Consider the following 72,089-nt stretch of genomic DNA (forward strand, 5'->3'; position numbering starts at 1 on the left):
GGTACATAAAGTCAACTCCTGAATTCCTTTTTCGTCATCTAATCCCTTAAGTCCGAAAAAGTATAAAACAATACAGAAGGGATGAATTTTCGATTGCTTTAACGAGCCGAACAAAACAAGCGCTCGATCTTTTTGTGCAATAATCCCTCAGGTCCAAAAAGATTAAAATCTAGAGGAGGGATAGCTCTCCCGGTCATTTAACGAGCTGGAAGGCCAAAAACTCGGCAAACTTTTCATATTTTACGAGTCAGGAGAAAAGAGCTCAAAGAAGACTCGTCTTTTGAGGAACGAGTGATAAACAGGGATAGCAACAGATTCCAGGTACAGGTTGGAATATTCCAATCACGGCAGTGTCACAAGGATGGCTAAGTGAAATCACTCTTCGCAGCTGTTCCTCAAAATGGGTAAACGAACATATGGAGATGAACGATTGGCCAAATGAACGGATGGAGGTGATGGCATATAAACACGACCAATGGCTTTTAATATGGCTGTCAAAGGTTACATTTACCAAGGTTATTTACCAGTTCATTTTTTCTGGGTGAGCTTGAACTCTAGGGGAAGATTGCTCACAACTTATGTTTATTGTTTAACGAGCATGAACTATGTGCTAAAACTGCTCGGATCTTGCGTTTATTTTTTAACGAGCATGAACTGCGTGCTAAAACTGCTCGATTATATGGTTTACTTTTGATTTTTTACCATAACTAGCTTCTCTTTTTCACTGATAGCACTGCATTTTCAAATTGCTGCAACAAACTAGTTAGAAATGAGTAATATTTACTTGAAAATGAGATTAACACATTAATATTTACCTTGAACTACGTAAAAAAGCAAATAAAAAGGGTTTTTACCTCTCATTTTACCATTTCATTTGCATTTTGCTTGTTGGAGCTTTGGAGGAGCCTCTTTCCCCTTGATTTTCATCAGCTGATTCCGGGAGATTCTGCGGACGATTTTCGGTGCCGTTTGGACCAGGTAGGAGCTAAACCTTAGCTCTTCATTTTCATGGTTTCATTTTCCTGTTTTATGCCGGTTTTGCTGTTCTATTGAGCCTCTGGGGTTTTGCCAGGGCGCCCTCTGATCAGCGCAGGTTCCCCATTCGAAAACTGCGTTGGGATTCAAGCTGTTTGAAGGCAGCTTGTCCCCCAACGCAGGTAGTACACTGGGCACCTGCGTTGGGGCATAAAAACAACAATTTTTCACAGATTTTGATGAAATTTTCGCCAGTTTTTCATCAATTTCAGGAGCTGACTCATTCTCTTGTTTGTTTTGCAGGGATTCTTGATCAAGATGGCCCTAACATGGCGAGAACGAGAACATGAAGAAGAAGATATGATTGCCCTTCATGATCCTGTTACGGTGGGCGCATTACGAGACTGTGGTTTACTGAAGTTTTTCCGTATCTCTAACATGAGAGCACAGATTTCTCTACTGCAGTATATGCTTGATGCTTGGGATCCTGTTAACCAAGTATTCCAGATCAGGAACAAACCTATTCCATTGACCGTGACCGATATTTATTTCTTGACTGGCTTGTCAAGGCGGGGTGCCCCCATTTCTTTATCAGGTATAGTTCGGGGGAATGATTCCGTGAGAGATTATGTCCGCCAGTACTGCAGGGAGGGGTCCCAGCCGAGCAGAGACGGCAAGGTGGTTATCCGTGATGTTACTAGCAGGCCTCTCAGGTCCATTCTGTATACTCTTGGTAGGATGGCCGGTAGCGCATCTTTACATGTTGCCAACAGGTCTCATATGCAGCACGCCTTGGAATGTCTCCAACCGAAGATCTTCAACTGGAGTGATGCGGTGCTTACTCAGATGAAAAATCAATTGAACAAGGTGAAGGACGGGAAGCTGAAGAACTTTGGTTTTGGTTCGATTCTGACTGCCTTCGCCTTGGAGAAGATCCCTCTGATGCAACCTCAGTACATTGATCTCGGAGTGCCTTCTCCTACCGAGCCACGTATGAAGCGATGGGTCGATCACATGTCTAGACATGCCGATCAATCCCAGATTTCTTTCAATGCCACTTTCTTCAGGTGGTTCGATCGCCAGGAGATGGCTTTTTCCGAGTACCCATATGTTGGTATGGATTTCCGGGGTGATCCGGATATGGTACTGCCAGACGGTGCTCAGTGGGATGCTACTGGTAAGAACTTCAACCATATTACTGTTCATTGTTTTCATTTATAATGTTCTTGTGCTTTATTCTATCAAGACTTTAATTGAACTCATGTGTGCTTGCAGATGTCGGTCCTGTTCGTCCGGCAGTTCGTCTGAGACCACCTGTTGCTGCTCCGGCAGAGGAACCTGCTCGGAGAGTTATTATCCATGATCTTAGCGATACCGAGACCCTTACAGCTGTGCAGGGGCAGGTTGAGAACCTTACCCGTGGTCTTCCGGATGTACAGATTGACGAGTTACCTTTACCGATGCAGCAACATACTATCGGTGTACCTAGACGATGGACCCGTCTTCTGCGTATGATAGCACAGACTGTGGCTTACTATCAGGAGCATCACTAGGCTAGGGTGCCCCCTAGCACTTTTGAGTTTTTAGGTCACATGACCAATTTTGTCTTGGTTACAGAACGTTATGTATGAACTTTATGAACAGCTTATATATATTTTGATTTTCGATTTTCATTCTGGTTGATTTGGATGATTCATATGTACACTTTTTATGATGTGTCCCTTTTATAAATGTTGCATATGTCTATCTAACACATAGTTTTCTAATGAGTCAGTTAATGTGTTTAAATTTCTTGAAATATGTTGATATTGAATTGAATCAAATCGTCTTTCCAAGATCTTTACTCTTAGGAACATGCGATAAATAGCTGGATTACGAACAGAATATATGCCATTGAGTTGTAGTACTACGAGCTGTGAGTCTAGCCTGACAATTAGTCGGCGTATGCCTCGTGTGACGGCATCAGAGTGTAGTTCTATCAACGCGCTATACTTAGCGATGTTATTCGTTGATTGCCCAATACATACACCTCTGAAACTTACTAACTCGCCACTTGGATCAAAAATGGCCCATGCTGCGGAGGATAGGTTCCGCGAACTACGACTCGCTCCGTCTGCATATCCAACACATGTCTCCATAAGGTTTGAAATCTACAACGAATGAAAAAGGGGAATCATTCAACCAGAACAAGAACTTTGGCGAAAACAAAATACAACAAAAGCATGCAGGTTACTATTTAAGCATAGAACGCTTGAGGTACAGCCCGTTCTGGGGCTGCGCCAGTGGGATTCCGTCGTAATCTATTAACTCGTAGGCTCCTTTTGCTAACACTCTTTTAACAATATAGGGGCCCATCCATAAGGAATTGAATTTACCTGCTCCTAATTTATCGGATTCTTGGTCATAAAGCAAGACCAAATCACCTTCTGAGAAGACACGGGGTTTGACATTTTTGTCGAACTGAGCCTTGACTCGTTTCTTATGGGCTTCGTTAGCCAAAGTGGCATCACGACGGGTTTCATCCAAGTGGATTAATTCCAAGAAACGAGCCTCTTCTTCCGAAGTTTCGGGGAGGAGATCAATTGCGAGTTTAAGCGACGAAATTTCACACTGGATCGGTAAGACTGCTTCTAGACCGTACACCAATTGGAAAGGTGTGAATCCGGTTGCGTTTCTTACCGAAGTTCGGTAGGCCCACAAGGCTGCATACAGGATTAGGTTCCATCTTCTTTTATGAACTCCGATCATCCTTTGCAACATACGCTTCAGGACCTTGTTGATTGCTTCAACTTGTCCGTTGGCTTGTGGATAATACGGAGTAGAGCTGTCGTGAGATAGCCCTAGTTTGGCAGCTAATTCGACCATCATGTGATTGCGGAAATGCGATCCATGATCTGTAACTATAGCCTGGGGTACGCCGAACCTGGCGACTACATGATTGAAAAAGAATAGGGCAGCTGTTTCGCCGGTATTGTCCAATGTAGGCATCACCTCGGCCCACTTGGTAAAATAGTCTACTGCGACTATAATATACCCATGCCCCCCGGTCGAGGTGGGGTTACATTGCATGAAATCGATGCCCCATTTGGCGAAAGGCCCAACTGCAACTATTGGTTGCAGGGGTGCGGGCGGTCTTCTGGTTTTGCTATCAAAGATTTGGCAGGAATGGCAACTTCGGACTGCGGTTATGCAATCTTTGAACATTGTTGGCCAAAAATATCCTGCTCTTAATATCTTTTGGGCTGTAGCGAAACCTGATTGATGCCCTCCACACGCGCCTGAATGACACTCATTCAGGGCTTTTTCAGCCTCTTCATGGGTGAGACACCTCCTCAGAACTGTATCGATACCACGACGGTAAAGGGTATCACCGACGATCACGTAGTCTTTTGCTTGGTATCGTATACGTTTCTGTTCGGAGTGTGAGGTGTCTGGCCGAAACTTTTGGGTTTGGAGATAGATAATTATATCTCCATACCATTCATCGCTTGCAGATATCAAAAATAAAGTCTCGTCCACGATTGATTCCTTGGAAGTTTCATCGTTGGACGACGATGGGAGATCGCATAATAATTCTGCGAATACCAGAGCTTTCTTTGACTTGGATTTCACAAATTCCAGATCAAACTCTTGAAGGATCGCTATCCATTTGGAATACTTGCCCCCCAGCAACTGTCGCGACAGTATATAAGTCATGGGGTTGCAATCTGATAGAATGGTAGTTTTCCTAAAGAGGATATAATGTCGAAATCTCTGTACCGCTTGAACAGCAAAAAGCGCTAGCTTTTCAACGTAAGAATATTTACTTTCTGTATCATTTAAGTTTTTACTTAAATAATATACAGGATGTTCAACTCCATCGACTTCTTGAACTAAAACCATCGCAATGGTTGTATCTGCTGCAGCTAGATACAGGTTAAAATCCCTAAGATAATCCGGGGCGTACATTAATGATGCTTTTACTAGAGACTCTTTCAAAGCGTCAAAGGAAGCTTGCGCAACCTGGTCCCAGTCGAAGGGTACATCTTTTTTCAAAAGACGTGTGTAACCTTTAGCAAGTTCTGCGTAATTTGGAATGAACCTCCTCAGAAAGTTTGCTTTCCCTTGGAGTTTCTGAATCTGAAGCAAATTTGAAGGTGGAGGCAAATTGATGATTGCCTGAACCTTACAGGGGTCGAGACGAATCCCATCTTTAGAGACTACAAAGCCAAGTAAACGACCAGAACCGACGCAAAACACACATTTGTGTGGATTGAGTCTTATCTTGTAGTGTCGGCAACGTAGAAATATTGCTCTTAGATGCTGCGGATGATCAGTCCGCTTTCGCGAATGAGCCGAAAGATCGTCGAGATATGGTTGAACAATGCTCTTGATGTCGTGGAAGGCATAATTCATAGCCCTATGAAAAGTCGCCCCTGCGTTCTTCAAACCAAAGGGTAATTTTCGATAAGAGAATGTGCCCCACGGACATATAAATGCAGTCTTAGACTGGTCCTGTGGGCGGCTATTAATTTGATTATATCCGGAGAATCCGTCCATAAAGGAAAAGATTTCACATCCGGCGCATTCATCAATTATCTGGTCGATGAAGGGTGTAGGGTAGTTGTCCTTTGGACAAGCTTGGTTTACATCCCTATAATCGACGCACACTCGTATTGTTCCTTGTTTTTTCATAACAGGAACAATATTCGATACCCAATCGGTTAGAGGAACCGGGTAGATGAATCCAGCATGGAGAAGTTTCTCAACTTCTGCTTTAATGGCAGCGGCTTTCTTGGGGTGCACCTGTCGAAGCCGTTGTCTTACCGGTTTGACATCAGGATACATTTTAATTTCATGTTCAACGATACTTGAGTCGATGCCTGGCATTTCATCATATGACCAAGCAAAGACATCTCTAAATTCGCGAAAGAGAGCGTTATATATTTCCAGTTCTGAAGGGGAACAACCTTTGCCAACATGAATATTCTCTACAATACCTGTTTTGGTCGAGATATTTATGGCTATAGTCTCTTCAATATTGGATAAGTTTCGCTCAGAATCCACCGTGTTTACAGTATTTGTTAGGAATTCAAAGACTGAAGGGTGGTAAAGATCTTTCTGAGTATCTTCTTCGTATTCCGGAAGAAGGGAACGATGGTGGTGATCATTCCATGGTGCCCCCTCAATCATCATTGATTGCAAGATTCCTTCGTCAGTCCCATGTACTTTCGACCAAGGATCTAATGGGGTACCATATTCTCTAGATCTATCTACCCAAACGCTCGAAGAGCGCTGATTGGGATTCGCCTCCCAGGCATGAAACATTGATTGCTACAATATTTCAATGGGGCTTGGTGGCAAAACCATTGCATGATCCATAGCGACTTTGCCTTCTGTGTCTTTCAAGGTGGCTACCATATTGCATGTTGCTACAAATGGTACATTTCCTATGCAACTAGGAGGTGGTAGCGCGAAAGTTCCCATCATAGTGGGATCTTTCAACAGACCTACTCCAATATCTTGAATCGACCGGTCGCTGCCATGGATCATGGGAACGCTTCCTGTAACTTGTGAACCATTAGGGAGGAAGTTTTGTTGATCGACGACCGTAATCCCTCCTTCAAAGGGGAATGCGATCTTCCTAAAATAAGTCGACACAACAGCTTGCATGGCATAAATCCATGGCCTTCCCAGTAGGATGTTATATTCAAGATTGCCATCAATGACTTCAACATCTATTTCTACTGTTTTGCCCCCTAGTTCAACTTTCAGGTTACTAAGGACACCGTAAGGGGTATATATCCTTCCGTCGAATGCTTTTAATGTTGTCGATGATCGCGACAAGGTTGGAGATCCTAAAGTTTTCCAGCAACTCATCGACATAATACATGTCGATGCCCCCTCATCAATAATCGTTCTATGAACTGTTTTGTTGAGGGTTTTCACTTGGACGAGGAAAGCTAGTTGAGCTGGTAACTGAGGATCATACCCTTTGTGATCAAAGGATACCATATTGGAATCTTTAGGATCCACCCCACCAATTGCTGATAACAATGCCTGCCTTTAGGATGGGCAATGTTGTAGTACCTCAAGAGTCGACATAGCAGATGGCGATTGTGCCAAATCTTCCACTATGTTATAATGCTGTGCCGCTCTGGCACGAGGATTAAATGTAGACTTGTGTACTACTCCCTTTGGCGGTTTTATCGTTAATTCATGCGTGATGGGGGGTACAACTTCTGCCGAAGTTGTTGTCGAACTGCTAGGTTGATCTTTACCTTTATCGTTCGACACTTGTGGATTCCCGTAATCTTTGTTCCTTGTCGAAATCAAAGCATCATTTTGCTGTTTTGAAACTGACAACATAAGCACTTGAGATGGGGAAGCGTTTCCACTATCAACCAGATTTTGACCTGGGTTAGGAAATGGATCACTTGACACAGCTGAGGTATGTGGACTCTTAAAGAACCTCTTTAGCTCAGCTTTGAATGGGCAATTCTTAGTGTTATGATCCTTGTCATCGCATATTTGACATGGATTCGGTTTCCTATTCCCAGGAGGGTTCGAAGAATTTTTCTTAGGGGATGACTCACCTTGTTTATTCTTCTTCCCTTTGTTTTGCTTCTTCTTGCTTCCTGGTTGATTGGTTTCCTTGCCTTTATCTGTCGATACGGCATTTACTTCCGAAGCAAGAATTTCTTCATGCGCATTTTGATTCGAATCCTTACGGGCCTTCTTTTGATTGGTCCTTTTCGGATTCGTGTTTGCCGTGCCAATCACGCCATCGCCGGCATGAGAGTCACTATTTGATTTAGGAGGAGGAGGGATTGAAAACTCTGGTCTAGGGGCGTCTGGTATTTTGTCATAGAGCGTGCCGGACTGAGTATATACTAAGTCCAAATATTGTGCACGAGCAATAACCTGCTCTTCTGTTACGACTCCCCCCTTTGCCACATCTTCCGTTATGGCCGGAAGTAACGACTTTATAAACCACTCAGCTAAAAGCTGATCAGGAACGTATGTTTTAACCATTCTTCGTCGACGTCGCCACTCATGTATATGATCTGATATATGAGTTGCGGTTGTCTGTTTGAAGTTAGTCAATATCTCTGTTCCCGTTTCATACCTTATCGGTAATTGAAAGTGGGTTAAAAATGTCGTGGCAAGGGAGCTAAAATTGTCGAACGAAGCTCTTGGCAATTCTATATACCATTTCGCCGCTGGACCTGTCAATGTCCTCTGAAAGAGGCGAAGCCTTATCGAATCATCATTTAAAGTGTTCGACGAACACCATAGATGAAATGTCATCACATGATTCGACGGGTCTTCACCTGGATTTCCATTGAATTTAGGAATGTCGGATGGGAGTTTGTGCGGGATCACTGGCCACCATGGGGCGTAAGCAATTGGATAATTGGTTAACCGATGTAAATCGGGCAACTCTAAAGTCGCCACGAATGGTAACTGTTGATTCAAGTTAGGGGAAGCGTATCCAGGGTACGATGGAATCGCCTGAACAGTTGGTCTTTGCATACCAGCATAATGGAGTTGATGTTGGTATGACTGATACGGTTGATGGACTTGACCACCATAAAGTGGTTGATTTTGACCATTTTGGATATATGGTTGTCCAGTATTCGCAAAGATTTGCTGTTCAGAACCTTGGTACACTTGTTGGAATCGTGGTTGTTGGTATTGCACTATCCACGGTTGCGATACCATGGGTTGTTGTGCTATACTAACCATTGGACCAAGTTGTGGGGTGATTGTACCCGATTGTACTTGTGTCGCCCCACCAGTAGGCGATTGTGGTTGGGTCGCAGGGTCAAGGGGCTGTTGCATGAGAACCTGAGAAATCTGAGGTTGACATACAACAGGCATCGTTTGAACTTGCGACACGGTTACAATAGCCGGTGTAGTTGGGATGTTCGTCACAGGTACACACTGTTGCATAGAATATACAACTCTTGGTGGCTGGGATAGCATAGGTACCCAACTAATCGTTGCAATTCCACCATAACTTGAATAAGGTTGAGAACTCCCGTATGGGTACCCTCCCGGAGGGGGTAATGAAAGGGCGTACTGCCCCCCATACGGTGGTAATCCAGAACTCAAGGCAATTGATTGTCCTGGAGGACTGGATGGCCTAAATTGATTCCCAAAAGGGTCAATTTGTTGAGTCTCACCATAAGAGTTACCAGACATTACTCCGGAACAAACAGGAACAGACCATACTGCCGAGATAGTCCCTTGGTGGACTCCTTCTAGCGACTGAGAGCTAATTGGGACAGATGGTATGCCGGCGAACATTGTTGGATTTGCAGCAGGTAATTCTGCCGTCGCCGTGTCATTTGACACAGTCCTAGATGTCGACGGTTGTTCAGACATTTTGAGTCTATCCAATTGATTGCCTAGCGATTCTACAGGAACTTCCACTGGTGATGGACAAACTTCTGTTGTAGCAGGAAATAGAGTGACCCCTACTCCAAAATGAGTTGGAGTGGATACTTGCGGTTCCTCTATAATTTCCTCTATCGCAATCAGACCAGGTGGAAGAGGAAGACCGTCAGGTCCGTAATAGATTTCCGGTGCCGAAGAAGGGGTTGTATCAACAGCGACAGATGTTTGAGGAACAAAACTCTCTGGACCAGTTACAGATGGAACTGGTTCAGTTATACAAGTATTTGCCCCCAGACTAGGATCAGTATTACTGTCCTTTTGCGGCGGTTGAACTTCTTCTATAGAGGCAGGGTTTCCGGAAATGTTTGGAGTAACCAGAATCTCAGATGTTGTTGGAACACTTGTTCTAACTTTTAAAGGAGATTTTGAACTGGTTCGACGAGCTCGCTTTGTCCGGACTGTTTTCGATTCCGGAGACAAAGACGGTTGACTCGCAAGCCTCCGAGAACGACGGATATTCAATTGACTTTCTTCCACGATTGCGGATTACTCGATCAACTAAAATATAAAGGGGAAAATTTGCGTTTCCGATTTGAATGAATTTTATTAGACGCTTTTAAACATAACTTTGCTTTTTCATGTTTTAAGAGTCGAGAAAAAGCTAAAGATGACTCTAGTCTCCTTCGATGTATTAACGAGCCCGAAGTGACAAATGCTCGGTTGGACTTTTTCAGTTATAGAGTTTGAAAAAGGCCAAAAGAAACTGCTCTGGAGATCTAGGCAGAGGGTGTGCCAAACCTTTCACAAAACCACGGAATACGTTTTACGGTACGTGTGGTCAATCTTCGTGAATGCTGTGTTCACTGCATTGCGATCAGTAGGGCGGCCGACACGGCTTCCTAAGGATAAAGGATATATACCTATAGGGGTCTCCCAATATATACTCGACGGTACGTGGGAGCACAAGTCCGTATTAGTGCCACCGACTCTCAGGAGGAATCACCCACCTTCGTAGAGATCGACAGTCACTACGTTTAACGACGCCGGAACACGTCTCTAGCTTAGACCTCTATGTGTTTGCGTTATGTTTCAATGCGTTGTTAGGTTCATTCAGTATATTTTAAGTTGATCTTTTTAAAGTTTGCCTTTCAAGGTTCACCACGAGATGTATATGACAAAAATCCTAAATGCAGCCTAAGATGAGAAGCAAGCTTTTTCAAATCTTTTTGACTGATGAAAATATTAACTACTGAGGGAGAAGAAAGGAAAATCTTTTCACACAGTTCATACAGCACAAACTAATGCACTTTCTCCTAAATCATCATGCAAACCTTTTTCAAATGCAAAATGCACAATGCATGTATTTTCTTTTCCCTTTCTTAATGTTGATGTATTACAAAAAGAAAGTTGTTATTTAACTTTGATTTCGATTTAAAGCGAAAACAAACAAGCTTGTCCAAAATCAAAAGACGCCTTAAGATTTACTTGTTTAATCACTGGAAATACATGAAATCAAACCATAATGATGAAAGTAAAAAGACTAATCAGCTATGGACAACAAACAAGCTAACTCTTTAGACCAGCAAAATGCCTAACACAGGTTCAGATCTAAGAGGTCAAAGCAAGACTAGTTCACTTTCTTTATGGGAAATTGTAAATGATGTAAGAAATACAAAAGAACAAGTACAATTTCGTTATATAACAGAGGCGGAATGGTGGCAAGTAAGGTTGGTTTCAGAACAGGTACAAGACTGGTAACTGGCTGCAAAATCTATAGTGAAAACGGCAAGAAAAAGGGAGGAAACCCCAAATGCACAAGGCAAAATTGGGCCAACGCAGGTGCTGCACAGCCAGTCTGGCTCTCAGCGCAAGTAGCCCCTTCGGGACCTGCGTTGCAAAGCAGGTAGCCTGTGTACTACCTGCTTTGGAAAACGAAAGTTGCGTTTTCTCAGTTTTCGGGTCACAATTTTCTCAAAAATTCACAGTTTTTGCTCAAATCAGAAGCTATCAGTCAAGCACACACTAAGGGATGACAAGGAAGATGAAAAGCTATCACTAAGAGCTTACAAGGATCCTTGTAGATCAGCTCTTCAAATCATGAACATGCTCAGAAATGAGCTAGAGTAGCTGCCCTCTACTTCGCTTTTGATATAGTCAAAAGCTTTTCGATTTGGTACTCTTTTGTTCAGGAAATGAATAGCAAAATACTACAAACAATCAAACAGATACGATCCCCAGTGGAGTCGCCAGTTTGTTGTAGGGAAAAGTATCCGATTCGGATGACCCTATCCCACTCTAAGGGTGATAGTACCTCAGCAACAACTGTAAAGAAAACTACTTAAGGTTTACTTCTTTATGAAAGCAAGAGAGAATGAAGAAATGCACTAACCGTTGCCTTGCGCTTAATGTCGAATCCAAACCCTTCTCTTTGCTTGCTTGCTCCCAGCTCCTTGCTCTTTTGCTGGCCCAGCTACAATGAGATCCTGCAAAATAACAAAGAAGGAAACTACAAGAAGCATGCAATCATAACTGATTCAAGGATTAGCATAAATCAAATATACAATTATCACAACACATCATTGAAACAAGTGCATATAGAAGAACCTCAATAGCTTTTATTAATGGAAGAAGTAAAGTTCTGAGAGTGTTACAACCATTGAAGGCCCCAATCCAGCAACACCTCCCAGCAGAAAGAATTTCTCCTCTTCACCTCCTTCAAGCAATCACCCAATAGTTCTATAGTGAAACCAACAACATATCATTACTTTGCACAAAATTCCAGCCTCCTGAGCTCATAGGAGAGAGCTCAATATATAGATGAATTGAGAAAGGATGAGTCAGCTTGCAACTGATGTGTAGCTGCCTTGTGTCCTCTCTCTCTTCAGTTGATCTTCAGTTCTTGAGTCCACTTGGAGAACCTTGCTTCCACTTGGAGAAACAGAGCCTCTGACTCATCACAAGGCGAAATCCCTGATCCAAATGTCATTTTTGGAAGATTCCAGAGCAATGAATCAGTGTGCCACTTGTCCCATCTCGCTCAGCGCAGGTGGCCTTTGTTCTACCTGCTTTGCAACGCAGGTACACCATGGAGGAGTTGAGTTTCAGCGCAGAAGCCTAGTGGAGCACCTGCTTTGATTTCAGGATTGCTTGTTTTTGAGTGTTTTCAGGTGGAGAACTGATCTGAGAGCTGTTGGTTTGCTGACCTTGTTCCTCTAGGGGTAGGAACATCATGTTTAGGGACTTTGGATCCCTTGGATTATTGACAATTCATGCCTGATGCTGCAAGGCACAAAATTGTCTATAACACTGATCTCCTCCTGCATAAGATCCAACCACAGTCGTTCCCAATCCGGTAGTTTCTCCTTTCCATTCACAGAGTTTCGGTAGCTATTCTAACTCTTTGGAAGGCCAAGGAGAGCAAGGCTAACCATATCATCATCGGCAATAGTTATTCCCACACTGCCAAGCTCATCTCTGCAGGTGGTGAACTTGTTCAGATATGTGGAAATAGTATTGCTCTTCTCCATCTTGATTCTTCGAAGCTTATCCTTGAGCGCCAATTTCCTCTGGTCGCTACTGTTCTGGTAGAGGTCCTTCAGTGTCTTCCACATTGAAAATGAAGTATCCTTCCCATGGAGACTCAAGACAATATGGTCTCAAACTCCCTCAAGGATGATCCATCTCGCCTTCGCCACACACTTCTTCCACTCAGCCAACTCTTGTGCATTAGTTGAAGCTGGCTTTGGGATTTCTTGATCAATGAATTCCTAGAAACCCTTGTCTTCTAATACAGCCTCCATTCTATATTTCCATGCTATGTAATTCGAGCTACCTTCCAAGGCATACTTGAATCTCAAGCCATTGAACGCCATTGGCCAACCTTGAAGTATGATATGAATTCGATTTGCACCTTGTTATAGACATATTTGGGAACTGCAACCCCAATCACATATGTCAAAAAACCAAGGGCTCTCAAACCCCTAAAAGTGTTGTTTCATACCCTAAAGGAGCAAGGTCAACTGATTACATAATTTTTCAGAAGTTCTCCCTGAAAAACTGCTCAAAACTGGTCAAAACTAGACCATACAGACTGCTCCATGCTGAGGGTGCGATGCATCTCACCTATTACACACAGAGGGTGCGATGCATACTGAAAATCCCTTCTGTAGGGTGTAATGAGCGAGAGCAGACAAATGGCAGAAGCAGTTTGCTGGGTGGAAACTCAAAGAATCTTCTAGAAATTGCTCATATGACACTTGCCTCTTTGAATTCGCCTAGGGATGAGTAAGAGATCATGAAATCTCCAAGTGAAACCAAGAACTATCAGTGAAATGACACTAATCAAAATCTCAGAAGCTAAATCACTCTCCTGCAAACATCTATATATGGATACCTCATCCTAGAGATCCAAAGGCTGGAATTTTGTAATTTGTAAGGAAGTGTTGTTGGTTTCTCTTTGAAGACATTGTATTGTTGGGTGATCTTGCTTTGTATGAGGTGAAGAGGGCTTTCATGCTGGGAGGATGATGCTGGATCAGACAGCTTGGTTGTAATCCTGTCTTCTACTACTTCTATCAATAAAGCTATTTGAGTCTTCCTCCGTATATTTGTATATCTCTGAATCTTGTATTTGTATATGCATTTGTATGGTTAATATACATCTGATCCTATATTGGTTATGGTTATAGATCTCTATGCTTGGATGGTATTTTTCTGCCTTGACTCTACAGGTGTTCTTTGAAGTGGGAAAAGTGAGAAAGGAGTGGTGAAAGCTCTATCAAGGGAGAGAGGAAACAAGTAAGGAGACTAGTGAAAGACTGAGGTTGGTACTTTCTGCTTCTCTCTCATCTATCTCTCATAAAGGAAAACACAAGTAACTTTGGTTTGTTTGTTTCTAAGATAGCTACCCATCTTAATGGGACTAGCAGCTCTGAATGGACACTAGTTTTCCCGATAACAAAATAGCGACTCCATTGGGGAGCGAATAGTTTGTTTGTTTTGTTACTATTGTTTTCTTTATAAACCACAGATAGAGCTTGAAGTTAAGCCGGCTAGCCTTCGAACTGCTTTTGCTATGCAACTGCAAAGTAGATCAACGCTGCTTCAGTCAATCTCCAAGTTGATTTATGAACTGAACATCTAACTTGAAAACATCCTAAGTGCCATGGTGGTAGCTCAAATAACCTCATTATATCAACCCCTATACTTTGTGTTTATTGTCTATCATTAGCTCAGCCTAAACCCCTGAACTTAGTTGCAAATTGTGAGTGAAAACCAAGCTCAGTCTCGTCCCTGGACCATTGCACTGTCTCTCATTGGCAATCTGGATGCATCGCACCTCCCGTGTGTTGCAGGTGAGATGCATCCCTATTTCCCTGTGTTACAGGTGCGATGATTGAGTAAGACTGTTTCTGCCTCCAAATTTTGGTTTTTTCTTCATTGTCTTCAGCTTTATTCAGTAGTTTTGTTGTCTATGATTAGTATATCACTGTTGAAACCTTCTTCCTTTGCATTATTCAACCTTCATTGATAAACAATTGTGAATGTTTTTTTATGTATTTTTCATCATTCACAGTTTTCCTTTGCAAATAGTAGCTTAATCGAACTGTCGTCTTTTGATTTGAAAGTGTAGCAACTGTCGTTTTCAGTCAAGGAAAAGAGTGTCATAAAGTCTTCCTCTTTTAGATAATTGATTACACTTTTGCTATTGTACTTGATTTTGAAATGATTAGTATTTCAAGTGTCGAAAGCAGTTTTAAGTTTGAAACCGCAAAGTGTCACCTTGGTCTTCCTTTCGTTTTTTGAAGAAAATATTGTTAGTATTGTCGCTTTGAAAGAAGATAGTTCAGATCTGTACTTAGTTTTGTTTTTATCATTCTCACATTAAGGAAACTAAAAAAAAAATACATGCATGTGCATTTGCGTTTAGACTGCATGCTGTAATTGATTTAGGAAAAGTGCATCTAGTGTGTGCTCTCTGCTCTATGTTGAAAGAATTTCATTTCTCTTTCCTTAGTAGCTAGGATTTTCATTGTTAAAAGAAAGTGAACGATTGTTTATCATCTTAAATTGCACATTTAGGAATTGTATATCTACATCACACGGTGAACCTTAAAGGAAAACTTCTTAAGAAAGATCAACTCTAAAATAAACCTCAATGAACATAAAAACGCTTTGGAACCTAACGCACAACATCTAGAAGTATAGGCTAGAGACGTATTCCGGCGTCATAAAGCATGGTAACTATCGTTTTCATCGTAGGTTGGGTGATTTCTCCTCTTTGATACGACAAGTGTCAGTACGAACTTGTGCTCCCATGTACCGTCGAGTATATATTGGGAGACTACAATAGGCTATATCCTTTATCCTTAAGAAGCCGCGTCTGCCACCCTATCGATCGCAATGCACTGAACACAGCATTCGGGAAGATTGACTGCCGTACCGTAAAAATTATTCTGCAGTTTTGCAATTGGTTTGGTAATCCCTTTGTCTAGATTTCCAGAGTAGTCACTTTCATTCCTTTTCAGACTCTTTAAAAGAAAAGGTCCATTTGAGAACTTGTCACTTCAGGCTCATTAAAAATTGAAGGCGACTAGAGTCATCTTTAGATTTTTCTCAACTCTTAAAAATTGAAAAAGCAGGTTGTGTCAAAGAGTCATAAAATTTATTTTAATCGGAATAACGTCACTGTTCCCTCGTTGGTCTTAGGTTGAGAAAATGGAGTCTACCAATCAAGGATTTTCCCTTGGGGGAAATCCTAGTCCTTTCTCCTCTTGGGGAGATGTTGGTGCTCCACACATGGCTACATTGTCCCTTCCAGGACTCACAATTGGACTGCCAATATGGCTTTTCTCGACCTCTATCGTTCAAAACACCACAATTCCTCAGTAATCAAATCAACAACCAGATGATGCTGAAGCCGCTCCCCCACCTTCTACTTCATTTATTTCTCCCTGTACTTCTTCCTCTTCGCTTGGTGAAGCTAGTAAAGCTAAAAACCAAGTAAATGAGAAGAAAAAGAAAGAGAAGGAGAAGAAGAAGAAGAAGCCAATGATGAAAGGGGGAAACCATGCCTCATCTGGTGAAAATCCACACACTACACCATCCAAACCTAAATCTCCATGTGTCATTTGCAAGGGAGACCACTACATCGAAATTGTCCCTGCATCCCACGGATCCTGAGGGACTGGTCTCCCCGCTTTCACAATCCAGTGTCTTCAACCTCTGACGATCATGTTGAGAGCACACCATCAACTAGTGAAAACGAAGCCAATGGAAAGAAAGGAAGATCTAAATTTCCTTGTATACTATGTGAAGGTGATCATGCCCTCCACCATTTTCCTTTCTCAAACAAAGTTAAAAGAGTATTGGATAACCGTCCTGCTTCACCATAGCGACTTCATCCTAGATACAAGAAACTCTTGCCGAGTCCATCGCTAGTTGCAAATCCGACTGACACACTGTTGTTGTCGGTAGAAGCACCTATCATTGAAGATAGACCCTCTGAGTCCACACCGGACCAAAGTCAATAGGTCGAGAGGGCAGTCGACCCAGTCTTGTCTTCGGAAGGTCTACCTTTAGATGATACAGTCACCAAAGAGGATGAGAACGACATCGTTCAAATTCTTTTCGTTAACACAAAATCCGATGAACATGGGGGAAATGTACCCGTTCCTTTACCGCAGGAAGGAAGTTTGTCAGAGTTTCATCCGGCCGTTTATTCGGTCCCTCCTCCAAGCAATCTAGTCGTTTCCTTCGATTGGAATCTACTAGGGAGACCTCACCTACCATCTAATGTACCATTATGAATCATAGTACAAGCTTACAAAATGATCATGGTTGGAACTATCATAGATGACGGGGCTTCTGTGAGTATCCTTTCCTCAACTACTTGGAAAGCGCTTGGTTCGCCATCGCTTTTGCCTGAGATTCAAAATCTGACAGGCTTCAAAAAAGGAACCAGTCGATCATTAGGGATCCTTCCAAATTTTCCTATAACTTTGAGAAGGAAAACTGTTCATCTAAACGTGATGGTAGTCCAAGGGCCTCTAGATTACAATCTACTCCTTGGGCGTGACTACATTTACAACATGGGAGCTATTGTTTCCTCACTCTTCTGAGTGATGTGTTTTCCACATGAAGGCAGAGTGGTCCACCTAGTTGACCAGCTTTGATTCCCTGGTTCAAACACAACTATTAGTCAAATTCCATCCCTAACTAGTCTTTTTGCACAAGGAATGTCTCATCAATCTCCAGTCCGTCTACCTAATGAGCGCAAGTGATTCAGTGATTGTGAGTAAACCCAGGGGGCATGCGCCCTGGTTTGCTTTGGTAAGAAAACCCCAGAGAGAAGGTAGGTTTCCACATAGGATATATGACTAGTCTGATGCCCCTGTCCATCTAGGAAAATGGGATAAGACTGGAAATGGGTCCCACCATGATTGCCTCTACTTCTGTTTATACCTAGGGGCTTGCAAACCTTTTTGTGTGCAAGTGAAAAATGACCTTTTATTTTCTTAGTTTGTAGGCTCTCAACCCTTTAAACTTGTACTTGGTCGTTCCTAGCTTGCATACAAAAGGCTTCGGAGCAAAGTTTCGCATAGGGCAAGCTCCCTAAAAAATGAACCTTTTAATGAGAGACATCCTTATTATACGACTGACACGAGCAGTTTTACGTGAAGTTCAAGCTCATTAAAAAATAAACCTAGCAATGAGCACATGTTCCCCCAGAGTTTAAGCTCATTAAAAAATGAATCCACCTTCAGTAAATAACCATTGTGATTGCATAATTATCAGCTTTTAAACTTTGGTCATGTTCTTACCATCACCTCCGCTCTTTTTTAGCCAATCATACACCTCCATTTGATTGTTTAACCCTTTTGAGGAACAATTGCGACGAGTGATTCTATTACCCACCTTCTTTACACTGCCGTGATTGAACAGTTCCAAACCTTACATGGAACCAGTTGCTATCCAAAAACATCACTCGTTCCTCAAAAAACGAGTCTCCTTTAAGCTCTTTTCATCTGACTCATAAAATATGAAAAGATTGCCGAGAAATTGGCCTCTCTAGCTCGTTAAATTCATTAGAAGTGCCATCCCTCCTCTATATTTTCATCTTTTTGGACCTGAGGGATCATTACATAAAAAGATCGAGCATTTGTCTTGTTCAGCTTGTTAAAACTATCGAAAAGTCATCCCTTTCGTATTATTTTATACTTTTTTGGACTTAAGGGATTATATTACGAAAAAGGACTACTGGAGTTTCCTTTCTGTCTCTTTTCAGACTCTCTAAAATTGAAAAGGACCGAGTTATCTTTGTCGTTAAACTCGTTAAAACAATAGCGACAAACTTGTCCATGCAGACAAGAGCGAGTTTCACTGTCGCTAGGCTCGTTAAAACATAGCGACAGGTTTTCCCAAAGGGAAAATTATAGAACAAGCATATGTTTTCCTCCTCAAGCTTGACAAAAAAAAAGAGGTACTGGTCAGAAATTACTGGGGAAAAAGGGAAGCAAACTTGAATAACTTCATTGGTAGCAGGTCGTTCTTGAACATGACACTTTCACTCCATCACCATGATTGAGTCGAGTTGGGTTATTCCTTTTACTGGTCATATCACCATTGGTCCTCCGTACCATCCAATTTGGGGTTAACGCTACCAATCCATTTCAGTGTCGCTGATATGTTCAAGAGAAGTCGTTCAGAGAATTCACCAACCCAGCTAACGCCTCATCCGTTGCAATACCTTCACTCTCCATTTTTCATGACTGCCACCCTGAACCTTGTATCATCATATCGTTTTCACCTCCACAAAATCATTTGATCCATTCTGTGTCGTAGATGTGGGATTCATTAAGGCACTCCTACGACAGGTCACTTCTTGTCGACATCAGCTCATTATCCAAGAAGTTGACTTAGGAACAACCCCTTCAGTACTTTGAAGCTTGCATGCCTCAATGACAAGTTTCTCACTTCTGGTGATAGGTTTACATCAATGGCCTTCGACCAAAAGATTTTGTGTGGTGTTCGACATCAACTCATGTATTCACACCACGTGAATTGTACTGCAGTACCTTGAGGGTCATCATCATTATCGGTGATTCCTCTCGTGCCTGTTAATAGCTTACATCATTGGCTGGTAATCAGGCGATGTCTTTCTATCTTCGACATCAGAACATCTTTTCACATGGATCGACTTGTACTTCTGGTGAAGATTGAACGAGTTTGAATACCCTGGATCTAATTTCATCCATCCGGGTTGCGATATATTCAGGAAAATAAAGACGTCAAATGTACATCATTGCTGCACAGATAATCATCCAAGCTAAGGGATGATGGCTTTACCAGAATCATCAGTCTGCCACACAGACGATTGTCTGTCCTATGTACATGAAAATGAATTTATAAAGCTGAGCATGGGAATGCCCACCTCAGCTAGATCATGAAAATATTATGAAGATAATGTATTGTATTGTATCTTATTACAGGTCACCTTCCAGTTTGAAAAACCTCAGATCCTCATGATAAAGCATTTCACCCGACATCAGAAGATTTACGACCTCATGCTTTAGGGGGAAACTGTTATAGACATATTTGGGCATTGCAACCCCAATCACATATGTCAATAAACCAAGGGCTCTCAAACCCCTAAAAGTGTTGTTTCATACCCTAAAGGAGCAAGGTCAACTGATTACATCATTTCCCAGAAGTTCTCCCTGAAAAACTGCTCAGAACTAGTCAAAACTGGACCATACAGACTGCTCCATGTTGAGGGTGCAATGCATCTCACCTATTACACACGAGGGGTGCGATGCATACTAAAAATCCCTTCTGTAGGGTGCGATGAGGGAGAGAAGACAAATGGCAGAAGCAGTTTTCTAGGTGGAAACTCAAAGAATCTTTTAGAAACTGCTCATATGACACTTGCCTCTCTGAATTCGCCCAGGGATGAGTAAGAGATCATGAAATCTCCAAGTGGAACCAAGAAGCTGACTCACTCTCCTGCAAACATCTATATATGGATCCCTCATCCTAGAGATCCAGAGGCTAGAATTTTGTAATTTGTAAGGAAGTGCTGTTGGTTTCTCTTTGAAGACATTGTATTGTTAGGTGATCTTGCTTTGTATAAGGTGAAGAGGGTTGTCATGCTGGGAGGATGATGATGGATCAGACAACTTGGTTGTAATCCTCTCTTCTACTACTTCTATCAATAAAGCTATTTGAGTTTTCCTCCATATATTTGTATATCTCTGAATCTTGTATTTGTATATGCATTTGTATGGTTAATATACATCTGATCTTATATTATTTATGGTTATAGATCTCTATGATTTGATGGTATTTTTCTGCCTTGACTCTACAGGTGTTCTTTGAAGCAGGACAAGTGAGAAAGGAGTGGTTAAAGCTCTATCAAGGGAGAGAGGAAACAAGCAAGGAGACTAGTGAAAGACTGAGGTTGGTACTCTCTGCTTCTCTCTCATCTATCTCTCATAAATGAAAACACAAGTAACTTTGGTTTGTTTGTTTCTAAGATAGCTACCCGTCTTAGTGGGACTAGCGGCTCTAAATGGACACTAGTTTTCCCGATAACACACCTGCAACCCTGAACTTCAAACTTCAAATTCTCTTCTCAGTATACCATTCACAACTTTGATACCATGCATCAAATCTATGATAGGTTAACCCAATAATGCAATATAAATCAAAGCAAAATACTATAACCTAATTCTACTATTAATTTGCAGAAGCTTAAAGATCGAGCTAAACAATATAACTAGAAGAAGAAGAATCAATGGCATAATACAAATGAAAATACTTTGGGGAAAGTCTCAGATAAAAACCCCACACTATTGTATTATCATACATGGTAGAAATACATAGGAATTATACAAAGCCTTAGCTCTCATAGCTAGCCAACTCTCAGTAAAATCCTCATAGATGCTCACAAGCAATCTTGGCTTCTCTCCAGCCTTCCTCTCTACCCTCGAAGCTCCAATTTCCTTGCATTTTTCCTTGTGGATGATTAACCCATTACCAAGTGGAAAACCAGCCTTCAAAACTACGCAATCCTCAAGTATGAATCCTTGACTGCATGGATGAGTTTTCTCCATGAGAAAACACATGAAACTGATAGTACACTGTCCTTGAACATTAATCTCAACTAGGTCTTTCTCAGAATAGACATGCATGAGTTTTTGATGAGGGAATCTTCAGTTAACTGGAGTAGCACTAGTTGAGTGCATTAATGCATCAACTGGCTATTAACTCACTATTAGTCCCTCAAACAATTTGGAACTAATTTAACTGGACTTAACTCAGTAAAATGAGTTAACTAATTACAACTCAAATATAAATGAATTTTGTCTCCTTAATCTAAGGGATAACTCTTGCATGACTTCAGAAAGACTTCTAACTTGAATTTCTCCAACTAATTAGTTTAAAATAAATTATTCAATTATTTCCAAGTAGTTGTTAAGACTAAATTGGATTTTAATTCACAATTTAATTCAAGGACAAATTAAATTGGAATATCCTTGTTGCCATATTTCAACATTATGAAGATTAGACAATATCCTCATGAAGATCCTAACAATTTTACTAGAAGGATCAATCAAATAATAGAACTACAACATGATAGGTTATAGGTGGATGAAAAATTGCAACACCAGGATAAAATAAAAAGTGTGTTTGACAAAAGAGCTAAAGGCATGAATTTTAATATAGGATATTTGGTATTAAGGTGGGGTGTTAGACGAGAAGATAAAGGAAAGCATGGAAATTTTAACAACATTTGGTTTAGACCATTTAAGGTTATAGTAGCAAAAAGGAAACAACAAATTTATTCTTTAGAATTTAGATGGTGATTTACTAGATCTACCTGTGAAAGGGAAATATCTGAAACATTTCATTTCAGTCTTGGCACCATTAGTAGTTTCAGTGAGGATTGGTTTGACATTGGGAAGCATGCAGTTTTTCAACTGTAATATATGACTCCATATCCCAAGGTGAAGGCACTAATATGAGATTATTAGTTTCTTCTAACAAGACACTATCCCGAGTTCGAGCTTGTGTTGTAGTGAGAAATATTTTTGTTGACTTTATGTGAGAGAAAAAAGTTATTTACAAAAAATTTGGTTTTATCCCTTCATTTTGTAAAAATTCTTTTTTTTTGCTGAAGCAAGAGTCGGTCCTTCTATTCAATTGAATCGGTAAAAAAAAATTACATAAATTACAATATACCCAAAAAATATGTGGGCCCTAGAGTTAACTAGCCGCACAAAGTTTTGGGTTCCGAGCCAAGGGCCCTCAAACAAAACAACTAGTCCTTCAGAATACTAACAATCGCCAAGACCGTTCAATCCGCCTTCAGTGATCTGACGGACATGGCTTCATCTCGGAACGGAAACAAGCAACCTCTATAATTCATGAATCGGACCCGAAGAGAAAATATAGACCACCATAAAAGGATTTCGGGTCCGCCAGGGGGGATAACCCTCGAGCAGGAAGTTCGCCCGAAATCTACCAAATCCAATCTTGAAGCGAGATCAACACGGAAGATAACACTGCCACCGTACTCGAAATGAAATAAAGCCATCGTATAACTTAAGATCGGGTCCCACAAAATAGCACGATCATTCCTGATCATTGATCCAAACCTCGAGATCCGACGGATGCTGGCGATATCGCACTGCTTCATGGTGTCGATCTTTAGTGTGCGATGAGGGTGGTTTACCATACCGACCCCCCGCCACATGTCAGAAGCTGTATGGGATCGCTCCCAAATCGCGAAAACCACTTCCCGCTTGAGAGGGGAGCGATCAAACAAATACCACTCAATGAATGGTTTTGTCTTCTGAAGAGGGGAAAAAGGAATACTACTGCTACTGGAGAAGCCCGGATACCCTTCCTTCGTCAACAAGCTCGGGTTCCTGAACCCGAAACCGAACCTGAACTTAACACCCAATAACCTGAGAAATCCATCCACGATACACCAGGGAATTTTGAAGATGGAATTACTCGTGCTGTTGAGACCGTTCAATGCCTGCCTCTTACCAAAGACCTGCCTGACCAAAATTAGGGAAACATACAGAGGCCAAATCATAGCTATCTTGCTTCTATAGTTTTGTTTCTATACACTTCTCTATCTTCTTCCACTTGAGTGTGACAGAGAATTTTCAGACTGCCCTGAGGCACTACTTGCCACCCCATTGAAACAGTGCGTTCCTTACAGTTTACCCCTTGGTTTGCCAGTATATCCGCTAGCTTGTTGGCCTTTCTGTGTACGTGGTTGAATCTTACCATACGTAGTCCCTGAAGGTGACCTTGGAAGACTTGGATTAATCTCCAGTGATTAGAGACTTTCTTTGGCTCTGTTCCACAACTGATTCTTTTGACCGAGTTAATGACTAACTCAGAGTCAGCTTCTATCACCACATTTAAGCAATTGTCTTGCTTTAGATAATCTAAACATTGCTCCAGAGCCATTAGTTCCGCCATATTATTGGTAGCTTTTCCTAAATGACCATGGAAGAGGAATAGAATACTCCCATCTTCATCTCGCAGAACCCCTCCAAAACCCGCAGATCCCAGATTACCTTTTGAAGCGCCATCTATATTGTATTTCAAAAAACCTCTCGGGGGAGGATGCCAGAACTCCTTTTCAGTTTCCTTTAGGAAAACTTTCCTATTCAGGCCTTGTGGAATGATCCTTTGCATACCCAACTGCCTGAGAATTTTCTTATCAGCCTCTGAGGGAGGATTATTGGGAAGATTTCTCACTGTGGTGCCAACCGTTTCCTTAAGCTGTTTTAAGATCTGCTCAAACAGGCGAAGAGAAGGATTCTTTTCATTTTTGAAAATTCTCTTGTTTCTTTCCTTCCAGACGTTCCATATAATGAAGCTTGGCATGAGAGCCCAAGCATAGTTAAGAACTTCATTGTCTGAAAAATTTCTTCTCCAATTGCTCAGGGTATTGATGATACTCTCTTTGTCCCTATCCGTTTTTTGGAAAATGGTGGCAAATGTGTCCCATAACCTAGAAGTGAAAGTGCAGCTGTTGAGAAGATGTTCCATGGTCTCCTCTTGGGCTTCACAGAGCTGGCATCTGGAAGGCCCCAGAAAACCCCTTTTCCGGATGTTGTCCCAAGTCAAGATCTTTTTGTGATACACCAGCCACATGAAGAGTTTGATCTTCATCCACCCTTGATGTCTCCATAGGTTCAGCCAAATTCTGTCCTGAGCATGGGACTCCAGCTCCAGGAGAAAACCTTTAGCCTCTTTGATATTAAAGATGCCTTTTTTATTGTTGCCCCACCTTAGCTGGTCCTGCCCCTCAGTAACTAAAATCATCCTTTGTTCCAGTATTCTCATGAGTGCCTCTGCTTTTGTTTTCATGGGTCCATCATCTCTGCAATCTATGTTTCTCCAAGTTCTCCATTTTCCTGAATTGGTAGTGTGATCCCAAAAATATTTTACTTTTATTAATCCTTGGTTATCTGTTTCATGCTTAAGGCCCAAAAATTCTTCTTTTAACAATGTTGGTTCTTGTTGCCATTTATCCTCCCAGAATAGTGCTAGATCCCCTTCTCTGATTTCCCAAAAACTGTTTCTTTGTACTAAGCCTCTATTCTCCCAGGCCTTGTTCCAGATGGACGAGCCCCTTATATTTCCAGACATCCTTATGAGATCAGTATGATGCCAGGCACTGGCATATTTTTCTTTCCAAATACTTGCCCATTGGGCTTTTGGATCTTTAACCCAATGCCACCAAAGTTTGGCTGCTAGAACATTGTTGAGTATCTCCTGATCATCCAAGCCTAGGCCTCCTTGGTTCTTGGGTTTACAAATCTTTTCCCAAGAGACTAATGCCCATTTCTTTCTATTCTCCTCCTTGCCCCAGAGAAAATCCCTTTGGATGTTTCTGAATTGTTGCAGAACTCCTTTTGGAGCTGGGAGAGCTGATAGCATAAAAACTGGGAAAGATTGGAGCACCGATTTTGCTAGCACCAATCTCCCTGCCAGATTTAAAGATCTGATGGTCCAATTCCTGACTTTGTCCTGCATCTTATTGATCAACGGTTCCCAAATGCTTTTATGCAAAGGTTTTGCAGTTAGAGGCACTCCCAGATACTTGGAAGGGAGGGAATCCCTTTGAAAGCCTAGAATTCTTGAGATGTTTCTCTGAATAGCAATATTGGTATTAAAGAAAAATATTTTTGATTTGGAAAGATTAACTTCCATACCTGTAGCCATGGCAAAGTCATTTAGAATTTGTTTGTACGCTAAAGCCTCCTTAACTGTGGGGATACCTTGTAACAAGGTGTCGTCTACAAATTGTTGATGAGTTAAAACCTGTCCATTCTCTGTTAGTTGAAGTCCCTGTATTTTGCCTTCTACATATCCAGTATGTTCCCCCGATACCAGAGAAGGAAGCAGAGGTTTGACTTTGTTGGCCACTACATTGGATATTATCTTGTAGACCACATTACATAAAGCAATGGGTCTATACCTTTCTGGAGTTTGAGCATTGTCATGTTTGGGTATCAAGGAGATGAAGGAGGTATTGAGCACCTTCAAGATAGTTTTGTTCAACCTGGAATCCTCCACAACCCTCAAAATATCCTATTTAACAATATTCCAGCAGGCTTTAAAGAAATCCACATTGAAGCCATCTGGGCCCGGTGCTTTACCATTCTGCATTTCTTTGAGGACTTCACTGACCTCCTTTTCAGTCACTGATCTGTTAAGGTTGAAATTTTCCTCTCTAGACACCAGCTTAGGAATATGACTGGTCAAGTCCCTAATGTAATGATCTCTTTCTGGGTTGTTTTCCTGAGCTATGCCTCGGAAGTGCTGGACCAACACAGCTTCTATGTCCTCGTGTGATTGTTGAATCTGCCCATTCTCATTCTTGATCGATGAGATTCTGTTGTGAGCTCTATTGGCCATAGTGGATTTGTGGAAAAATTTGGTATTGCATTCTCCCTCTTTTAGCCATTGAACTCTGGATTTTTGTCTCCAAAATATTTCCTCTTGTTTACACAAGTTATCCCATTCTTGATGATGTTTCTCGACTTGATCATTTTTGTCTTTGTCAAAGCCCTCCTTGATCATGACTTGGTTGAGTTCCTGCATTTTGTTTTCAACAGATTTCTTTTCAACAAAAATGTTGCCAAAGTCATTCTTGTTCCATTCTTTTAGTTTCATCTTGATGTGCTTTAATCTTTTGTGCAGAAGGAACATTCTTGTTCCTTGAATATGCAAATCTTCCTTCCACCATTTTTCAATATTTCTCATAAATTCTGGGTGTGAGAGCCATATATTCTCAAATCTGAAAGGTCTATTCTGAGGAGTCCCTATGCCCTGAATCTCCATTTGGACTGGCCAGTGATCTGATCCTCCAAAGGGAAGAACCCTTGTTATTATTTCCTTATCTGTTAGCATAAGATCCTCCGAAATTATGAATCTGTCTAACTTGGAGGCTACATGAGACTCTCCTCCTCTTTTATTATTCCATGTAAAGCAGCCATTGTTTGTCTCCATATCCACTAGCTTCATATTATCTGTAAAGGTTTGAAAGGCCAAAGAGTCTGTATTTAGAGCTCTTGTTCCCCCTTTTTTCTCTGAAAGAGATTTAATCATATTAAAGTCCCCCCCTATAATCCAAGGTATCCCTGCATGTCTATCCCTAAGATCCACCAGGGATTCTATGAACCAGAGTTTTTCATCTATTCTTTGAGGGCCATAAACAGGCTGAATAAAGGAGTTTCCCTGTCTCCAACAGGCTGAATGACCACTGATAAATAATTCCTGGATGCCTCAGCATCTATTATGCCTATTCTTTGAGGATTCCAGATAGAGAGAATACCTCCTGCTGAATTCTCTGCCTTTACTTCTAGAAACTCAAATCTGCTGAGCCATTTGCTATGTATTTGTCTTAACTTTTGGATGGAACATTTCATTTCCTGGATAAAAATTATATCCGGAGCCTCATGTTTCATTCTATTACTAAGCATTCTTTGTTTCCTTTTACTGCCTAGACCTCTAATATTCCAAGATGTGAACTTCATATTTAAAGATTAGTAAAGGAATAGCTGGCTAGATCTTTCATCTTACCTGAGTCTATCATGAGTTACCACATTCCATCAGTAGCTCATTCTATTTTTTCCTTCCTCTTTTCTTTCCTAGGTTTCTAGGTGCTAATCCCAAAGTCATTTTTATCACTTTTACGCCTTCATTGCTCTGCCTACCAATGTTTTTTGCCCCCTCCAAACCCTTAGCTTGAGTTCTCCATAAATACAATTGTTGTATTCTACTTAACTCTTCTTGAGGTAACGATTCTACCCCCCCAAGTTGTTCCCTGATTTAAGAACCCCTCCAGATCTAGGTGTTCTTTGTCAAGAATCTCCTGAAGCTCATGGTCCTCCAGATCCATCTCACTTTGGGTCATCTCCTGATCCATCTCCGTCTCTATGTCACTCATCATGATCTCTTTCTATTTATCATTTTCCTGTGTTTGTTCCCTATTTTCTTCTTTCTCCTTTTACTTAAGACTTCTTTCCCTTGCTTGCTCTTCTACTCTTGATCCTTCATCCACTTCAAGAACTTGGAACTGGTTCTGGCTAACCTGTTTTCCTTCCTTTTGTTGTTGTTTCAGCCCTTTTTTTCCACCTTTTCCTTTGTGTACCACTTTGTGAAAATTATCAACATCTTTCATTGTATTAGATTTTCTCTTGTTGTCTGCTTTACTGAGAGGGAAATCTCTGAGAAGGTGCCCATGTTCATGGCATCTATGGCACCTGAACGGAATATGCTCGTAGTCTACTGCTTGTACCCATTCCTCATCATAGACCTCCAGGATTACCTCATCCGGAAGAGCTCCTGATAAATCCATCTCCACACAAATCCTTGGAAAGGAGGTATATTTTCCCCTTATTGTGGCTTCAGAAGCTTTAACAAATTTACCTAATTTGTTGCCTATGGCAGCTAACGATTCAGTTTTCCAGTAATCAAGAGGTAGAGAATAAAGTCTTACCCAGACCGGGACCAAAGTAAAAGTTTCCCGCTCCAGTACGAAGTTCATCTTCCATGGCCTCATATAAAGACCTGCTGCTGCGTAGAAGTAGGGCCCTCCTTCAAACACTCTGTCTTTATCTTCAATGTTTGTAAACACCACCGTAAAGAAACCCTTTGACCCAAGATGTAGATCAATGCTCCCTTTGGGTTTCCAGTGGTATTTGATACACGTTTGCAAAGCTTTTTCAGTGGGCCATAATCCCATGAATTTACAGATGATTGCATAGGTGCCCATGTGTTCCCTGTGCACCTGCAGCGCTGGATCATTTAATACCACTCTGGGAGTGATTTCAGCTTTGGGTTTACAAGAACCCTTTTGTCTTTTGTCTTTTGTTCCCTGTTTTTTGTCAGCTTCCTCCTTGTCTTTAGTGCTGTTATTCTCCTTCAGTTTGGTACCTTCTATCTCTTCTACCATGTTTCTTCTTCCTTCTTCAATGGTATCTATGCCTTTATCTAGAACCTTCTTGCCCTTATTGGCCACAGCTTCCTTGTAGGAGGGAGTGGAGCTCCCTCCTCTGCGATTTTCCATGGAAAAACCTTTGCTGTAACCTAAAACCCTAGCTGTCCGCAATTCTACTATCGACTACTCAATACAAATATTTTATGTTTTCTCCCTTCATTTTGTAAAAATTCAATTGAAGATTAAAATTTTAAATAAATGTGTGCAAAGGGTAATGTAGCGCACATTATCAAGCACATGATATCAAGATCTATGGTCAATATCCATGACGAACCCCTCCAACTAGCATCATGGATAACAGAGGTGCGGTGGGTCCATGATAGATATTGGCTGGTTAACTGCTAAGAGTATGTGTCAAGGTAACAGTGCTTGTGCTCCAAACCCCCCTACACAATTTTAAACCACTAGAGGACCCCCCCATAAACTTCTTGTTGACATATTGGTGACCTCAAGACACACTGGAAGTAGGTGTGTTTGATAATGCAATTGATAGCTAATGGAAAGACAATAGGCCTAATAACTAGTGAACATGTCAACAAAAATTGATGATGTGGTAGTTGAAGTATAAACCAACTTGGCATATGATAGTATATCTATGTGGACCTAATGCGACATGACATGTGGAATATGATATCGACATGACGTCAGATGATATGACCCTCAAAAAGGAAGAAAATAAATCTTCAAGGGGTAAAAGGAAAAATGATGGGTAAACCATCACTATTCCTAATAAAATTTGGAGAAGAAGGTTGAATATTCAAAACCACTTCTTTTGAAAGAATCCTAGGATATTGTCAGTTATCAACTCTAGGTCATCAAATAGACTCTAGGTATTTGTATTTCATTTTCCTTATTTGTTATAAAGAGAAGGAAATGAAAATAACTAGTTCTTATGTATTTGAGACTTCCCATCTTCCCAACCTTAAATAAATGGCGCTAATTGATATAGACTCTGACATTTTTGGCACTATTATCTCCCATTGTGACCTATTTTAATTATATCAACAAACCCATGCCTAATTCAATAAATTAGAATATTACATTCATGCTTGTGAGTCACATTTAGCCAGATTTATTATCCACAAACATACCCATTTATTGAATTTATAATCTGGTGTGCTCAGAACAATATTCCAAGTAAAAGAGAAATTATTTCATGGAATATCACCATCCGCTTCCATATTAATTCATATTCCATTTTATAATGCTCAAGGGTTATCTTGAAAAATAAAACTAGACCTTTAAAGGAAGAAACTTTAGAAGCTACATTCCAAGAATTGTACAATGAAGAAAAAAAACCACCCTTCTGCGATCCCTACTTGCTCTAGAAACCCCTATTCCTAAAATTTCATCCCCATTTAGCACTGGCATTTCCTAGATATTTCTCGTCAAGTTATTTCCTTGATTCATTCTATTTTAGGATAAGACAATGATAGAAAAATAGATGTAAATATCATAGGTTTCTTGACATTTCTTTGTACTATTACCACCAAAAAATATTTTCTTAAGTTTCATTTCAGTGAGTATTTGGAAGAATCCATTCACTTGTAGTTAGTTCAATTCAATTTTACCAAGAATTTTAGGTATCAATCTTACTTCGTCTATATTTTATTTTTCTTTCAAGTTGAAAAGTTTTCTAATCTTCATTTAAATCTCCAAGACCACATGGGTAATTCTGCTTTTGTCCTCCATTGGACTAATTTAGTCAAAAAGTGACCTCAGAATGTTAAGTTTTTTAGATTTTGTAAACAAATTTATGTTAATTCTATATTCCATCATCCATGAGGAAATTTCCCTAGAATATTCACATTCACTGAGATCAATAATATTCTTTAGTGGAGTCCTCATACCAAGGTAGGTGTTTGGTACATGTTTTAACATTATGCTAAGATCAAATATTACGGTTTTTAGTCCCCCCATTTTCAACTTCCTATCTTTATGGCAATGAGTATCTTTGCATTAGAATATATTAATAAAATATTGGAGTGAGATCAAGGACATTTCATTGCTAGAAAGTAGTAGATAAAATTCAAATTAAAGAAGGAAGTTGGGCCATTATTTGCTAATGCTAAGGAAACAATTTCAGAAGTTGATAGAATGTTAAGAGAATTAAATTTTCCATAAGGAGAGCATTGGGCATATAATCCCTAGATGATCATATCAATTAAAAGATTAAAATGTGGGTACGATCCTTACATGAAATTTAGAGAAGTTAGAAAATAAATATTCTTGGTAGTGTGAGAAACAACTCCTTCAACAACAAGTTACACAAACATTAAAGTATTCTCAACCTCATATAATTGATACACATAGAAAGAGAATATTATGAAGAGAACACATCCGGATATTTCACAATCAGCTTATGAGATAGAAGAATGTGATCAGTACTACCCAAGAAGTAGAGAACATAGAATTAGAAATATGAAAAACAAATATTAGTGCAAAATATAGATGATATTGCATCAAGTGAACATGTGTTTACTATGGAGTGTGTACCATCAACAATGGTTTCAACAATTGATGATCAAGATAGTCTTGCAACCACTCCATCATCTATAGATCAAGACAAGAAGGACAATTTATTTTCTCTATATTTGTAGATGAAGGGAAAAAATATAGAAACCAGGAAATATTTGTATGCTCAACTTTGGAGACAAGTTTCTTCTTAAGCCAAGTTGTTATCAACATTGGATTTTGAAAAAATATAATTTAATATGGTTGTTTTGGAGCTTAATGTTCAAACTATTAAGATAATTGAAGACTACAAAGCCCTCAAATTCTCTAAGAATTTGGATAAAATTCCTCTAATTGATAAAATGAATCTACACAGAAAACTGGTGAGATGTTTTTTAGAGATGTTACTAAATTTTCATTAATTATGTCAAAGGAACAAGCCATGGTTGAAAAAATTGACACTCTTAAATAGAAGAAAGTTTCCACTAGAATAAAAAAAAATGAGAATATATTAATTTGAATAATGGATAATTATGTTGGGAGTTAATCCCCATGATGTCAGCTCCATTCAAGTTTTGATAAAATCAAAGACACATATATTCTTTTTTTGAGAAATAAGTTGAAAATGCCTAACATTGAACATGTTCAAACTTTGGAGATGTTAGCAATTGAGCAAGAAAAGCACCAACTATTAGAACATAATATAGAGATGAGTAAGAAAATAGAAAATTATGAGCATCAAATTGAAATATTAACAAAAGAAAGAAAATATCATATATGTCAGAATGTTTTAGCTCATATACATCAACACCTACACCAAGCACATAAGAAGATCCATACAAAAAACAACCAAAATCCTTTAGATTTGAGTTTAAGAGAAGTAGAAGTAGAAAATTAAAGAGAATAATCATTGTGAAAGATGATGAAATCAATATTTTAAAAGAGAACATATTAGAAAAAGATGGAACTATCAAGACCTATTAGGATCACAAATAAAAATTACAGCAAGAAGTAGATCATCTAGAAAGCATATTGGTAGGTCTGACTTATTTGATAGGAGAAAGACACATTCTATGGGATCAAATTATATTTGAAGTTATAAAATTATGGAATTATTTTTCATTAGTTAGAGATGAATATATATTAGCCTATTAGATAAAGCAAGTCATTCAACAAGTTTGAAATGAATTGAGTGATAATATCTCCAATTTGGGTGTTTTTCAATGGTAATAGCGATGTGGAGGTTTGTTCCCGCCACACGATGGACATGATGTGAAATAATGAAGGGGGTGGCATGGCCACCCCCTTGCATTCTTAAGAATGCAAGTCTTAACTCCACCACCATGAAATTTGGTAGAGGTAGCGGGAAAGGCTTGAACAATACTCAGGAGAGGTGAGGCTCTTGGAGGAAATAACTAGCAACTCTCGGTGTGGAGGTCCCGTCCGACTCAAAGGAAAATTCCGAGGGTGAATGCAATCAATTGTATACTCTACACTAAACACACATTTCATTAAAATTGGAAAATTTATATTACAAGAACATCAATAGAATTGAGGTTTTTTTCTATTTTAAAATTCTATATCCACTATTTAATTCCAACTTTAATGAAATATGTGTTACTAGGATTTTAATTGGTGGCTTGACTTAGGAATGTTGGGAGTTCTTATCACTAGCATCCTGATGCAAAAGCTAGGGAGGACAAATTGAATTTGACAATGGACTCGTCGTCATTTGGGGGACAAGAAGACTGTTGAATCAGATAGAAGTCAAGGGTTCAAGTCTCATCGAGTTTATGGTAGAATATTGTTTGTAGGTTCACCAAATAGTGTTTCTGAAGACCACCCCTATCACTAGAAGGCTTACACATATTGGGTAACACTTAATTCCCTCTCCCCTCTCCATTTTGATAATATTATTGTGATAAACACTTTGCTTTTGTTCAAGGACCGCAACTTGGTGGAGAATTCTATTCTAGGTTTCTTGTTTTGATTGTGGTTTTACACCCTTAAGCATATTCTAAAATGAGGGCTCTACCTTGGCTCGAGAGTGTCACCCTGGGGTCTCGGTTTTTCATTGGTGAATGTTGGTTGTGCTATTGGTTGTATTTTCAAGCTCTCCTATACAAGTTTTGGGTCTTATTGTATGGTGATTCCATTATCTTGTTTTCTCTGAATGGTTTAGTTATGTACTCTCTCGCTCTCAATTTCTGGTTCCAATTGTTGTTAAATGTTGTGGTAAGGAGGTCTTTCCTATCAGCCAAGATGCAACATCAACACATGAGGAGTATACATGGTGGGGGAGGAAACGGTCCTCATGGCCCTAAAAAATTCAAACAACAAGCCCAGGATGCTGCTGAAACTTTTCAAATTGTTGTTCCCCCTAACAATCGTGAAGAAATTCACAAAATGGAAACCTTAGCTATTAGAGAAAGGTCATCCCTTTCTAATTTTGAGCTTCTTGATGCACTTGAATAGTGGGTCCCTAATCCTGGTCATACTAGAGGTAGGAGAAAATAGTACTTCCATGCCTTTTGCTTGTATTGGAAAATGAAAACCTTGTTGGGCAAGATGTTGGCTGAGAAACAAACGAAGCATTATAATATCTTTTCCAGTTTGGAATATGTTAAAAGGAAGTAGTGAAATCAACAGTTTTGTTTGGGACGAGTTAATGCTAGATTGGATCGTATGAGAATCATATACCATGTATCTCTACTAATCTATCCCCACCATGTTCGAGTGCTAAGGATTTGGATCCGGTCACCTCATCTGACTCATAAACCTAGTTATGTTTGTTTTGAGGATGATGTTTTGGAACTTACTATAGATGGTTTCATTTTGTTTATGTTGCTTAAGATGTTTGAGTTTTGGAACAATTATTCTATAGGGAGGTCGCCAAAAATACTTGGTTTCCCTTTGGGCAGGTTGAGGCCACCCTCAACAGTATTGCATTATGATGCTCATAAGATTTATGAAACCGCTCTAAAGATTTTGTGAGGAAATATAGAACCAACTTACCAAAAAAAGAGCATTGGATGATGTTGGCTACTCGAATTGTTTATTGATTAAACAGTCGAGTACCACATTAATTTGTCAACCCGGGAAAGTCCTTTTATTTCAAAGGTGACCTCGTACTGTATGTACTTAACTCTAAAAGCATTAAAAGCTGTAGTATACACAATTCTATTTTCTGTCAAACTCCTTACTCTATGTTATAGCAGTTAAAATATATTGCAGAGATGAAATGAAAGCAGTTAACTAAGAATACAAATCTGCAAAGAAAAATAATGGTTGCTCTGTTAGCAGAGGATCAGGACCCTATCCTCAGGGTAAGGATGTTTAGCACCTGCCCCTGTAACCAAGTTGCCAATACACACTGCAATTCCTAATCACCGGTGAAGTACTCTTTTACAATATCAAGCAACTAACAAAACAGAGTATCAGCAAAAGGAAATTATCAGAGGTAATGCTACAGAATTCAAACACACTCACACACTAACAGAAAATAAATGGGTGAATCTTGTGAAGAAGGTGGGCCCTGTCCCTCTCACAAGATTCCCCAGAACACAGATGCTGAATTAAATGCTCAGAACAACCTTTTATTCATCTGCCAAAATGTCCAGTTACAATGAAGATTCAGACTTGCTTTTGTTTTTCAAAATTTCCCTTACAACTTGTTTTTCTTTTTTCTTTTCCCCCCCTCTAATGTAGATGTCTCCTCTTTATAGAGGAGACATCTATTACAATAGACCGTCATAGTTCATTCAGTTTAACCTTTTTGTCAAAAATAAGAAATCCATCCTTGTTACAGGATGTCGTTACAACAGTGTGACGGTGTATTCTTTCTTGGGTCTCTTACTGTTACACAGCTGGTAAACGAACCTCAACCGTCTTCTTGGAATCCTCGTACTATCCTTTGCCGCTTCACCATTGTTGCTGATTTAGTAAACTCATGTTGTTCCTGGTGTTTCAGCAACTGTAACTGTGTTTTACCCTTTCTGGACAGTTGCTGATCGTGCTGTGTCAGCATGGAGCTCTGCCGATCTTCTGATAGTTGTTGTTTCTGCTTGCCATTTCCGGTGTTCCAGTTGTTGCAAAATAACGTTTTCCCTGCTTTAGATAGTTGCTATTGCTGGTGTTGCAGCAACTGCGTAGTTTTTGTTTCTGGTGTTGCAGCAACTACGAACTATAATTTCTGTAGACTTTAGACAGTTCAACGGTTACTTAGCAACTTGGTTAACTTCTCCAAAGATTAATTATAAAGATAACATGAATATGTAATGAATGATTAAACATATAGTAATGAGGAGAGTTACTTCATACCTTGGAATGATTAGGTCATTATATAATCAAGGCTTTCAACTTATGGACTGAAGAGGGTAATATTATAGCAAAAATACAAGGTCAAAAGTGGTCAATTTGGAGTCCTAACATCCCCCCCAACTGAAAGGGTTGCATGTCCTCATGCAATGCTTACTCTGAATCTGAGTAAGAATACTGGGATGAAGAGTGTAAATTATTGATACAGTAGCTATGGAAGGTGTTATCAAACCTATTTCTGAACCCACAGACACTCTCTAGTTGCCTCCATGCTGCCACCTCTTCCTTTTTGGATGATCTAAACTGACTCTTGTATTGCTGACCAGATAACCATAAGAGGGGAAATTTAAATCTGTAGCCAATCCATTTTTCAGCACATTGTTCCATACATCTAACATAGTAAGGTACCCTTGAAATTGCTGCCTATAGATTGGGGGGATTGTAGGGATGATACTCCTGTCTTTCCTTGGGACAGTATTCCCAGAATAGGTTGTTGGCTTTAATAGCCAAAGGCGCCTTTGTTTTCACATAGTGCTGGCAATCTCGCAAGACCACTGCTTGTAGTTGCCTAATGTGATCAGTCATTCCAGGTTCGCTTAAAATTCTTTGGTGCTGTGCAATGAAAGTAGCTGCATTTTGAGGTTCAGCCCTAATCCAAAGGAGGCAGTTATGTTCATTGTGTTGTGCTGAGATGAAAGCATTTTGCCAAGTGAGTTGGTTGGCTAGAAAGGAAATGAAAGCTCTGAGTTGTATGTCGCCAACAAGAGGGAGTATATTCATTTTTCTGTCTTCAGACATAGCTTCGTTGTGGAGATAAAGCTCACACAACAAATTCTGATCATTCTTGGGTGCTTCTGCAAAGGTTTCAATAAATTGTTCTGATGTAATCACCTGATGAGGTCTACCATCTCTAACTGCCTTTATCTGTAAGAATGTTAGTCGTTCCCTCAAAAATGCTGCATAGTTGAAGGAAGGTTTTCTTGTAGCAAGTATTCTTTGAACCAAATCAAAAATCTGGGACAGTCTAGCTTTTAGTTCCTTAATTTCTTTGTACTGAGCTCTAGACTGCTCAAGTGCTTCCCAATTCTTATATGCATAATTGAACCAGATTCCCTTTTGCTGTTGGAATGCTTTCCCTTGTGACAGCTCATATTCTTTCCACCATATTCCCTTTAATTCCTGAAAACTAGCGGTCTCTATGCATGCATCGCTGACAGAGGGAGATTCAGTTTGTGCATAGGCATCAACAAGAATTTTCTGTTCTGTGATAATTTGAGTAGGCCGGGGTGGTTCTATGTCTTCTTCTCCATTTCCTGCTGATTCCTGTGTAACAGCCAATTCTTCTTCTTCTTGTTCCATAACAATTTGGGTAGGCCGGGGTGATTCTATGTCTTCTTCTCCATTTCCTGCTGATTCCTGTGTAACAACCAATTCTTCTTCTTCTTGTTCCATAATAATTTGGGTAGGCCGGGGTGATTCTATGTCTTCTTCTCCATTTCCTGCTGATTCCTGTGTAACAGCCAATTCTTCTTCTTCTTGTTCCATAACAATTTGGGTAGGCCGGGGTGATTCTATGTCTTCTTCTCCATTTCCTGCTGATTCCTGTGTAACAGCCAATTCTTCTTCTTCTTGTTCCATAACAATTTGGGTAGGCCGGGGTGATTCTGTGTCTTCTTGGTCATTTGCTGCTGATTCCTGCATAACAGCAAGTTCTTCTCTTTCTTGTTCTGTAATTTTTGGGGAGCCTGCTGGTTCTTGTGTTACAGCAAGTTCTTCTACTTCTTGTTCTGTAATTTTTGGGGAGCCTGCTGGTTCTTGTGTTACAGCAAGTTCTTCTACTTCTTTCTTTACACTTTTTGGAGAACCTGCTGGTTCTTGTGTTACAGCAGGTTGCTCTGTTTCCACCTGTATAGTTTTTGGAGAACTTGCTGGTTCTTGTGTTACAGCAGGTTGCTCTGTTTCCTCCTGTACAGTTTTTGGAGAGCCTGCTGGTTCTTGTGTTGCAGCAGGTTGCTCTATAACAGCAGAGGATTGTGGTGGTTCTGTTTTTGCTTCTGCAATTTTGAAGGGCCCGCTGCTTCTTGTGTAACATCAGGTTCTTCCATTTTAAGTACAACAACAAAAGGTTCTGGAATGACTCCAGTCACTGGTACTGCAATTATCTTATATCCTACTTGAGTGTAGAGCTCACCACACTTAGTGCACATATATTCACTCTCTTTACTCTTCTCCGCTGCAGATGCTACCCGTGCTAAAATGTGCAGGTTGTGTTCATTTTGATAAGCTTCTTTGACCCTTATTATTTCCTCCTGATAATCCTGAATTTGGGATTTCAGAAATTCAATTTCTTCCTGCAGGGCAGATATGGTAGGCTGAGCTTGTGGAACTGCAGGTTCCAGTGGAGGCAGAGGTTGTGTTTCAGCACTCATTTGATCATTTATACCCCCAACAGGTGGTTCTTGTGTGTCACCTGGTGGGGTAGTGGCTGTTTCTGTCGCAGCCACTTGGCCAATATTACCTTGGGTGTCGGCAGCTGGTTCTTGTGTGACAGCTGCCTCAAAAGATAATGTCACGAAACTGTGAACACTCTGCATCTCAGCCCCAGAGCGTGAAGAAGGGGAGTGTTCAGGGCTGGTGGAAGTTTGGGTTCTTAACATGATGGGTGGAGAGCTGGGGAGAGTGGGGCTAGGGGATTTAGCTGTTTCAGACGACCGAGTCCTTCGCTTTGGTAGAGAAGCAGGGAATTCAGATATTTTTCTTTTTCGGCTAGCTTCCTTTAAAATAGGGGCAGTGGCGGAAATAGCAGCTGTCTTGACCGAAGCCCTAGTTCTTCTTCTTTTCGGTGGGGTTTCATTTTTCTACTACTTCTTTCGTTTGAGAAGGGTAATAGGGATGTTATCATCAGAGTCGTCGGTAGAAATACTAAGTATGGGAGTGGATGGGTCGGTTTTATTGGGGGATGGGGTCGTTTGCATGGGTGTTTCTACTGCTGATTGTACATTTTCAGCAACTTGTGGGGGAGTTTTTTCAGTTTGCTGGGGAATTTCTTGGGGTATTTGCTCTGAAGTATCTTCTGTTTGCTGAGGAATTTCTTCATCCTGCTGAGGTATGTCCTCAACTTGGTGAGGAATTTCCTCTTCCTGATGAGGAATTTCCTGCTCTGGCTGAGGGATTTCTTCCTCTTGGTGGGGATTAATGAGGGGAGGGGGGTTATTTAAGGCAAGGCCTCTATTTATCAATAATTGAGCTAGACGGTGGTGTTTCAAGGAATGGAGCGGATGCTTTGCGTTGACAGTGTAACGTGACATATTTTTAAGACATCCCAATAGATAGTATGGCATATTTATCAACTGACCATGCCTCAAATGATTCAACAAGACAAAATCGTGTTGGTAAATTACCTGGTACCGGCCTTCGCACGTCAGGTATTGCTTTACAAACTCAGCAACTTTCGGCCATGGTTGAGGTAGTGATTGAAGTGCTACGCCTCTGCCCTTGGGTTCCACCTGCTCGACTGGTTTAAGAAAATCCTGCTGCGCGTTGAGGATCAGATGCTTCCTACTGAACCAGCGCGTGCCATTAGCTGGTAGCCCGGTAACTTGGGCTATGACTTCCTCTGTGACTGGAATTTGTACTCCCTGAACGACGGAAAACCCTACTGTTAAATTGCATGCAAACTCAAGGACTTGCTGTGCGTCGAAATCTGGGAGTCTCCTAAAATAATCTAGCCATCCCACTTGCAGGAAGATTTGGTAGGCCTCGGGATAGAGCTCCAGAAGTGTTGTTGTGCCAGGTTCGTATGTGATGAGATTTCCTCCCATAGCTGTTGTTTCAGTGAGAATTCTCAGTACAGAGCCGAGTTTCCGAGTTCAGTCCAGAGTAAACTGTTGCAAATGGTAACATGACACGATGAGGTGACTTTTACATATTACCGGGAGAGTTAAGGGCGGCGGCAGTTGACATGCTATACAATTATGACAGTGCTTCGGTAATCCCCCCCCAAAAGCTACGGCTAAGTGATATGATTGGAAGTACAATTATTCGGTAGTCCTATCAACATCTCCACATTAACTATTATTTAATATCCATGCATAATCATGCATACCTTTATATTTTACCTTTTTAGTTGCTGCGTAGAAAAGTCTTATCTTGTCTTTTGCTGGATTAATAATGATTAAAGCGGGTCTAAGAGTATGAGAATACCAGCGGTTTTTATTACTGACGGGAAGTAATAGTGGAGGATTGTAATCATCATAGTGTATGGTTGGTTCTTTTGGTAGGAAATGGTATGTTTTATGCAAATCATAATTCATTTCTTGGGAACTGAAATGGAGAAATTGGTGCTTTTTTAGTATAAATGAGAAAAATACTGAAAAAGGCATTACGGCAATGGGAAGTGGTGTTGCAGCAACGGAAGTTGGTGTTGCAGCAACAGGAGTTGGTGTTGCAGCAACGGGAAATGGTGTTGCAACAACGGGAAATGGTGTTGCAGCAATGGGAAATGGTGTTGCAGCAACGAGAAATGGTGTTGCAACAACGGGAAATGGTGTTGCAGCAACGGGAAGTGGTGTTGCAACAACAGGAAATGGTGTTGCAGCAACGGGAGTTGGTGTTGCAGCAACAGAAAATGATGAAAGACTGATTTATGGTCCAAAAACGTTCCCAAGTCTGCAAAGTGATTCTTTTGAAGTTTTTGTTCTCAGCCATTCTCCAAAACTAAGATCTGCAAAATAATGAATTGTAACATGGCAACCCTTGGCAGGGATTATTAGTTGAAAATAATATATAATCTAAAAAAAAAAAAATGAACAGAAATTTAGGTGCCTTGAGGGACAGCAAGTTCCCCCAGGAAAGCATAGTGTATGTCTGTCATGCAAGTAGCTTTAAACTATTCTTTAGAAACAGGCCGCTGATACAAACGGAGTCGATACCCATTCACTAGTAGTGGTGTTTTGCTATCATTAATCGTTAAAAGTCTGACTGTCCCATTTGGAAAAACAACATCTACTTCATAAGGCCCTAACCACCTTGTTCTTAACTTACCTTGGAAATTCTCAAAACGGGAGTCATAGAGTAGAGCCCAGTTACCTTTCTAGAACTGCTTTTGCTTGATGGTTCTGTCATGCCACCTACTTCTTTGTTGCTATATCATGGTTGTTTGATGGATGGCATCCAGTCTCTTCTTGTCCAATTCCTGAAGCTGCTACAACCTGGCTGTCTGTGCATCAGTCAAGTCAAGGTTAACAGCTAAAGCAGTTCTTAAAGTTTTGATTTCAAACTCTACAGGGAAAACAACATTTTTTCCAAAAACTAATTCATAAGGTGAAAAGCCTGTAGTATTCCTCCAAGTAGTTCTATAGGCCCATAGTGCCTCAAGCAACCTTTGAAACCAGTCCCTTCTATTCTCCTTTATTGTTTTTGTCAAGATGGCTTCTATGACTTTATTGGTGCTTTCTACCTGCCCATTTGCCTGGGGGTGATAAGGTGTAGTCATTTTGTGCTTAATATGATATTTCTGAAGTGTATCCTTGAAGCCATGAGAGTTGAAAGGAGGTCCTCCATCTGTGACTAGTTCTCTAGGCAATCCAAACCTAACAAAGATCTCTTCAAATAAAAATGTTAGTACTGATTCTTCATTAGCTTTAAGGAGTGCCTTAGCTTCTACCCACTTAGTCATATAATCTGTGCACACTAATATGTACACTCTTTGATTGGATGGGGGATTAATGGGACCTATAAAATCTAATGCCCATCTCTCAAAAGGTTCGAGAATTACATGGGGTTTGAGTGGCATTTCATCCCTGTGTTTAGGCTGGCCCATTCTTTGACAGCTATCACATGCCTTCACATATTTCCTTGCATCTTTGAAGAGTGAGGGCCAATAATAACCCATTCTGAGTACATTGTGTGCTGTTCTTTTATCTGCAAAATGCCCTCCACAAGGGCCATCGTGACAAGCTTTTAACACATCATAAATTTCATCTTCACCAATGCATCTTCGGATTTCCTGATCGAGTCCTGTGTGGAAAAGACACCCGCTTATGCAGCTGTACCTAGCACTTTGCTGAATGATCTTCCTTTTTTCCCTGTGTGATAGGTGCGATGGTAATTTTCCTACAACTAAATAGTTGGCAATGTCTGCATACCAAGGTGAGTGAGCAGATACTGCAAATAAATATTCATCAGGAAAAGAATCATCTATTGGAATATTTTCATCAGTTTTTAATCGAGAAAGGAAATCAACAACTACATTCTCTTTTCCTGGCCTATCTACAATTGCGATGTCAAATTCTTGTAATAATAATAACCATCTGGTAACTCGAGCATTTGTAACTGATTTATTCATTAGATATTTAATGGCCGAGTGATCAGTATGCACAAAAGTAATGTAGCCAGTAATATAATGTCGAAACTTATTGATAGCATAAATGAATGCTAGGAATTCCTTCTCAGTGACTGTATAATTCAGTTCAGCTGGTGTCATATTCTTACTGATAAAATAAATAGCATATGGAAGACTATTTTCTTCTTGGCCCAAGACAGCTCCAATTGCAGTATCTGAGGCATCAGAGGATATATGAAAGGGTAGTGCCCAATCAGGTCCTCTCAAAATGGGAGCTGTAGACAACTAATGTTTAAGTTCATTAAATGCTTTTTCACAATCATCAGTCCACTTGAATTCAACATTTTTTGTTAATAACACAAATAGAGGAGAAGCTATTTTGGAAAAATTCTTGATAAATCTTCTATAATATCCAACATGTCCTAAAAATCTTCTTACATCAGTTTGTGTTTTGGGGATAGGGAGGGTCTGAATTACCTGTATTTTGGCTGGATCGACTTGAATTCCTTGGAATGATATGAAGTGACCCAATACAATACCTTGATTCATCATCATATGACATTTTTCAGTGCTTAAGGCAAGGTGTGCTTCTATACATCGCTTAAGTACTTTTTCAATATTCTGCAGTGCATCCTCAAAAGTCACTCCATAAGGAGTAAAGTCATCCATAAATATTTCTAAGGAATCATTTAGCATATCAGAAAAAATCCCTATCACTGCTCTTTGAAATGTTGCTGGGGCATTACATAGCCCAAATGGAAGAACCTTGTAAGCAAAGGTTCCCCACGGGCTAGTAAACGTGGTCTTGTCCTGGTCTTGGGGTGCAATCTTAATCTGATTGTATCCACTAAATCCGTCCAAAAATGAAAAGAATTTCTTACCTGCCAAATTATCTAATACCTGATCAATGAATGGTAAAGGGAAATGATCTTTCTGGGTGGCTTTATTTAGAGCTCTGTGATCCACACATACTCTCCATTTGCCATTTTTCTTGGGTACAATTACAAGTGGGGAAACCCACTCACTATCAGATATAGGATATATAAATCCCGCATTCAACAGTTTTTGAAGTTCTTCCTTCACAATTTCCCTTAAATTGGGATTCATCCGTCCCTGGGGTTGACAGACTGGGCGGGATCCTTCTTTAATATAAATGCGGTGGGTGCATAGCTCAGGAGAAATCCCCTTCATGTCTGTATAATCCCATGCAAATGCTTCTTCATTCTCCCGGAGTAACTTTATTAACTGTTGTTTTTCATTATCAGTTAAGTTAGGATTTATATTTAATGTTTTGCCAGGCTCAATTTCTATTGTTGTACTTTTGGAGGAGCTGCCTGCTATTGTCTGAGATAAATTTTTAGTTTTCAGGTTCTGCTGAGATTCAGATTCCAAGATTGCAGTGAAGTGATTATGCATTTCTGGGCTGACCGAAGAAGGTTCAGAAATGAAGCTACTGATTAATTCATCTTTGGTAGAATCTTTGAAAGTTAAAACTTGTCCAATATTCAAGATAGGTTGGGTTTCTTCATCCTCATAATCTACCCATACAGAGTTGTCATTAATAATCATGGGTGTAGCATGAGGATAAAGGGTAAGCTGTTTGGTTTCCTGCCCATTAGAGATGGTCATTGATCCTGATCTACAGCTGATGAAAGCATCTGCTGTAGCTAGCCAAGGTCTTCCTAGAATCAGTGGATGACCTCCCAACATTGTTTTAGTTTGTAACACCACAAAATCAGTTGGGTAATTCCAGGATTCTACAGAAATTATTAGGTCTTCAATGACTCCTTCAGGTTTAATTGTAGAGCGATCAGCCAACTCTAGAATGGTTGGAGTTTCCCTAATAAAGTTTTTTAACTGCAACAATTGTGTTGTTTCAAGCGTCATAATGTTTATTGCAGCACCCAAATCTACTAGAATTTTAGAGACAAAGGTTTTTCCAACCTGAACTGTTACTGTAGGGTGACCAGGGTCACCATATTTCACAAGAGGATCTTTTTCTGTCATTAAAGCTGTCAGTTCTCCCATCACATGAACTGTGAGGGGGTCCTTAGCTTTTCTCCCAGGTTTTTTTATACAGATATCTCTAATGGTCCTAGCATAAATGGGAACATCTCTTAGCACTTGCAACAATGGAATTTTGACATATAAATTCTGCAATTCACCTAAAAGGTTAAAAGCAGGTTGCTCAAGCGTTTTGGTGAGAGCCAGACGTTCAGGGAATGACGGATCTGCTGTTTGAGCAGTGTTGTTAGATGCTGATTCAACTGTTTCAACATTATTGTTAGCTGGTTTTTCTTTTCCAACTTCCTCTTTATCAGAGTCAGTAATGTCATCAATTATGGGTTCAACAATTCTCCCAGAATGAAGATGGATATCGTTACATTTAATAGGGGAGACATATTGATTTTGAACATCAATTACTTGTAGAGCTTTATTGTTATTTGGGTTGGGGTTAGGTTGGACAGGCAGCTGCGGTCTAATTTCTTGGTTATTCGGAGGAGTATTGGATGGTAAGGAAAGAGATTGTTGATGTTGAGGAAATGGCATCTGCTGGGCTGCCCAGTTCAGATTCCATTGATTAAAATACGATTGCTGGGGAGCCCAAGGATTCCACATGGTAGGATCAGCAAAAGGAAGACTTAGTTGCTGCATGGGTAGAAAATTCATCGGATTAAAGGGTGGGTACTGCATTTGGTTCATGGTTGGGTAATTTGTTTGAAAAGGAGAATGATTATTCCAACGACTAAATGCTGTGTTAGAATTCATACCTTGTCTTTGTGGCCATTGCCTCCTTTGTGTCATCAGGTACACTGCTTCAACCTCTTCTTCAGTTGACTGCAGTGCTGCTTTTATTCCCGGCAGAGAGCGGCATTGCTGGGTCTCATGGTCCTTTTCACAGATCGTGCAGACTGGTACCTTATCTAGTGGGCATTCCCTGAGTGGGTGTTTTTCTCTGCATTTAGAACAAAAAATAGCCAGGGTAGCTTCTGCTTCTGCCTGCTTTTTTTTACCTGCAGAGCATCAATTTGTGAAGCAAAAGAGCTTAACATTTCAGTTTTAAATTCTTCCAACAAATTACCTATTTCAGCCCTTGTTGCTCCTCCACTTGTTGACTTCTGGACTCTTGAGTATACGCTGTCCCTGCTTTTTGGTCTGCTTACTGCTCCTCTTGAACATTTCATACAGAGGTTGATAATTTCATCAAATGGTTCCTTGGAAATGTCCCCTTTTCCAAGCATATTCAACATATCCAAGCAGTCATCTCGTACCCCTTTCAACAATATTGTTTTCAGAATGTCTTTACTCATGGTAGGGTGGTCAGACCGCTGCAGATTATACTGCAGTCTTTCCACAAAGTCCTCCAGATTCTCGTCCTCCTTCTGAACCATTTTAAACAACTCTTCCTTCCTCTCTCTTGTTCGGCAGTAATCCTAATATTTGGCCAGAAAACTTTCTTTCATCTGATCCCAGGTAGTGATTGCCTGAGCTCCTAAGCTCATAAATCACCTTAACGCATTCCCTTTCAGTGTTGCTGGAAACAGTTTTAGTTTCTGATTAGGGCTCACATAATCATAACTCCTACATAGTATATCAAATTCAAAGAGGAATTCATTCGGGTCTTCAGAGGATAACCCATGAAAGTTGGGTAATGCTGAAAGTGGAATGTTCTTCATAGGGGTTGCCCCTCTCGGGAGCTCCCCAATAGGGAACTCCAGGGTAGAGAGTGAGTTTCCCCCCTTCCTTCCGCTCTGTTATCCTCCATTGGTCTTTTTCCTAAATCGCTTGCTCTATCTTCAGTATCTTCTGTGTCTTCAAGTTCTTCTACTGGTTCCTCAGTATGCTCTGGTGCTTCCAGCTTCCTTTCAGGTCCTAGTACTTCCTCCGTCTGTCGATCTGTTTGTGAGGAATACTGGATCTGAGGTCTCCGGGAACTCGTCCTCTGTGATGTCTCGGCCTTTCAAATAATTTCGTAAATGAAGGTCTTTCTTCCTCCCCCGCCTTTGCCGCCTGTGAAATTAGGTTTCCTGCGTCCTCTCATGCACCTGTTATTCTTAAAAGGAAATCATTAATGCTTTTAAAATCTCTAGTCGCCTTCCCCGGCAACGGCGCCAAAATGTTGGCTACTCGAATTGTTTATTGATTAAACAGTTGAGTACCACATTAATTTGTCAACCCGGGAAAGTCCTTTTATTTCAAAGGTGACCTCGTACTGTATGTACTTAACTCTAAAAGCATTAAAAGCTGTAGTATACACAATTCTATTTTCTGTCAAACTCCTTACTCTATGTTATAGCAGTTAAAATATATTGCAGAGATGAAATGAAAGCAGTTAACTAAGAATACAAATCTGCAAAGAAAAATAATGGTTGCTCTGTTAGCAGAGGATCAGGACCCTATCCTCAGGGTAAGGATGTTCAGCACCTGCCCCTGTAATCAAGTTTCCAATACACACTGCAATTCCTAATCACCGGTGAAGTACTCTTTTACAATATCAAGCAACTAACAAAACAGAGTATCAACAAAAGGAAATTATCAGAGGTAATGCTACAGAATTCAAACACACTCACACACTAACAGAAAATAAATGGGTGAATCTTATGAAGAAGGTGGGCCCTGTCCCTCTCACAAGATTCCCCAGAACACAGATGCTGAATTAAATGCTCAGAACAACCTTTTATTCATCTGCCAAAATGTCCAGTTACAATGAAGATTCAGACTTGCTTTTGTTTTTCAAAATTTCCCTTACAACTTGTTTTTCTTTTTTCTTTCCCCCCCCCTCTAATGTAGATGTCTCCTCTTTATAGAGGAGACATCTATTACAATAGACCGTCATAGTTCATTCAGTTTAACCTTTTTGTCAAAAATAAGAAATCCATCCTTGTTACAGGATGCCGTTACAACAGTGTGACGGTGTATTCTTTCTTGGGTCTCTTACTGTTACACAACTGGTAAACGAACCTCAACCGTCTTCTTGGAATCCTCGTACTATCCTTTGCCGCTTCACCATTGTTGCTGATTTAGTAAACTCATGCTGTTCCTGGTGTTTTAGCAACTGTAACTGTGTTTTACCCTTTCTAGACAGTTGCTGATCGTGCTGTGTCAGCATGGAGCTCTGCCGATCTTCTGATAGTTGCTGTTTCTGCTTGCCATTTCCGGTGTTCCAGTTGTTGCAAAATAACGTTTTCCCTGCTTTAGATAGTTGTTGTTGCTGGTGTTGCAGCAACTGCGTAGTTGCTGTTTCTGGTGTTGCAGCAACTACAAACTATAATTTCTGCAGACTTTAGACAGTTCAACGGTTACTTAGCAACTTGGTTAACTTCTCCAAAGATTAATTATAAAGATAACATGAATATGTAATGAATGATTAAACATATAGTAATGAGGAGAGTTACTTCATACCTTGGAATGATTAGGTCATTATACAATCAAGACTTTCAACTTATGGACTGAAGAGGGTAATATTATAGCAAAAATACAAGGTCAAAAGTGGTCAATTTGGAGTCTTAACAGGTGATAAACCTCAAATGGCCAATAGAATTATAAAGTTACTCAATTCTAAAGGATGGCATGACTTGAATGAAATTGGAGTTATGGATAGGACACCACCAATTATGGATACAAATAAGGTCTTGACTAACAACAATATCACACAAAAAACCCGAAATAAATGCAATATTATGGAAAGAAATGTGGAGCACTTTTTAAACAAGTTCAATAATTTGATTGAGTTGGATTTGCCTACTTGTTGGACTAAAAAGGATAGTCTAATTTCACAAGAATCATATAAAGAGCCATTATTGAAAGAGAGAAATAAAATTGACAAATTTACAGATATGATAGGCACGTTAAAAGGACAAACTACTGTGGAAAAGTTAATTGATGATTTCAATCTCTTATGGAAACTTAAAAACATTTTTACCACAATACCTACGTATGAAAAATATATGAAGTTGGATATAGCATACAAAAAAGTGGCTACATTCAACTACCCCACAAGTTTAGATTGGGTTTACCTCACCTTATTTGCATAAATATAATTCATCAAAACAACTGGAGCATGAGAGTGCATAATATTCCAATATGTGGCAGGCATTGAGCCTTCTTCTCCAACAAATGCTTATTTTTGTAGTTCTGGTCCTATAAAGCAACAAATGTAATTAAAAAATTGTCGCAATTTCTTTGTATAAAAGTAATTGAGGATTCGATACTAAGGGATCAAAATTTTTCTACCTATTGATAAATTTGTAACAGGGGTAGTAATTTTCTTATTGATTTCATTATAATCAATCTTTTTATTAGTAATATTTTGAACAAAACTTTGTAAAGTCTTCCACTATTAATGAAAAAGCATTTTATTCTACCATCACATTTCATATTATGAACATATCTGAAAGTGGATATTGGGTACTACTTCCACATTCCTATGTGTCTACATTTAACACTATTGAGAGAGAACTTATGAAATATTTAATTTGTTTTTAACACAATTCTCTTTAAATGTAGTATTTGCCGCAAAATACATATGATGAATATGAGTATGTTTTATGAATATTAATTTTTCTTACTTAGTTTGCTTTCCAACACATAAGGGTTTGCATGTTAGTTTAGTATTCTTGATCTTGTGCATTTTTTTCCCTCTATTCTTTTATCCATTATCTCACAAGATCTATGTATGTCCTAATTTACCGACTATCCATAAATTGGTGATTTCAGATATTTTCCTGAATCATTGAGAGAAAGATATAAATCTAGACTAGATCAATTATTTGAATGGATTGATGTCTTGGCATAGTTCTCTATCCAGGGACATCTCAAAGAACAACAGGTCCCGCAACCTCAAAGATAAGGCTTCATATTTGGCTTGTGTTGGAGCCGTGGAAGGGAAGTGGGATGCTCCGAGGGACTACAATGTAGATAAGTTGTACACTTCCCTATAATGTGCAAGGTTAGGAAGTTGTATGCTTTGTTGGTTGGAGTTGTTATTAGAGATGGTACCTTGGCCTAATTTGAACCAACACTGACTGTGAAACCTTAGTTGGCCTAGAGAGATTTACTTTGCCCTAGTGGATTCAAATCCATAGCCTAAGAGAGACCTTTTATTGAGTGATATAGAACACCAACTTCTATGGTTGGGTGGAACTTCCGAGGCCTGCGACCAATTGGTGGAATGTACAAAAGATAAATGTTTTTGTTATGTTATTTATATGATGTTCATGATGTGTCTTTTGTGTGCTTAGTTTATGTTTCTATCCAGATTTTTATTTTTATACGATATTACGTTTTATGCATAAGTTATGCATGAGATTGCAATTATTTGGCCTACATAATTGAATCATACACAAAGCACAATACAGATTGATATCAAAGCTTCGTTTGGGCATAATTAATCATGACATCAGAGAAATCATGAGCTAGGTTTTTTTTTTAATTTAAAATACATGTACATAGTTGAATTAACAATGATGTGGCTCAGATAGGAGCCTAGACATATTACAAGAGAAATTTGTATAACTGAAATAAATCATGTTTTCTTACCCAAACAATGGCATGGATTAGATAAGAGTGGAGCAACCAATGAGAGAGGACCACTTGAAAATGAGCTTGGGAGAACCACCTATAAAAGAACAAAATATTAGTTGAGGAGTATTCATAATCTCAATATTAACATGGTGGACATACCCATGCTCATAAAAATGTTGAGGTACATCATGTGATCATGGCAATGTGAAGCCAAATCAAGTACATAATCATGATCAAAAGTATATATCTATCACAGTACAATATAATATTTGGCCATAGCAGCATGGTATAGAGCTACAAGATATTAGCATGAGGTGTAACATATCAAGTGGAAAATGAGATTGATTGAGATTGAGACTATAAAGGATGAGGAAGTTAATGCGAGTAGGACTCAAGAATTCCTTATTCATGGCATAATGACAAGTTTTACGTGGCAACAACTATACAATACCAAAGGCAAGGGTTAAAAATAGGTAAGGGGTTTAAGAAACAACTCATATTTTGATTAGAATTGAAGCCCATAAATGACAAACCAAGATGAGGGTGATGTGAGGATGCATAAAATTGGTATCAAGACTAAACTTAAGGTACACAAATAGATTAAATCCAAAGTATAAATTGTTAACGAAATGCATTATGCTTTGAATAAGGGAAACTATGACTGCTACCATAAGAGCTCATGTGACATAATGGTGTCAAAAGAGTACAATCAAAATTTCCCTAAAGAATGAACACATTTGGATATGTTTTTTTTTTTCTATGTAAAACTGAATCTATTAATGGAAACATAATATACAGTGAAGCTATGGCCTCTACGGGTCTAGGTCAGCCATATGACCAATTTAAACAACAAGACTTAAAATCGAGACTTCCCTGTAGGAATTTACAGGGTAAGTTCCTCAGACAGAACACCAAAGGACACCGCTCACAAACAGATCACAGATCAATACACCAGTATTTTGACGTGGTTAAAACCCTCAAAGAGGGAAACAGTCCACGACCTGAGCCAACGCGACCACTTCAGGCAATTTATTAATAAAAGAATGAAAATTTACATATGCTTCTCTCATAGACGGATTACCCTACAAATGACCCTCCATGCTCTTTAAATAGAGATCATGGACCAATCGGGTGTTAAGACACGGATCAAGTGTCAATAATACCGAGGAGAGAATGAACCGTCAGATCACTACATATCGTGACCGTTGGATTGTAAGTTACAAAATGTACATAGTAAAGAAACACACTTTACCTAACTCTATACTAGACCAAGTTGTACTTAACTATTTCCTATGTGTCAGAATATCCTAACATCCCCCCTTAAGAACAACTTGGGATAGGATTGAAGGATTTACAAATATGACACAATAGGAGAAGGAAGGAGGCACTAGAGCCTATCCCCCCTTAGTGACAACTTCCTGAATTCCAACCATAAATCGAAGTTTAGTGAACTTCGCCTCTGTGAGAGCCTTTGTAAAGATGTCTGCAACTTGATCATCTGTTGAACAATATTGCACTTCAAGAACATGGTCATGAATGAGCTTTCTGATGAAGTGCATGTGCAGTTCAATGTGTTTGCTGCGCTGATGTTGGACTGGACCTTTGCATAGTTGAATGGCACTTTGATTATCACACCAAAGTGTAGTCGGATGCTGCTGCTGAAAGCCAAAATCTGACAGGATCTGACGAAGCCACAAGGCTTCCTTACTAGCTTCTACGACACCACGATACTCTGCTTCTGCTGAAGAAAGAGAAATGGCACCTTGTTTCTTGCAAGCCCATGTAATAGGTCCTGAACCAAGAGTGAACACATAACCTGCAGTAGAATTCCGATCATCAGGGTCATCAACCCAATTGGAATCAGTGAAACCAACCAATAGAGGAGATGCTTCGGCACTGTAATGAATCCCAAACTGAACTGTACCTCGAACATAACGACGTATTCTTTTAGCTGCTTTCCAATGACTTTCACGTGGTTTTTGTATAAACCGAGCAACAAGGCCAACAACAAAGGAAAGGTCATGACGAGTATGGGTTAGATACAAAAGTTTTCCTACAAGTTGACGGTATAAGGTAGCATCAACTTCAGGAGAAGTACAAGTGACTGAAAGTTTGACTCCAGACTGAAAGGGAGAAGGGGCTGGCTTACAGTCTTCCATGTGAAAATGGCGTAGAATATCACAGGCATACTTGGACTGGGAAAGGGAAATACCTTCCTTGGATTGCAAGACTTGAAGACCAAGAAAATAATGTAAGTGTCCTAAGTCTGTCATTTCAAACTTCCTTTTAAGGCTAGACTTCACATGGTTTATGAGGTTGGGATCACTACCAGTCAGGATAAGATCATCAACATAAAGAACAAGAATGATAAGAGACTTGCCCACTTTCTTGGTGTAGACAGTATTGTCAGAATGACACCTAGAAAAGCCATTTTCTAAAAGAAAGTTATCCATTTTGGCATACCAAGCTCGAGGAAGTTGCTTGAGACCATAAAGGGATTTCTTAAGCCGACATACAAGGCTGGAGTCTGTTTGTATAAAGCCAATAGGTTGTTCCATATAGATTTCTTCATGCAAGTCCCCATGCAAAAAGGCGGATTTAACATCCATCTGATGGACTTCCCATTTGAAAGAGGCAGCAAGGGAAAGAACAAGGCGGAGAGAGTTCATTTTGGCAACAGGGGAGAAGGTTTCAGTATAGTCAATGCCTTCAACTTGTGAAAAACCCTTAGCAACAAGACGAGCTTTATGTTTATCAACTTTCCCATCTGGTCCATACTTGGTTCTGTAAACCCATCTGCATCTAACAAGATTTCGTCCCTTTGGTATAGGAACAATACCCTATGTATCATTTGCCAATAATGAATGATATTCTTCATTCGTAGCCGCTTCCCAATCTGGATGGCCTGAAGCCTCTGCAAAGGTGTCAGGATCATAATTTATTGAAGCTTGAGCCAGAAAAAAGAGGCTTTATCGAACTGAGAACGTGTACGTCGTTGATCTGTAGGATCACCGACAAGATCACCTGCTGCATCCCGAGTAGCACGGACCCATTTTGGAAGTTGAGGAGCTGAGGGAGGATCCTGAGAAGGTGGAGGAGGATTATTATCCTCGTTTTCATCATCTGAAGAAGAAATATTTTCAAAAGTAGAAGAGATAGGGAGAGGTGGCACATCCGTTGAACTAGGCTCGCAGGCCGATATACTTTCAGCGAACTTTACATCTCTTCTAATGATAACATTTTTGGACTTAAGTGGAATAAGTCTATATCCTTTGAAATATTCAGAATATCCAACAAAAATACATTTTTCACTCTTAGGTTCTAAAGCTTTATGTTTCTCATCTGGAATATGGGCCCATGCTTCACTTCCAAAAACACGAAAGTGACTTACATTTGGTTTGATTGAGCTCCATGCTTCTTCTGGAGTGATATTCTTTAAAACCTTAGTAGGAGTGCGATTTATTATGTAATTTGCACAGTTAATTGCTTCTGCCCAATAATTAAGACTAAGTCCTTTAGATTGAAGCATACAATTAGCCATTTCCTTTAAGGTGCGATTCTTCCTTTCAGCTACACCATTTTGTTGTGGAGTATATGGAACAATATGTTGCATTTGAATTCCATTCTTAGTGCAAAAGTTGATGAATGTGTTTTTAACATATTCTCCGCCATTATCAGATCTTAGCTTAAGAATTTGATTTCCAAATTGTTTTTCAACAAAGGCCTTAAAGGCCAAGAACATGTTAAATACTTCACTTTTGAGTTTTAAGAAGTATACCCTAGTGTGTCTGGAGAAATCATCAATGAAAGTTAAGAAATACTTGTAGCCAAAGAATGAAGCAACTGGAAGTGGACCACATAAATCACTATGCACGAGCTGTAAAGGGGCTGAGCCGTGCCAAGAGGCACGTTTTTCAAAACTGTCCCGATGATGTTTTTCGAGTACACATCCGGAACAAACACCATCTCTGCAAGATACCATTGGAAGACCTGTCACCATATTTTCTTTACATAGATTCTGAAGAGAGCGATAGTTTAAGTGACCAAATCGCTCATGCCAAAGTTTGCTCACTTCATCATTATGGGCAACAAATACTGAGGGAAGATTTGATGACCCAAATTTGTGAAACTTATGCAACCTTGTAGAATCATCAGCAATGCCAGTAGCTAAAATCTGTCTAGGATCTCTTAGGTCCTTAATTACAACATCGTGAGGTGAAAATTCAACGATTTTACCTTCACCTGAATGGGTTATCTGATATACAGATAGAAGGTTGCAGGATAAGGTTGGAACACATAATACATCATTAAACTGACCATTGTCTAGATGAACAGTTCCAGTCCCTACAACACTAAGAGATCTATCATCACCAACATATATATTTTTGGTGTTACAATCATTTAAAGAAGAAAACATGGCTTTGTTTTTGGCCATGTGATAAGAAGCTCCAGAATCAATGAGCCACTCATGAGAATGGGAAGAAGAAGATACATTTAGTGCATAGCCAGACCGAGATGCTTGACAACCACGTGCAGAAAGTGCCAATCCTGAAGATGAAGTTGAAGTTGAATATTGCTCCAAATGGATGTTATGCTTCTTAATTGCTGCTTCCAAGGCTTCCATCTTCTTAAAGCATTTGGATTCTAAGTGGCCATCTCGATTACAAAAGTTGCAATGTCTATCAGTCTTCTTCCATTTGTTTTTATTTGTCTTTTCATTTTTTTGAAATGATTTTTCATTTTGAGGCTGAAATTGCTTAGGACCCTTGTTTGGTTTAGGATCATTCTTTTTAGCATACAACTTCTTAGGATTCTTCGGATTTGGTTGCTGCTGGGCGGCTAATGCTTTCTTAGAAGAGTTTCCAAGATGAAGAAGACCAAGGTGTAAGAGTTTTTCTTGTTCTCTTATTAAAGAATCACAAAAGGAATCAAAGGAAGGGGACTTGTAGGTTTGTCCTTGAGAAATGAAGGCTTCTCTTGTAGAATGGAAGGTGGAAACAAACACAGAATAGGCTGGTCCCAACTTAGTAAGAATGGAGTAGATAAGACTACTATCTTCTTTCTTAACCTTAACACCTTCCAAGAGAAGTCTAAGTGTCTTGAACTTGGACAAAAAATCTTCAATGCAAGAAAAATTATTGGGGTCCAATGTAAGCAATTCATTTTCAAGTTGATGGGCTTTAAGTTCATTTTTAATTCTAAAGACTTTAGTAATCTGTTTCATTGCTTCATCAGGAGTATCAAGTTCTGCAATATGGAATCTAAGATCTGGAGAAATAGACATCCCTATCAACCCACGTGCTTGGTCTTGTCTATTTTCCCATTTAGCTGCCTTGTCTTCATCTTTCGGCTTGGTCTCTTGGCCTGTGGCTATTCTTTAAAGACCTTTACTTCTAAGTAAATCCACAATGTAGGACCACCATTGGAAGTAGTTGGTGTTGTCAATAATAACTTGGCATGGAATTTCCATTTTAAAAAAACTGAAGCTATAGATGCTGAAACTAAGTGTTTCAATGGAAAGATCTCGAAAAATTAGGCTGTTTAAAAAAAAACGGTTCTGAAAACGGCTTCCGGATGAAGAAGTTATGGCTTTTTGAAGAAAATTTGATGAAGTCGCCGACGAAGTGCGGGAATGTGCGGAAATGAAAAATCCGCCCCCACAAAATGGAGACTTGAACCCAAGACCTCTACTCCCATAAATTAGCTTTGCAACAAGTGAGCTATACAAAAAGTTAGAGAGAGAGAGAGAGAGGGTTGATGCTTTGGGTTGCGTGCTTGCTTTGAGAAAACTCTTTTTCCCTACAAAACAAAAAACACAAAACACAACACGGACATGCAAAAAAAAAAAAAATGAACCTTACGGCTTGAAGTTAACTTTAGCCGGAAACTAAATATTTTCAAAAACAAACCTTGTGGCTCGAAGTTAGCTTTAGCCGGAAACTAAATATTTTCCTCAATGTTTCTGATTTTCCGAGATCACACTAAGGCGCAACGGAAAAGAGCATACGCATGATAAAAATCCTTCCTTTCTGTTTCTGATTTGCCCAGATTGCATAGAGTCGCAGGGCAAAGAGCATATGCAAAAATGAAAGGTATAGATCCGGTAATAAAAAAATATAAATAAACCGAAACCGAAATAAACAGAGAGAAATTAACTGTAAATTGCAAATAAACATTGTATACCTCCAGATCTTAAAAATGACGCAGCTAGGGCTACCGGAAACCTTTTCGCATGAAACGAAAGGGGTTCCTCACTGGAACAGATGCTCCCAACAAAACAGAGTAGTCCTCTCGGCCCAAAAGCAGTAAAAAACAGTAGATCTAGGAAACGGTAGTCGAATGCAGTTCTACCGGCTTCAGATTTGGATCACCAACGGACGCGGCCCTCAAATAGGTCCAATACCATGTAGGAATTTACAGGGTAAGTTCCACAGACAGAACACCAAAGGACACCGCTCACAAACATATCACAGATCAATACACCAGTATTTTGACGTGGTTAAAACCCTCAAAGAGGGAAACAGTCCACAGCCTGAGCCAACGCGGCCACTTCAGGCAATTTATTAATAAAAGAATGAAAATTTACATATGCTTCTCTCATAGACGGATTACCCTACAAATGACCCTCCATGCTCTTTAAATAGAGATCATGGACCAATCGGGTGTTAAGCCATGGATCAAGTGTCGGTAATACCGAGGAGAGAATGAACCGTCGGATCACTACATATCGTGACCGTTGGATTGTAAGTTATAAAATGTACATAGTAAAGAAACACACTTTACCTAAATCTATACTAGACCAAGTTGTACTTAACTATTTCCTATGTGTCGGAATATCCTAACATTCCCCAAGAGGGGAAACTAGTCCGAAAATGAGATAAAGATAGGTACCTTCTAACCACGCAGGGGCTACAATTCCAGAAATCAAAATTTATTGCCATGGTAAAATTCAAAATTGACTGCCAAAATTAACCACTGTAAAAGATCAAAAAATAAAAATAAAAAAAATTCAGAAGACTGAGCTTGACACGTGACCTGTGGCACGCAAATGCTAGGTGTCTTAGGACGATGGATTCTCTTCCACGATCAGACACCCATACTCTTCTGAATTTGTATCTTCTGCCTACTTGCCACCTGTGGTGTCCTGTGGCTCTCTGTCATCAACCTGAATGCCTTTGGCTTTGCTAGTGGCATTGCCTCCAAACGTCTTTAATCTGCTTATGGACGGATAATCCTTGGCTTTCTGCAGATGGCTTGAGCTCGGCTCCCTCCGAACATTGTCGTGCAACAAAAGAACCTGGTTCTTTTCAGGGCTGTACGCTGGAACAATGCACGAGCCAACTTCCTCCCTAAAATCCACTGAGACGGTGGCAATGACAACCGGTCGGTCCATGGAGCAAGGAAAACGGAATTGAGCGTACTGGGTAGTAGTAGTAAGATTGGTTGACTGGGTGGCTCTGTCAGTCTAACGAACCTCACAGGGGTGAGCTTGTCCTCTTCCACTACGCGTATCCGGATATCTGCCATGGAAGCAGGAAGAGGAAGGGCTGGGGGGCGGGGAGGTTGACGGGGAAGACGAAGCGGTGGGAGGCAGCGAAGAGGGGTGGATGGCGCTACTGCGGCTACCACCACACCTGCATCTTGTTGAAAATGCAACAAGATGATGGAGCTTAGTGGAAAGGAGTCGCCTTCACTAAGTGGGCCCGCAGGTTATTTTTGGCGCAAAGTCTATTTTTAGACATATGGATCATGGTCTATGAGTTGCAAGATGATATTTGTGGATGATTGGTCATGTTGGTAAAAATAGATGTACTTCTATTTTTATACATATGGGCGGAGTCTATTTTTAGACTGCCAGGCTAAAAATAGAATAGTCGAATATTATTAGCTCTTAATAATATTTGGACTATAAACATTATTTTATCCTCTTGGAGCACTTCAGTTCGAGTTACGGATGTGGCACATGCAACTGCAAAAAGGAAATACGCTTTACTTATGGGTCAGTTGAGCTATTCAATGATGGACATCAGTTAGAACTCAAGTGATTGAGTTTGGTGGAGTTGATTGAGGAGTTGATGGAGTTATGTTCAATTTGACTTGGTTGAACTAGTTGTATTTAGTCTAACTGTAGAATACACTAGTGATGAGTGATGTGAATTAATTATTAATTAATTCACTAATTATTAACTCATAAATCAACTAAAGAATACATCAGTTAACTCAGTGCATGGACAATTCAGTGGAGACAGGTGTTAGAGGTGAGTGAAAGGGCAAGACAACTGTCAGTTGTGACTATAGTTGTGCATGAGATTTGCACAATCAATGGATTGAGTATTGCCAATGAGGATTGCATGGTTCAGCCAAGGGAAATATGAGTTTGGATCAGCCATTCTCATCTATTCTCATGCAGGATTGCGCAGTGGAGGCAGGTAAGCAACGGAGGAGATTTGAACCTGTGATTGATTCAGATTTGAGCTAGTTTGTGTGTAACAGGTGGAGATAGTACTGAGTACTTGCGAGGAGTATTGTACTATGTATTGTTACATGTTCTCAATCAATATAATATACAGATAGTTGGGGGTTTTCAGCTGTATGCTTTCCCCGGTTACATACTGTGTTAATGTGCGCATGTGATTGATGTTTCATTGTTTTTAATTCCGCAAAATTGATGATCAACGTAGAGGAGGTTATGTATTATGCATGCATTCCGCAATAGTGTATAATTAGGATAATCTCTCTGAATAAGTGTCATATTATTCAAAATTTCTACACATCTCATATGATAACGACGACGAATATTGCTCTAAGTGGGATGCTGCAGCGAGAAGTGAGCCAAAGTGGCAAGAAGTAGGGTGAGAGCAGCAGAGCTGATACTGTAAAGAACAGGGGAAGTCAAGTCCGGGACAAAGGCAGGGGTTGAGGCCTCAATTTGTAGGGTGTAGTGTATAGACTAGGAGAAGTGATAACCATTGCCCAGGTCGACATAGCAGAGCAGTCTGTAACGCCTTCCTGTTGCGATTTGAGAGCTTGGCTCTGCCACGGTGGGGTGGCAAGAGCAATTCAGAGGTAGAATGGAGGAGTGTAGAGAGCTCAACTCCATGTTTTTATGCTTACAAAGGAATTCTCGATCCGCAAAGTGGATTAATGGTGCCGGCCGAGGGGCAGAGTTCTGCCTTAAATTCCCACAAGGGAAGGAATAGACTACCATGTGGCTCGACCACCTGCCAGGCCTGCGTTGTATCCGCCTTGAATGCTCATCTACCACCCGCATCCGAGGGTGTTGCATCATTTTGCACCAGTGTGTTATATTCTTGTTGGTGTTTGGAATATTTTATTATATCCGACAAACTTGTGTATAGAGTTTGATCATTGTTCACCCCTAAATTGGCTAGGAGGTTGGCCACTTTGTTGCCATCTCTCTTGATGTGTTTGAAGGTGATTGCTCTATTGGTTGCAAGCCAATGCTCAATGCATTGTAAACGAGCTGCGAGTCTGCAGCTACAGGACAACTTGTGTCATGCCCCTATACTGGCGGTAATCTTTCAACCGCACTATAGCGAGGTGCGGCACTACCAATCGTTTTCTTTTCACCAATACTTACGATTGTAGACTATGATTAACATTCCATACTTAGTTTCTTTTCATTACCAAGTATTATCTTTGTCCTTTATACAGTGAAAGCTCATAACATTCACATAAACAACATTATACAATAGAAATGCACAACAGTATAAGGGGAGGGGCAACTCCCTACAATATGAGTTTGCCCGAATCAATATATATAATCTTATTTTATAAGTACAAGTTAAATCTTGGGAAACCCAAAATTTACACTTAGCCAAATTTCCAACTTCGGCAAACTTCGTTGCCCAGCTCATCGGCACCTCCGCATGACTCACCAACCCTTAGTTCACCTCGTCGCACGATCGTGTTGTTTGCCCAACTTGGGCACGCTTCGTTGTAACCAAGTCGCCACACACGGGCGCCTCCGCACGAGTCACACCTTCATTCACAACCTGAACACTTCACCGTTTCCACCGTTTCGTCATGCACAACGCGCCCTACCTAAGTCGCCCATCCGCACGATTCTTCATTTCATCGTGCACGGCGCGCCCTCGCCCAGCCGCCTGTCCGCACGTCCACCCAAACTCGTTCACCCGAACAACTTCACCCGAGTCACCACACGACTTCACCCGGGTCACCACACGACTTCGCCCAAACGACCTCACCCGGGTCACCACATGACTTCACCCGGTTCGCCCGAACGACTTCACCCGGGTCACCCAATGACTTCACCCAGCTCCCCCGAATGACCTCACCCAGTTCACCCAAATGACCTCGCCCGAGTTTCCTGCCCGACGACCTCGCCGGATTTCTGCCTGAACGACCTCGCCCGAGTCCTACTTGACGACCTCGCCTGAGTTTTCTGCACAAGTTTCTCACCCGAGATTTTCACTCGAATTTTCTGAACGAGTTTTCCACCGAGTTCTGCCCGTCGTGCAGGCTCATCCACGCACTTCAGAATTCCTTGTTCGAACTCGTGTTGATCGAATGATGATTTACCTCCACAAATCGTCCACTAATATATATGGGTGGGTGGCGGGTTATGTCACTCGGCCGACCCATGCCCAACACCCAAGCCGACTTGTTCAACATGTTGCCTTCGCCTGAGTGGAGGGTCGGCCCGCCCAACTCGTGGGACCGCCCTCTCAACTCGCCCAACATCATATAAACTCGTCCAAGGTTCATTTCGTTTCACATTTCGCACGTCCTTCGCACGGTGGAGTCACCCTGCCCATCGCACGGACCGCAGGTCCATACAACTTGTGTACTGGAGTTCCCTGAAGAATTTGATTGACCATATTGATGAGGATTTGTGAGTCTCCTTCGATTATTAAGGGAAAGTAGCCATGCTGCTGAGCGAGGTGGAGACCTTGCCACAATCCTTCCAGTTCCGCAGAGTTATTCGTGTCCCATCTTGATGTGCCTAGGAAGAGTAGCAAAGGTTTGCCATAGTGATCCCTGAAAATTCCGCCATGTCTAGCCTGGCCTGGATTGCCTTTAGAAGCGTCGTCAAAGTTTAATTGGGTGAATCCTGGAGGTGGAGGATACCATTTACTGGAAGAGTGGTGGGATGGGACGGATCTACTGGGAAGTTCTTGAGTCTGGATGAGCCCGAGGTTCCAATTCTTCCAGATGGTCCGTTCTTGTGGATCGGAGGGAAAGTCATCATCGCTCCAAGATTGGAGCACTAGAGTTTCCTGAAGGTTACTACACAGATTGCTCCATATGATCTCTATGGGGGTGGTTTGATTCCTGAAGATACGCCGATTCCTTTCCTTCCAAATTGTCCAAATGAGGAGGCCTGGAATGATTCTCCATAAGGAATTAAGCAGGGGACTTTTGTACGGATTTTTAGCCCAGTGACGAATGGTTTTGGTGATGTCTTCTTTAACTCTACCATCTTTTTGGCATCTGAAAATTGTTTTTTCCCAAAGTTTGTTTGCCAAGTAACAGGAGTCCATGAGATGCTGTATAGTTTCTTCCTGTTGTTTGCAGTTGGGGCATCTTGAGGGGCAATTTTTTTTTTTCTTAAGTTGTCCCAAGTGAGGATTCTTTTATGACATAACAACCATAGAAAAGTGGAGACCTTGGGCCATATATTAGGAGACCACACTTTGTCCCAGAGAGGGTCCTTGTTATTCTGAGTATTAATCATAAGGTTGTATGCCTCTTGTGTGGTGAAAGTTCCACGTGGTTTGTAACCCCAACATAGGATATCCTTTTCTTCAGAGAATCTGATTCTCCTATTGGTTAGCTCTGTGTCCAACTCCTTATACATTATCTCTGGGCCGTGCCTGATGATGTGCTCTACTTTTTGCCATTGTCTATATCCCTGATCGAGGGTGGGAGTCCAGTACTGGTTGACCATTTTCTAGTGGTGAGCTTCCTCATCCTTTGTTTGTGGTAGTGTGAACACATTTGGATATGTTACTATAAAGGAAATAAGTTCTTAAAATGTACAACCAAGAGAATCAATCCAATATGATGGAAAGAACAAAGGCAAGTGAAAGCAACCAACGGTGGAGCATTATTAAAATCTCCATGAAGGAACAATGAATGGTTGCATAAAAATGAAAATGATCTTCATAGTATGGAGGAGGTAGAAGGCTAACAACATGTGATGATTTTTTGCATAAAGTGCCAATTCAATAGAAGCTTCCTAGGAGTCCATAGGGACAGGCTAGCAAAATGGTGAGTGAAAAATACGGCTACCTTGAAAATGCAAACTATAGAGAATTCCATTCCTAAATGGGAAGATAATGACATGGGTGCTAATATGCAATGAACTACTACTGTAAGGCAATCCATGTAGGTGGCATACTACCACCAGGTGAGATTCAAATGCATCATGGATAGGCTAAATGACTCACCCCAATTAGTGGTAAGGGTTGTGGTGTCTTAAAAACATATTCAAAATATAACAAAGGAGGAAAATGCAATATAAACAACTAGCATATGCTATCAAAATGCTAACTTGAAGAAGTAAAGACACAACTAAGGGCCGCATGAAAAATAATAAGAAATATGACTCTAGACAAATTTCATACACACAAAATTAATATTGGAACATAAATCTAGTCATGAAAATAAGACTATAATGTACATATTGTGAAAAAGAAACCCTTGAAAACTATCTACATGAAAAATAAATAATTTTAAAAAGGAAAATGGCTACTAGATAAAGTATATAAATCTAAAATATAAATAATAAAATACTATGAAAAAGTACATAAAATATTCAACCCCGTAAATATAGAGAACAACCCAAACAATGGTTATGTATACCCTTGCAAAGTGAAGGAAATTTGCGGTAACTCTATAAATTGAGCCTAGCATGAACTTTAACGAGAATTAAAATGATTTTGAGTGAAGGAAATTGGCGGTAACTCTATAAAGTGAGCCTAGCATGAACTTTAACGAGAATTAAAATGATTTTGAGTTTATTTTGGTGTGAGAAACCTAAATATTCTAGAGATTATTATGAACCAACTAACTTATAAAATTTAGTGCCATGACTCCAAGTTAACTTGTTCTTCATTTCTATTTAGTATTTTAAATTAAGTAATCGATGAAACATGTGAATTACCGTAGTATAATTAGATTGTTTTTTTCCTTGAAATTTATGGAAATTTTGGTAATATTTTAATAAAATTTGATAGAGAATTTTGTAAATCTAAGTTATAGTTGTCAAATTTCAAGATTTTGGGTGCCCAAAACTTTTTGATAGTGCTGAATTCATTTCCATCATCAAAAATCTGTTTAAAACATTTCTGTTGCAAGATTTCGTAATTTTTTATACCGAAATTCCGATCACTTTTAACCATCAAAACAATTCCTCCCTTCAATAAACAATATCATGTGAATCTCATTAAAATTTTGGTGGGTTGGACGTGAATTAATGTGATATCCCCACATTAAATGCACATAACTTTTGATAGATGTGACCCCACACACAAGGAAAAAGGTAATTGAAGTCGTGTGTTGGTCACACAATTGTTACTCGAACAAATGTGTGACACATATACTTGTTCAACTAATAACTGCATGTTGAATATTCAATTATTTTCCTCAAAATTACATTCCAAGGGTATAAAAATCATGACTTTCTAGACGGTTAAGATAATATAAAAAAAATCTTCAAATTAGTTAAGTCGTGGACTTGTGTTATTTGTAAGCAATGATAAGGGTGCAGCGAAAACAAAGGTATATGCCAACTATCTAAAAGGTTATGGCAGGGGTGCCACATCTACTGAGATAGTTTTCTATCTATAAATTTTTTAAGTTCATTGAGAATGTTCTAAGTCATCGGTCTCGAGTATTATCGAGTTTCCGGAGTTATACAATGTTTTTACGTCGAGGGGGGTGTCTAGGTCTAATGTCAAGCTAGTAATTTTCTCTTTTTTCTAAAGAAAAAATGTAAGAGGTCGAGTACGGTACAGTACCACTTTGAAGTCCTCTGTCTCCTCAATGCAGCTAGTTCAACTCACGACATGCATTTAAGGAGTTTAGAATGTCATTTGCACTTTAATGTGTAAAGACACTTCGTGAGAAGTGTAGATGAATGTAAAGTGACGTCAAGAGTGTTGCAGGAAACAAGAATATGAACATAGATGGTTATGAGAAATAGGAAAAAAATGATAAAAATAATATTAAAATTAATTAATATAATAGATTTTTTTAAGGTATAAAGAGTTTTTCCGAAAGAAGTCATATTGAAGATTTGGGTCGACGCGTTTCGAATCAACGAATGTGGTTCATCTTTAGGACACGATGAAGAAACAGATCCAAGAAGAGGGTTAAATAAGAAGACAGGTCAACCTAATAGCTAAAAGAAAATGGCTATGTTTGACTATGGGAGGGAGAGGGGACAAATTGGTAATATTTAAATTAATAAAATATATATATATATATAATTTATAATTTTATTAGTTAACCAACTAATCGCTATATCGATAATATTCAATTCATATATATATAATATCGATTGAATATATATATATAAAGGATTCTTAATAAACACCTACTCATATTATTAAATAATATAAATGTTAAATTGTATATATAACAACAATATATAAATAGTTCACTATGAATAAAAATTAATATAAAATTGTATATTATGGTTAATAATATATATATATATATATATATACAACTAAAGATTAAACAATAATAATAACAATTAAATATATAAAAAGTATCTACTCATATTAATAAATAATAATAATGTAAAATTGTTTATAAACAATATATCTAAATCACTATGTATAAGTATTAATATTAGAATTATTAATATTACCACAAAAATATTTATAATGCAAGAACAAATTCTATCAGAGTGTTAACAATTATTATTTATGTATCAACAAAAAAACAAAAAAAAAGGGTGGAGAGAATTAAGAAGAGAGGGCGGGAATCCAACAGCTACTAATTTTGCAGCCATCGTCCCTATTAATATTATTAGAAGACCTCTCAATTTCAATGGCTTTCCTAAACTTCTGATGATGAAAATGGGGAATCTTAGCGATAACCCCAGCCTCCTCAGTGCATATATGATGCTTAGTCTTCTCTGCATGTTCGGTTAAAGCTGAGGGTTTTGTCCTCCCGTGTTTAATATCAACAACGTGTTCCCTAATCCTATGGTTTATAGAACGACCAGTTTCACCTATGTAAGAGGTTCCACAGGAACAAGGGATGATATAAACACCTTTCATATCCATGGGGTTCACTTGGTCTTTAACGGACTTGAGGGAACTCCTAATGGTGTCGAGGGGTCTAAAGGTCGAGGAAATATTATGCTTCTTCAAGATTCTCTCAATCTTGTCAGTCATCCCTTGGACGAAGGGGATGTGGACTCCTGAACTGTGGTCAATGGGTTCTTTCTTGATCTTGGGACCTTTGCTCGCTTTGAGGAAGGCTTTGATACCCCGCTGCCTACTATTGCCATTCTGGACAAAAACATTAAGGAGGTGGGACTTTTCTTTAGAAAAGTGGTCTTCATCAGAAATTCTCAAAGCACGAGTGACTAACGTGTTGAGAACACCTATCTTATGCGCAGGGAAATGATGGGAACTTGGATGAAGATACTACTCAATGTGAGTCTTCTTTCGATATACCTCATGGGAGAAAGATCCATCAGCTTTCCTAGAAATGAGGACATCGAGAAAAGGAAGGCAACCATTAACCTCACGCTCCATCGTAAACTTGATGGAGTTAGACTAATTATTGAGATGTTGGAAAAAGAGATCTAATTTTTCAGGCCCGTGCTGCCAAATGGTGTAGGTGTCATCAACAAATCTTTTCCAAAGCTTAGGTTTAAATAAAGCTGAGGATAAAGCCTTGGATTCAAAATCTTCCATGAACAAGTTAGCAACGATAGGGGACAGGGGGGAACCCATGACAACCCCACAAGTTTGTTCATATAACACACCTTCAAAACAGAAAAAAAGTGGAAGTGATGAAAATCTCAACTAACTTGGCTGTGTTAGGATCAATAAGGCGAAAGATGACATCAAGGGCTTCTTTAATGGGGATGCAAGTGTATAGGGAAACCACATCAAAACTGACAAGAGTATCGTCAGGTTCAAATTTCATATCTTTTAATTCATTAACAAAAGAAGAGGAGTCTTTGACAAAGGACTCTGTTCGCCCCACCAGGGGTTTTAGCTTCATGGCTAAGAATTTAGCTAGAAGGTAGGTCGGTCCACCAATGGTGTTGACAATGGGTCGAAGGGGGACTCCCTCTTTATGGATTTTGGGAAGCCCATAAATCCTGGGAGTGATAGGGCTACTTTCAATCAACTTATGGCTAAAGGAGCCAATCGTGCTGTTGGATTTTATAGCAAGAGCGACAATCTTAGAAATCTTTTTCAAGGGATTCTTGTCAAGCTTTCTGTAGCTACCACTGTTGACTGGATTATCCAACATCTTCTTTCGATAAGCATCCTTGTTAAGAATAACAAGAGCCCCCCCTTTGTTAGCTTTCAGAACAACAATATCAGGGTTCCAATTCAGGGATTTGAGGGCTTCGAACTCACCTTTGTTGAAATAAACACATGTTTTTGTGCCCACTACCAAAAAGAAACTGTCTTCAATCTTTTGATACAACCAGGATACACAGCTAATAGGAAAAAAGCTATGATAATTGCCCGTTTCACATTCAAGCATTATAGTTTCAACAATTTTTGTCGACATAATAGGGAGGGAATAAAAGGCTTTCAGTGGCATGTTTCGGTCCTATTCCCCATTACTGAGAAAAAGTAAGCCACCGGTTCGAGTAAAAGATACTATCATTACCACCTAGACGATTAGACATCCAACCCATAATCGGATTCTCCCGCTACGTTACAAGATCTCGCCCCTTATACAGGAGCAACTTTGGCTGAATACTTCATGTATAAAAAACAACACACATCAATCATTTATGATGATCTCTCCAAACAGGCACAAGCTTATCGACAAATGTCTCTTCTATTAAGAAGACCACCTGGCCGAGAAGCTTATCCGGGAGATGTTTTCTATTTGCATTCCCGTCTCTTGGAAAGAGCAACTAAATTAAGTTCCCAGTTAGGTGAGGGGAGTGTTACTACTCTACCAATAGTTGAGACTCAAAAGAATAACAACGCAATCTTGTCGAATAGTATCTTTAATATTATCTGGTAAACCCCTTATCCCAAATTCAGCGTCGCACATAATATCAGCTACCTGAATCTTTTTAGGAGCAAGGGCAAAATTCAAGTCCCTTTCCAAAAGATTGAAGATCATAGGAGGAAAAGAAAAAATGGATAAATTGATTACTTTATTATTATGATGTTTAGTAATACAACCGTTATACTTATTAAGATTATTATTATTGTCATTAATACCAATAAATTTATTATTATCTTTATTATCATTAATAAATTCAAGAATTCCTTCTTTATTATTCTTATAGTATAATTCAGTAATTTCATTCTTATTCACTAAATTATTAGATTCAAAATCATTTGCATTGTTGTTGTTGTTGTCATCTTTTAGCGCATAATGGGACGGGCAAAATGATGGATAAAAAATGGAGGGGAATGGTTGACTCAGAACGGAAGGGGATGACGGGGATATGGGGACCAAACCATCACCCAAGGGAACCTGTCACGCCCCCAATTCTTTTTTCCTTAAATTGGCCGGGTGCGGCACCGCCTAAGTAACCAACATCCTCCATTGTTAGCGTACTTTGCGAACTACGCCTTAACATTCATCATAAACATGAATTATTATATTAATGTGTGGAAACCATTAATAACAACATAAGAGAACAACAACTTGAACACAATCATATGCAAGATAAATCTTTTATTATATATGAAGATTTTGTACAATGACTGGGAGCTGGGCTCAACTAGCGTTCATACCCAAGTCGGGCGCCCACCCGTGCAAGAGCGCACGGTGGTCACACCTCGACTTCACCCAAAATACACAACGCGAGTTTCCTTGCCCGAACGGGCGGGCGCACCCGTGCACACCCGCGCCAACCGCAATCCAAACTCGTTTACAACGCCCGGCGGGCGGGCGCCTTAGCTCGCCCTCCACCCGCACCTCCAACCGCCCTTACAACCCTTGTGCGACCGTGTATACCGCCCGGCTAGCGGGTGCATCTCCTGCGCCTTGAGCTGCGGCCTTTTCCACTTATTCGCACTTCTTGTTCGAACGTTTGAAGACCGATGAGCGATGGCCAAATGCTCCAACTCCATCACGTGTTTATACTCTTCTTCGCGTGGAGGTTGCGCCCATGGCCGACCCCTCCACAAACTCCCAACCGACGCATCCACAAACAATAACAAGGTCGGCTCGCCCCTTTGTTTGTCATCGCACCTTGGTCGGCTTGCCTACACGAGTCCTCCTCAACTTGCCATATAAGTGGAACGCCATTCTGCCCGTGCATATTAGTATATCGCCTCATCCTTGGTCGTCCCACGCGTGGTTTATGCCTTAGTCGCATTTCGGAGTAGGTGGAGCGCGCGCCCGGTCGCTCAATGACCGCAGGGCATTACATCCTCCCCCACTCGAAATCATTGTCGCCCTCGACAATCCTGACTGCCTCAGTATCTTCTATTCATACTTCGCAATCTTCTTCTTCCATCTCCAATGTGAGTCCTTCGATTCCCAGCTCTCCTCTTCCGATCCATTCTTCCATCTGACAAGATACTCCTGTTTCATGTGGCAACCAATCCCTGTAGTTCTATAGCTCAAAATATTATCCAACTCCAGTCCTGGCATGTCCACAATCCCGGCTGGTCCTCTTGGCGGTTCAGCTCTCTCTGGATGATCAGCATCAAGTTTGCATCTCTTCAACTGAGTCATGTGAAAAACTGGATGCTTCATGTGCATATGGTGTGGAAGCTCCAGCTCGTAAGAAACTTCCCCCACTCTCTTCTTCACTCAGAATGGTCCCTCATACTTTCGTGTCAGTTTTCTTGCAGTCCCCTTGGCTGGCTGAAACTGCTCCCCGGTAATCTTGAGAAACACCATATCTCCCACACTGAAGTGCGCATCTCGTCTTCCTCGATCAACATATTTCTTCATTATCCTTGCAACTTCATGCAAGCGTAACCGTGCCAACTCCAAGGTCTCATCCCAAGCCTTCATGAACTTCTTTGCATGAGGACTCCTCAAAAACCCCCCTGTCACTACGGTATGCGGTGCAACCGGCATCTGCCCATTCACCAACTCAAATGGACTATACCCCGTCGCAGAACTCTTTTGAATATTGTAGCTGAACTGGGCAATATCCAAGAGTTCAAGCCAATTCTTCTGATCAGCTATCACATAATGTCGCAAGTAGTCCTCCAGCAATGCGTTGATCCTCTCGGTCTGCCCATCTCTTTGTGGATGGTAACTCGAAATCATCAACTACTCTGTCCCGACTAACTTGAACAATGTAGTCCAAAATCTGCCTGTAAAACACAGATCTCTATCCGACACGATGCTCAATGGCATCCCCCAATACTTCACTATGTTCTTAAAGAACAACTCCGCAGTTCGCTCAGCTCCACACGGTATCTTTGTTGGAAAAAAGACAACATACTTGGAAAAACGATCAACCATGACCATTATCCCATTATACCCCTAAACTTGTGGCAACTGAGTGATGAAGTCCATCGAGACACTCATCCATGGTCTCTCATGAATCGGTAAAGGCTACAACAGTCCTCCTTGCCTTTGAGTATCCGATTTGTCCTGCTGACAAATGATGCACGTATGTACATACTCCTCTACATCCTCTCGCATATTCTCCCAAAAGAATCCTCTCTCCAACAATGCCAAAGAACAACGCATCCCTGGGTGGCCAGCCCATGGCGAGTCGTGGCACTCCTTCAAAAGGTGCCTCCTGAGCCCAGATAACTTTGGAACATAGAGTCGGTTTCCAAAGAACAAGAACCCATCCTGTAGAAAGAACTTTCGTGTCTTCCCCTCCTTTATCTGCTTCACTATATTCTGCGCCAAAGTATCGGTTTCAACACTTCCCTTGAGCTTATTTTGCATCTCTTCTTGTAGAAATTTTGAATAATTTAACACATATTCAACAGAGATTATCGTGATCATGTACTATTGCGGAATACATACACAATACATAAGCTCCTCTATGTTGATCATCAATATAGCAGCATCAATAACAATAAAACATCAAGAGCATTCACACATTAACACAGTATGTAACCCGGGGAAAGCATCTCGCTAAAAACCCCTCACTATATGTATATTAATGATTGAGACCATGTAACATTACAAAGTACAATGCTTATCACAAGCAATCCAGTACCAGCTCCACCTGTTACACACAATACAGCTAAGATCTGATCTCCAAATCTATTCAACTGCTTGCCTGCCTCTACTGCTCAATACCTGCTCAAGAATTAATGAGAATGGTCTACCAAACTCGTATTTCACCTCCAAAGAATCACTCACAATGTGTAAGACGTGAGCAGAAGCTACAAACTGGGCAAATACATGAGAAAACTCATTGGCATACTCAATCCCTTGATTGTGCAAGATCTAATGCACAACTATAGTCACAACTGATAACAATATGATTCTCTAACACCTGTCCCTGCTGAACTGAACATGCACTGACATGAAACTGAGTTAACTGATGTATTCTATAGTTGTATTATGAGTTAATAATTAGTTTAACAACTCATCATTAGTCTATTTGCAGTTAGACTAACTACAACTAGTTTAACCAAGTCAAACTGAACACAACTCCATCAACTCCACAATCAACTCCACCAAACTCAACTGATTGAGTTCTAACTGAAGTCATGCATGCAAAAACTCAACTGACTCATAAGAAAAGCATACTTCCTTCTGACAACTACATGGGACACATCTGTAGCTCAAACTGAAGTGCTCCAAGAGAATAAGATCAAGTTTATAGTCCAAATATTATTATGAGACAATAATATTTGACTTTTCTATTTTTGACAGCCAGTCTAAAAATAGACTTTGATCACCCACACTGTGGTCACCCACACTTTGGTCACCCACATTGTGATCACTCACACTGTGATCTCTCACACTCTGATCACCCACACTGTGATCATCCACACTGTGATCAAAAATAGGACTTGCGCCATAATTTGCCTGCGGGCCCACTTAGTGAAGGCGACTCTTTTCACTAAGCTCCATCATCTTGTTGCAATCTCAACACTCCCTCTCAACAAGATATGGATTATCAGCAACCCCTATCCTGCCTCGGTGGTACTCGAATTTGCTCCTGGTGAGAGCCTTCGTCAGAATATCAACATCCTGATCCTCCGTTGGAATGTATGAAAGCAACATGATCCTCCGCTGCACACAATCTCTGATATGATGGTACCTGATGTCAATATTCTTAGATCTATCATGAAATACAGGATTAGCCGAGAGTTTAATGCAACTCTAGTTATCACAGTAAATCACAGTAGGATCCAAATGAGAACCGAACAAACCAACCAGGATCTTCCTCATCCATATAGCCTCGCATGTAGCCAAACTTGCTGCCATATACTCGGCCTCCGCTGAACTGAGTGCCACGGATCTATGCTTCCTGTTGTACTAAGAAACTGTTGTCGATCCAATACTGAAGACCCCTCCTGATGTGCTCTTTCTGTCCATTGGGCTCCCTGCCCAATCTGCATCCGTGAAGCCACATAGCTTCACCTCATCCTCCTGTCTGTACCACAAACCATATCCCGATCTGCCTCTCAAGTAGCGCAATACATGCTTGCCCGCCTTCCAGAAGAGCTTGGTAGGCTTAACCATAGCTTGTGAAAGCTGGTTAACTGCATAGCATATATCAGGTCGTGTATTGACCAAATACATCAGCAACCCCACCAACTGTCGATAAACAGTGGCATCCACTTCTTCTCCCAAAGTGGCATCCTCCTTCCTCCAACCTCCAGGAAGAGGAGTATCAACAGGCTTGCAGCCATGCATGTTGAACTTCTCCAGTATCTCCCGAGCATACTTGCCCTGAGAAACAAACAGTCCACCACTGCGCTGCCATATTTCCAATCCTAGGAAATAGTGAAGGAGGCCCAAGTCCTTCATCTCAAACTCTATAGCAAGATCCTTCTTGCATGACAGTATCAACAGCTCATCACCCGTTAGAATCAAATCATCAACATACAGTACAATGATAAGCAACTTACCCTCCACCACAATCTGGTATAGGTTAGGATCCGCCTCGCTCTTGGAGAATCCAAGTCCTGTGAAATAGCTGTCTATCCGTGTGTACCAAGCACGTGGTGCTTGCTTCAACCCATACAACGCTCTCTTGAGCCTGCACACATGCAACTCGTTGCTGAAGACCTCAAAGCCTTCGGGTTGTTCAATGTACACCTCCTCCTCAATGACTCCATTGAGGAACGCAGTCTTCACATCCATCTGATGAATGTGCCATCCCATCTGCGCTGAGAGAGCAAGAATCGTCCGTATGGAAGAATACCTTGCGACAGGTGCAAAGGTCTCCTCATAATC

The sequence above is a fragment of the Pinus tabuliformis genome, chromosome 7, assembly GCF_031772625.1.
Source record: "Pinus tabuliformis cultivar Carrire ecotype Pingquan chromosome 7, CPIR1, whole genome shotgun sequence".
Lineage (NCBI taxonomy): Eukaryota > Viridiplantae > Streptophyta > Pinopsida > Pinales > Pinaceae > Pinus > Pinus tabuliformis.